Source organism: Oncorhynchus gorbuscha, linkage group LG08 (assembly GCF_021184085.1).
Source record: "Oncorhynchus gorbuscha isolate QuinsamMale2020 ecotype Even-year linkage group LG08, OgorEven_v1.0, whole genome shotgun sequence".
Classification (NCBI taxonomy): domain Eukaryota; kingdom Metazoa; phylum Chordata; class Actinopteri; order Salmoniformes; family Salmonidae; genus Oncorhynchus; species Oncorhynchus gorbuscha.
In genome coordinates this window covers 13,883,496-13,944,443 of record NC_060180.1, presented here as the reverse complement: position 1 = coordinate 13,944,443, position 60,948 = coordinate 13,883,496, and the positions used below count along the sequence as shown (strand labels likewise).

The following is a 60,948-nucleotide window of genomic DNA, read 5'->3' as shown; positions in this document are numbered from 1 at the left end:
GATTGCCCCTTTACTGTACAGTATTTTTGGATTAAGCTGTGGATGTATTCATCATGTCTACCCACCTTAATAACCAGCTCATAATGAATAAACAGAGGGCATGGTTCAAAGAAAGATAAGTGATTTCCTGTCTTAACTCATTCTGTCATTAATAACTCTCAATCTACCTCTAATTGGAATCTGGGCGGGTGGCCCAATGGGAGCAGTTGATGCCGAGGCATGCTATTGAGTAAACACATGCAACGTGTTACGAAAACTACTGCCTGGAAATTTACAAGGCACTGAAAATCCTGCCTGGATGCGCATTGACACATTATATCATTACACAACTTTTTCCCACGAAACAAGATGCTTCTTGACTGTCTTCACTCGGTGACCAATATTGTCTCATTGAAATGTACACTGTCTGAGACGAGACAGCATCTAAGGAAGTCTTCAAATTGCTCTTTGTTTGCCTGGCACAGAAACAATGTCTTTGTTCTGCACCACAGATTAGATTGAATTACGGACTGAAGCTCGCTGCTCTTTGCGTAAAGCCCACTCGCACAGGTGCTGTTGCTAAGAGACGTAGACACAAATATGGAGGCTTTGGGAGGCACTGAAGTCCTGTTAATCAAAGTCATGTCATGAGAGTAATCCAGTCAACTTTTCGATACAGCATGCCTTATCGTCAGGGTATCCTGCTAATGCAGTTGCCAAACACCATTCAAATAAACCTCAATTCGCATCTGTGGATAGCACCTTAGTTCCTTGTGGATGAATAGAAGTGATTGATAGATGTATCATTACCATGAAACGTTTTATGCATCTGCTATTTTTTTTATTTTTTTTTACCTTCATTTAACTCAGCAAGTCAGTTAAGAACAAATTCTTATTTTCAATGACGGCCTAGGAACAGTGGGCTAACTACCTTGTTCAGGGGCAAAACGACAGATGTGATTGTGATCCTGTCACCCTGAGGGTTTGATAGTGGTTAATTTGTTAGTTTATGAGGCTGTGAACAGGAACACACCCCTGGAGCTCTGCTGCTGTTCATGGAAAAAAACATGCCCACTGTACTGCGTGTTTTAAGGCAGCAGTCATTAAACTGGTTCCAGGAATTTGAGGCCTAGTAAATGATACATTTTGTTTCACTCTGCTTGGAGCATGTTATGCTGTTTCAACAGATGCCTGGCATGCCAAGCTAGTTGAGCAATCCTATCTTTTGGTGTGACAGGTAGCCTAGTGGTTAGAGCGTTGGGCCAGTAACCAAAGGGTTGCTGGATCGAATCCCTGAGCTGACAAAGTAAAAATCTGTTGTTCTGTCCCTGAACAAGGCAGTTAACCCACTGTAGGTCGTCATTGTAAATAAGAATTTGTTTTTAACTGACTTGTCTAGTTAAATAAAACAATCTGAAAAGGACTGGTGTGGGTAGCTGGAGGCTGGATGCTTTTTTGCACATTGTGCTCTTTTTGGATGTCCACTGTAATTTCAAATCAAATCAAATTGTATTTGTCACATGCACTGAATACAACAGAACATACACCAGTTCAAGAAATAGAGTTAAGAAAATATTTACTAAATAAACTAAACCAAAGTAAAAAAATAAAAAAATATCAAAAAGTAACTCGAAACATTTAGTCGAGGCAATTTGTAGTGACTATGCATAGATAATAAACAGCGAGTAGCAGCAGTATAAAAACAAAGGTGCTTGGTCCCACTACCCGCTGTAGCGCCTTGCGGTCAGATGCCGAGCAGTTGCCATACCAGACGGTGATGCTCTCGATGGTGTAGCTGTAGAACTTTTTGAGGATCTGGGGACCCATGCCAAATCTTTTCACTCTTCTGAGGGGGAAAAGGTGTTGTCGTGCCTTCTTCACAACTGCCTTGGTGTGTTTGGACCATGATAGTTTGTTGGTGATGTGGACACCAAGGAACTTGAACCCCTCAACCTGCTCCACTTCAGTCCCGTCGATGTTAATAGGGGCCTGTTCGGCCCTCCTTTTCCTATAGTCCACGATCAGCTCCATTGTGTTGCTCACATTGAGAGAGAGGTTGTTGTTCTAGACACATGATCTGTGTTTCATGAGCCACAGAAGACATACACTATATAGGCATACACAATACGGGATATATGGGCGTCATTCTCAAGGCCAAATAAAACAACATGAGATGGCTCACACCCAGAGAAAAGGATTTTATCTAGAGGTGCTGACTGACGGAGAATAAACTATAAGCTATGAAAATAGATAGAGTCGCACTCTCTATATATTAGCTCCCATTAATTTATTGGGTAAATCACCAACATTTCGGCATCACTGTGCCTTATTCTCAAAGCAACATGAAAATGTACAGTAGGTTCATAACTTGCCATCATCAGCAGGCAAAGTGTGCTGGCACTGTGGTGACGACGGACTTTTATTCCACTCATTATGCTCATCAAAAGTTGCAGAGTTGATGCCGCCCCAACACCATGAATGCTGTGCTTTCATTTCAGTCTCAAGTGTGATACAGTAAATATTTATGTATTTTGTATTTCTCCTTGGAAACCGTTTGACCTCTTAATATGATTTTCGGGTGCTGATTGAATTACTCCTGCATGTAGCTGTGTAGTTTTCCTTGCCGGGGAAGCAATGTGGAAGTGGGAAAGATTCCTCCTTGCCACATTTCAAACCATCTGTCAGGTTCCAGTGAAACCTTACAGGCAGCTCAGTCAACTTCACAGTTACAGAGCACATGGATGTAGCTAAATATAATACTGTATATCTTTGCATACAACCATTATACATTTATTTAGGCTACTAGGCCTGGCCTAGTATTTGTCTACTGCTACAATAGTTTACAGAACTGCACTACATGTTTCTACATGAACTATGGGTGTATATAGACATTACTTTGACAAAGAAGGAACACTTTTAGACATGCCTAACAAATGGCAATATGAATGAGAGCATTTAATAGGATCTACATATTTAGGCTAGTGTCATACATTACAGATGGTTAAGGCCTGGAAACAATTTGTTTTAATTCATGTCACAGGCTTAAGAGGGTCAGTCAACCATAGTCACATTGTGATAGTGGACACATTTACAAGTGAACTAGTAACTGTAACAATGTTACTACAGCGTTGTACATTCAGAATAGCTTGTGGGAAAAGAAAAGGAACACACAGGTAGACGATACCAATATGGGGGGGGGTAAATTATGCAGTTTCTATTGAACTAGAAATAAAATACATGTGTAATGAATGGCAAGAAACACGCTGAATATATAAATAGTATCTGTATAAGTACGGTTAAGCTTAATTGTTCAAATTGGCTACACCACTGTGGAATCAATAGTTGCTTCCTCCCTCTGCGTGAGAAATGGTTTCGCTGAACGCGGATTTTGTTTCAACGTTCCAGCGAGCACGGGGTTTCAGGCAGTTTCTCAGTCCCACACTGCTATCGCCGCTGTGGAGGCAGTAGTGCGCATGAGGATCCACACACTTTTCTGGTCCTTTGTTGCGGAAATCGAAGATGACTTAACTTCGACAGACTCTCAGCTGGCCAGGTAGTAAGCCATCCATCCCGACATCATATTTTCTTTGAATTGGTAGGCCACTCTTGAGAATGAATGCTAATCCTTTTTTGGGGTGTCTTTGTTGCCCAAAGTAGTTTGTTGATTGCTGAAGTTTGCTTGAGCTTTTTTCCATTGCAAGAAGTTGAAATAAGCATATACGTTTGTTTCTTATGTCTAGAGAAAGTTAAATGTTGTCAACAATATAAACCGGGAAGTGTTGCTTGCTTGTGATCCATGCTATCATAATAGCAGGAAACAAAGTGCTTGGGAAATTGTGTTTTCAGGGACGATATTGAAAGGCTGTAACCCCAACACAAATGATTATCGTGTTTTATGTATCTTAAAATAGGCTACTGCACAATGTAATTGAGGAACAAGTTAAATACCGTGTTGCGATGCTGCGTAAACTTGCTTGCTTTCTAGCTGCCGGTTGCGCATGTTTCCACTGTAGGAGAATAGCGCATAGTCAAATAAGAGAATAGAAAGGAGTTGAATGAGAGATCATTTGCGTGGTGCGCAGTGCTTGGGCAACTGGGACAAAGCCTTCCTGTAATTCAATGCTCCAGCTCTGTAACCCGGTTCAACTGAACCCCCCCCCCAACCTTGTGTAGTACTACTTTTTTTCTCCGCAGCTCTCACCATGCCTGTGTAGCACATGGGGATGTGTGAAACTTACTTCTCAGCCTTAAGTGTTGCCACTTGCAGCTGACTGCTACCTATTCGTGTGGTGCTGACTGTTAAGCCAGTTTCAGGAGGGTAGTCACATGTGCTAGCAAGGCAGCAGTCCTGGGTTTGAGCCTTGGTGTGAGCCAAATCAGGAGCAAGTGATACTTGCTAATCAAGCCATGATGATCTTTACAATGGTGCCTTGACCCAGATATACAGTCGTGCTCAGCTCAATGCTGGGGCAGCTTTTGAGTACATTTGAGGGGGGAATGTAGCAAATGGGGATGTGTGAAACTTACTTCTCAGCCTTGAGTGTGACTTCTAGCTTTTAGTGTGGTGCTGACTGGTAAGATGCTTTACGAGGGTGGCAAGGCCTGGGTTCAAGCATGGTGTGACCCGAATCAGGAGGTACTCTCTTAGCAAACAGTGTGCAGTAGCCCATCCTTTACACCTGCATACCCTCAAATATACAGATTGGGAATTGTAGAGATCATGTGTCTAGAAATGTTGTTATTATTATTGTTGTAGGCACTTTGGGGTTTGTAAGTTGTCCCACTTTTAAGTCATGTTGTGTACCTGTAACACTGGTCTGTTTCAAGAACTGCCAGTTGGAGGGAAGTGTGGCTTTCTTATCTCATTTTATTGACACCCTCTTAAGCACCGCAACCTGTGAAAAGATTGATAGTCATTTGAGGTGTTTCATGAGTCACACACACACACACACACAACCTTACAGAAAAACCACATGATTTCACATGTGAAATCACATGATTTCAAGTTAAATTGCACATGTAAACAAGTGTTTTGGGAACACTTAACATGGAACTACACGTAAAAACATGATCACATTAACTTCACATAAGATCACATGCCACTGGAAACACACTGGTTGAATCAATGTTGTTTTCATGTCATTTCAATGAAATGACATTGAACCAATGTGGAATATACGTTGGTGCCCATTGGGATGTGATCACGTGTTTTTGGAACACTGCACGCGAAATTCATGTGGGTTTTCCGTAAGGCCACACACACAAACACACTGGGCAAGACTTCAGACTCTAGGCTCTAAAAATTAATAATAGAGTTGCACACTATATATAAGCTGTCGGTAATTTATTGGGTAAACCAATGTTTCAGCATCACTGTGATTTTTAAACAAGACAGTTAAGAACAAATTCTTATTTACAAAGACCGCCTACACTGGCCAAATTGTGCGCCAGCCTATGGGACTCCCAATTACAGCTGGTTGGAATACAGCCTGGATTTGAACCCGGGTGTCAGTAGTGATGCCTCAAGCGCTGCCTTAGACTGCTGCACCACTCGGGAGCCCCTCGTGTGATGGCACATGAGAAGGCACTGTGATGCCTAAATGTTCATGGTATACCTAATAAATTACTGGGAGCTTGTATATAGAGTGTCCGATTCTCTTTTATTTTATTTTATAGCCTACAGTTTACTCGCCGTTAGTCAGCACCTCTACTAACTTTTTTGAATGTGCGCCAGCTCATGCTTTTCATAAGACTTCCCACTCAACATATTTCAGCCTTTTATTGTAATTGAGTTCTGTAATTAACATCATCCTTCTCGTTTGTGGTTTTGCAGAGGAGGTTTCGCAGCTGGGATGTCTTGATATGAGTCACTTTGTTCTTTGTTTGTGTTGCTGAGTGGAATGAAACACGTAGACTTGTGAACAAACTACTTTATATGCAACTTTGAAGGTGTTCTGAATGGTATAATTCAGTTTCAAGGAGCTCAGACAACCAAACCGCCCCTACGCTCTCTTAACGAAACAAAGTGTTGAGATTCAGGAGCTGGCAGGGAAATGCTGTACTGTCAGATTGCATTGTTTTTGGAGTCCTGTTTTGGACCATCGTTGGAGTGTGTAATGTAATTGCGTGACTACAGAATGTTTGGGTAGGCCTACACTGATTAAAGTACCACTGACAATGGAACACTTTGACTGGGTTTGCCAGGGTCGTTTCATTTGGGACTAGGGAAGTTATTGTTAGAGTATGTGTTTTTTACCCTCTTGTTATGTTGTGGGAGAGATGGTTGATCTTTACTTCATGAACTAAATACCAGACAGGACTGGTTTTGTACCAGGAAGGCCTGAAATTCCATGGAATGCTTACAGTGTACTTGTCTGTTCTCACCGTACAGGGACAGCCTGAAAGGAGGTATGCCTATGTGGGTTTATACACCCCTGTTCTCTCTTTACTGAGGTGGTTATCAATTTGTAAGTCGCTCTGGATAAGAGCGTCTGCTAAATAGTCGCTCTGGATAAGAGCGTCTGCTAAATGACTTAAATGTAATGTAAATGTAAATGTTATTGGCAAATGAACTAAAGTGTAGTTTTAGTGAATGTACATACAGTAGAGTTGACCTTTCGTTTCTTGCTTGCATGTGAAATCACTCATTCACTTGAAAACAAATCTCCGTTCCACTGGCAAACTAGGTGGAAAGTCAGGCTGAGATTGGATCAGCTCTAGTATCTAATTGCAAAGGGGATGTTGATAGGGGTAGACCACCAGGCCTGTGTGTGTCTGAGACAGTCTAAGGGCTGTTTGTTGAGGAAAGAACAGTTTTGTTTGTGTGTTGGTTCATACTTCTCAGCTATGGTGGGAAATACAGTTATGATGACTAAGCCTGTGTCTACACTTGACACTTACATGTGACATGCTATCAGAATACGAATCTTGCATTGAAAAGACGGGTCTAGACACACAAACGTCGCTTTGTGGTTTGATTGTGTTCAGATCCGGCTAATCACTTCAGGATATGGTCAGGGAGGCATTGTGTGCCGATTTCTCCACAGTCTGGACACAATCAGGCTACCGAAAGCACTCCTCTCACATATCTCCAGAATACTTGTGTTTTGGGACAGACGGGCATCTTTTCATTATAACGTTGGAGGAAACGCATTCCTAGTATGTGGAGAACATGTTTGCTGGCCTCCAATGCTAGCCAGCTAGCTAATATTTAGAAAAGCTTTTTTTGTTCGTCTAGAGTTATGCCAACGAGTTTGCAATCCCATTAGCATTGCTTGCTAGCTTGCTGGCTAGCTACAGAGGTTAGCTGGCTACTTCACTACAGTAGTTAGCTATTTTCATCAGCTTCTGTTGTGTTATCATATTTAGACTATTCCTCCACTTGTAGAATGCGTACTGGTATTTGAATATAGTGCGGGAACAGAGAGTGTGGGTAGGGTGGACACATGTACAGTTGAAGTCTGAAGTTTACATACACCTTAGCCAACTACATTTAAACTCAGTTTTCCACAATTCCTGACATTTAATCCTGGTAAACAGTTCCTGTTTTAGGTCAGTTAGGATCAACACTTTATTTTAAGAATGTGATATGTCAGAATAATAGTAGAGGGAATGATTTATTTCAGCTTTTATTTCTTTCATCACATTCCCAGTGTGTCAGAAGTTTACATACTCAATTAGTATTTGGTAGCATTGCCTTTTAAATTGTTGAACTTGGATCAAACGTTTCGGGTAGCCTTCCACAAGCTTCCCACAATAAGTTGGGTGATTTTTGTCCCATTCCTCCTGACAGAGCTGGTGTGACTGAGACAGGTTTGTAGGCCTCCATGCTCGCACATGCTTTTTCAGTTCTGCCCACACATTTTCTATAGGATTGATGTCAGGGCTTTGTGATGGCCACTCCAATACCTTGACTTTGTTGTCCTTATGCCATTTTGCCACAACTTTGGAAGTATGCTTGGGTTTATTGTCCATTTGGAAAACCCATTTGTGACCAAGCCTTAACTTCCTGACTGATGTATTGAGAGGTTGCTTCAATATATCCACATCATTTTTCCCCCCCTAATGATGCCATCTATTTTGTGAAGTGCACCAGTCCCTCCTGCAGCAAAGCACCCCCACAACATGATGCTGCCACCCATGTGCTTCACTGTTGGGATGGTGTTCTTCGGCTTGCAAGCCTCCCCCTTTTTCCTTCAAACATAACGATGGTTATTATGGCCAAACATTTCTATTTTTGTTTCATCAGACCAGAGGATATTTTTCCAAAAAGTATGATATTTGTCTCCATGTGCAGTTGCAAACTGTAGTCTGGCTTTTTTTATGGAGGTTTTGGAGCAGTGGCTTCTTCCTGGTTGAGCTGCCTTTCAGGTTATGTCGGTATAGGACTTGTTTTACTGTGGATATAGATACTTCTGTACCTGTTTCCTTCAGCATTTTCACAAGGTCCTTTGCTGTTGTTCTGGGATTGATTTGCACTTTTCACACCAAAGTATGTTCATTTCTAGGAGACAGAACACGTCTCCTTCCTGAGTGGTAATATGGCTGCGTGGTCCCATGGTGTTTATACTTGTGTACTATTGTTTGTACAGATGAACGTGGTACCTTCAGGCATTTGGAAATTTCTCCCAAGGATGAACCAGACTTGTGGAGGTCTCCAATTTTTTTTCTGAGGTCTTCGCTGATTGTTTTTGATTTTCCCATGATGTCAAGCAAAGAGGTACTGAGTTTAAGGTAGGCCTTGAAATACATCCACAGGTACACCTCCAATTGACTCAAAGGATGCCAATTAGCCTATCAGAAGCTTCTAAAGCCAATACATAATTTTCTGGAATTTTCCAAGCCGTTTAAAGGCACAGTCAACTTAGTGTATGTAAACCTCTGAACCATTGGAATTGCGATACAGTGAAATAATCTGTCTAAACAATTGTTGGAAAAATGACTTGTGTCATGCACAAAGTAGATGCCCTAACCGACTTGCCAAAACTATCGTTTGTTAACACAACATTTGTGGAGTGATTGAAAAACAAGTTTTAATGACACCAACCTAAGTTTATGTAAACTTCCGACTTCAACTGTAAATGTAGATTCACGACGTGTTCGGAATTCCATGATCGGAACTCTGGTATCAGGATGCAAAAGCTGCATGAACTGTCAAGTCTAGACATGGCCTAAGCTTCGTCTTGCTTTTTATACGCAGCATTGTTTAGTGTCACAAAGGTTGAAGAACATATCTTCCTCAAACCTTTCCAGACGATCTGTTGATATCAAACAACTGTGCTATGTCTTATTTTGTATGCACTTGCATGGTATAGTACAACTGTGTTTACAGTCTTCCAGAGTATAGGCCTCATTCAAGGAATCTCTGCCTATGTTCCTGCCAAAGTAGATTTGCATGACAATCACGATCTCCCAAACTATCCAATGACGTGTTAAAAAATGGCGTTACTTGCTTCAATTTCTTATTTTTAGCACAGTAAAATCTGAAATGCTGGAATCTACATGTGAAAGACAGTCAAGTCGAACAGGGTTGTCTCAGATAGCTAGGCAGGCGGTAGGCAGACAAGAGGGACTTGTTTTGGACATGGGATAGCTGCAGTAATTTATGGAGATAATTAAGCAGAGTTGGTTTTTAAAGGGGATCACTCTGTGCTCCTGTGTGTGCTTAAGACGCACACATTTGCAAGGCTTTTGTGTGCGCGAGTCCCTATTAAGGCTTCATTCTCTGAGTGGGCAGCTGCGTGCCTGTCTGCGAGGCACTGGACCATACTCTCCCTCTCTCTCTGTCGCCCTCTCACTTTATCTCTCTCCTTTGCTCTCTCCCCTCTTTCTTTCTGTGGTTTCCTGGCCCGAGGCGTTATGCAAAGCCTCCAGAAAGAAGGATTGTTAGCCATGCCAGTCTGTGCCTCTGTGTTGCACACATTTGAATTTAACGACAGCTCTTTCTCTCTTTCTGTGTGACCTTCAGTCATAACTGCTCTGCTTCGCCCACAGCGTCAAAAGCTGTGAGCCGAGTTCAAAACAAAAAGTAATGTTCCACGGTCTCCCCCACGTTTCTGTGTGTACATCTCATTTACATGATGCGTTTTGTAAATGTTACGTCTCGAACGCCCACAGAGTCTAAGATGGACTGCTGAGAAGAAAGGAGGCATTCTGGCATACACCAGAGCAACCTTCCCCAACCCCCTGCCAATGACTAGATCTGGTTTCAGATTAAAAGCATTCTGGGAAGGGAAGACAAGCCCTGTGACGCATTGCACCATCCGTGTGTCCCACCACCACATCCGTGTGTCCCACCACCACATCCGTGTGTCCCACCACCACATCCGTGTGTCCCACCACCACACCCGTGTGTCCCACCACCACACCCGTGTGTCCCACCACCACACCCGTGTGTCCCACCACCACACCCGTGTGTCCCACCACTAGTCTGAAATGGCTTCCTTTCATTTTCTTAATTACCACTGATTGGTGTGAGGCCTGATAAGAAGCCTTATGATGAGATGGACAACCACCACTAATGGACATTCACCCTGAATTCCCTTCTGACAACTGAAGTGACCTCATGTTTTTTTTTTTGTGTCATTCACTATCATAAGACGTCTGTTATGAATGACAAAGGAGTCATTCTTCTGTTTATCCTTCTCCTTTCTCCCTGCTTTTCTGAACGACACTGCATATTTCCTGTCTGAATCACTCAAGGTTTGGATAGACTTTCTGTTGATGCTGTCTAGAGTGTAATCCGTCAATTATACACCCCTAAAAAAAAAAGCAATCGTGTGTTTCCAGTGTTTTATGGCGTAGACAGTCTAAATGGAAGTATTAGCAAGCAGATCCTGTTTTCCATGCTAGTTCTGAAGCAGTGGCCTGCACTTCACAGTATTTGCCACAGTTTCTTTGCCAAGATGTTTCGCCTCTCACAATTGAGGTTTAATGAGCTGAGCGAAATCATGTTTCTTCCATTTGGTCATAATGGTAGCTAAATTAGTGTCGGTGTGTTTTGGCAATCCCTTTTCCCTACACCTTCATCTTTTACACTATGTGGACGTAGGAACTTTGATTATGACAGTGTTTACACTCTACTGTGAAATACTTAGCAATCATCTCTGATATATCATTTTGCAGGATCAATATGAGACTGTGATGGCCCTGCGTCATGAGGAGACACACCTGTAGATTTGTGTAGTAGACACCTACAGGTCGTTAGTAACACACACGCACGCGTGACAGCCAGCCTGGCGGAGGTAAGACCGAGTACAGAAAGATCAACGCATTCTCAGCTGCTGAAAATCCAATTCTCACACATTTACATTAAGATGATAAAAGAGCTGAAGGTGATCGTCTGCCATTATATTAGTATGAAAGTATTGTATGGAAAGAGTAACACGTAGCCTAATCCATCTATTATCCACAGAGATTTTGCTGTGATGATGCTCCGCAGGTAGCCTAGCGGTTAAGAGCGTTGAGCCAGTAACTGAGAGGTTGCTGATTTGAATCCCAGAGCCGACTAAGTGAAAAGTCTGTCTGTTCAAGGCCCGTAACCCACTTACCCTCGTTCCAAGCATGCACACGAACACACACAAAGTCATCGAGACCGTTACCAAGCAAGTAACAAATGGATGTTTGGTTGAATAAGTCATACACTCATTCATGAGAAAGGTGAGCATGTCATGACTCAATGGAATTCCCATAATTTCCCATCATCTTAGGGCTGGGAAATATATTGTGAATAAGCAGTATACCGGTATGAAATTGGACTACTTCACTGTCAGTTTTGCCCTAATTTGGTTGAGTATAAAACTATCCCTTTAGAATGAATTGTTGCCGGTCTAGAGTAATGCACTACTCATAAAACATATTTAGAACTGTTATTATTCAGAAACATAAAATATCGCCATACCGTCAAAATAATATATTTTGGTCAGAACATCACCTTCCACACCAAACACACCCACACCATTCGTCCCCTAGCTCCCACAAAACGAGACCTGCAGTGTTATGTAACTGTCTTGGAGAGGAGTGGTACCCGGGACGTGTGATTATGGGGTTGGAAGTGACTTTCTTTATAACGTCACCTATTTAAACACCGTAGGAGTGGCCCCCTTAGCTGTGATGGAGCCCTGAGCGTGGGATTAACCATCGTGGTCTGGTCTGGAGACTCTCATGTAACATATCCCTGGTGGATTAGGGCCTGGTTAATGTGCATAGAGCAGCCTGTCAGGGGTAATGGGAGAAACCACATGCTGAGGGAGAGAGGGGTGAGGGGATGAGAGCGGAGGTAATTAGTAGGGTACCTGATGTGTGAAGAGCCCTGGAATGCAAAGGCTTTTCCAGAAGGGGGCCTCTGGTCTGTACCTCCTTTATTACCTCACACTTGGACCCACCCGGTTCAGTCTTGTTCTATAGATTAGTGATAATTTAAGAAGACGAAGAAGAAGTGATGCTAAATCAGCTTTGACAAGCATAGCATCACTGGACAGGAACAGGCATTGCGGTGTCTGAAGTCCATCTCTCAAGTTTGAACTAATGTACTCCACTGATAAGGAAGTGATGTACTGTCTAGATATGACTGTCCTAGTTTCTAACATCCAGGTCAGAGGTTGGCCTTTTCCTACAAGAGCACATGTCCGTGTAATGCAGCATATGTTACACATCCATATGTAGCATGCTTGCCCTTGTAGACTAGGAATTGTACAGATCAATCAGAAGCAATGTCCTGTAGTGAGGAAATGCAGAGAGATGTTGCAGTAGTTTGAAAATAAACCATTGGCACATCTGGATGGATGTGTTGACGACATCTTGATGTTTACTGTGTGGACAATAAAAGTGGATGTGAAAGCAAGATGGGATATTGCACAAGTTGACTGTGTTCCTCCTTTTCTGATTTTGTGTGTGTGTGTGTGTGTGTGTGTGTGTGTGTGTGTGTGTGTGTGTGTGTGTGTGTGTGTGTGTGTGTGTGTGTGTGTGTGTGTGTGTGTGTGTGTGTGTGTGTGTGTGTGTGTGTGTGTGTGTGTGTGTGTGTGTGTGTGTGTGTGTGTGGCACCAGCTACAGTATCTGTGTGTGAGAGACTGATTATAGCTTTGACAAGGCTTTGTGGATTTCCTTTGGCGGTTTTTCTTATCAAATGTTAGCTAATGAGGTGGTTGCTGCTGCTCACCAACACCCTGCAACAGAGTGCTGACTTGTGAGCACAGGGGAAGTGTTATTTGTGTATGTGTCGGTCATTTAAAATGGCAACACATTTTGCACTCCTGTGTGTGTGTGTGTGTGGGGGTGGGGGTTTACATGTCAGTGCCCTGGAAACCTCGCTCAAGGTGTGTTTCTCTGGAAACTCTTTCTCAAGAAAGGTGTTTCTTCTCTGTTGTCCCCCCCCCCTAGTTAAAGGACTGGGTTGTCACTGCTCTTCTTTCAGAGATAAAGAAGTGAATGGCCTTTCAAAGTCCTCATAGAGATAAAGCCTTTATTTGTGTAGAATCAACTTGAAGGCCAAAATCAACTGCCGTTTTACCGCACATCAAGTCAGACGATGTCAAGTAAAAAGTTTAATGAATGAGAGTTGCTTTGTTTGTGTTCTCACCAAGCTCCTGTTGCATGATGGGGTGTCGTTTTTGGACAAAGTGAGCAGCCAATGGGTGCTGGGGGGATGGCCGGAGGGCGGCTTGGTATGCCGTGACCTCTCCAGCCTTGCTTTACGACCTCAACATGAGAAAGGGCTGACCCAGTGTTAACTAGAGAGTGATAGCTCTCCTGTGCAGTAACTACATCCAATCAGTGATGGACACCAAACACTGTGCCACAAAACCTTACAGGGCCCATTCACAATTCACGCGTGCACAGGAAGCAGGGCGAGTAGCGATTACCAGCATCACATCATCCAAAAACATGGCAGACATTGGATGAATATTAAAGGTTAAAGCTGCATTATGTAACTTTTTGGGCGACCCGACCAAATTCACATAGAAATGTAAGTTATAGATCTGTCATTTTCATTGAAAGCAAGTCTAAGAAATGGTCTCTCTTATGTGCACTATTTCTATGCTTCCAGTTCTTAAGTTTTGTTTTTGTGTCTTGTACTTTCGGTTTTGTACGACAGCTTCAAACGGCTGAAAATACAATATTTTTGTTTATGTAAAAGAGATTTCACAGTGGTTTAGATGGTACAATGATTCTCTACACAATGGAGTCTTGTTTTACCACCATAAACTTAAATTAGGCAAATAATTAGAAGTTTAGCAACCAGGAAATGGAGGAGCATTTTCTGGTTGCTAAAATTGTAATATCTTGGAAAAAGTGATGGAACAATAATAGGCCTCAGCAACAATAACAACAATAATCCACTACAGGTCACAACACTAAATCCAAACATCTACTGTACTTTTCGCCACATTTTTTGATAACAAAATACTCTGGGTAACATGATAAGACTATTCCTGGAATATGTGGGGTAGGTTTAATGAAAGGACTAACTGCTATCTCCATGTGGCCGCAATTTCAATGCACTTTTATGACTCGAAGAGACTTAAACTTTTTTAAATTTTATTCTACCTTTTATTTAACTAGGCAAGTCAGTTAAGAACAAATTCTTATTTTCAATGACGGCCTAGGAACAGTAGGTTAACTGCCTGTTCAGGGGCAGAACGACAGATATGTACCTCAGCTCGTGGGTTTGAACTTGCAACCTTCCGGTTACGAGTCCAACGCTCTAACCACTAGGCTACCTTGCCACCCCAAGGTACTGGAATAGGAACCAGGGCAAGCACACTTGTAGTTGTTTAGTTCGGAACACAACCTTGCGTCCCCCGCCATACCACCATTACAGTAGTTTAAGCAATCCAATGTCCAATATCCAATATAAATTGCAATCTGGGTTCGTATTCCTATGCCAAGAGGCCTAACTAAGTTCTAAAATACGATCTTTGAGTGTTCGACTTGAGCAAGTCAATTCAGAGAAACTGGTTGTATATAGAAAGGAGTCAGGTGTGTGTGCCACAGTGACTTTTCCTCACAATAAACAAACAGGCTCATTCTTGAGAGTGACCCAGGGTATAACATCATGTTTTCTTGTAGCTGTACACCAAATATAGTGATCTTAAACGGTGACAATATATGATTTGGAAATGTTAAGTGCACATTTGGACTCACAGGTGTTTGGCTTATCTGTATGACATCATAGTTGTATTTATAATAATCCTCAACATCTCATCTTTTTAAAATACACTGATCAAAAATATAAACGCAATAATTTCACAGATTTGACTGAGTTACAATTCATATAAGGAAATTCATTATGCCCATTTCTATGGATTTCACATGCCTGGGAATACAGATATGCATCTGGTAGTGACGGATATCTTTAAAAAAAGGTAGGGGCGTGGATCAGAAAACCAGTCAGTATCTGGTGTGATCACCATTTGCCTCATGCAGTGCGACACATCTCCTTTGTATAGAGTTGATCAGGCTGTTGATTGTGGCTGGATATAGGCGGGAACTGCAACACTCTGTTGTACACGTCTGGTGAGTATGAAGGCCATGGAAGAACTAGGACATTTTCAGCTTCCAGGAATTGTGTACAAATCCTTGGGCGCAGCATTATCATGCTGGAATATGAAGTAATGGTGGCAGATGAATGGCACGACAATGGGCCTCAGGATCTCATCACGGTATCTCTGTGCATTAAATGCAATTGTGTTTGTTGTCTGTAGTTTATGCCTGCCCGTACCATAACCCCACCGCCATCAGCAAACCGCTCGCCCCCAACGCCATACACGCTGTCTGCCATCTGCCCGGTACAGTTATAACCGGGAAGAGCACACTTCTCCAGCGTGCCAGTGGCCATCGAAGGTGAGCATTTGCCCACTGAAGTCAGTTACGACGCCGAACTGCAGTCAGGTCAAGACCCTGGTGAGGATGACGAGCACAGTTTGTGCAGAAATTCTTTGGTTGTACAAACCCACAGTTTGTTTCATCGGCTGTCCGGGTGGGTGCTCTCAGATGATTCTGCAGGTGAAGAATCCGGATGTGGAGGTCCTGGGCTGGCTTGGTGACACATGGCCTGCTGCTGTGAGGCTCGTTGAACATACTGCCAAATTCTCAAAAATGTGTTGGAGGTGGCTTATGTTAGAAAATGAACATTCAATTATCTGACTATCTCTGGTGGACATTCCTGCAGTCAACATGCCAATTGCACACTTCCTCAACTTCAGACATTGGCCTCCCGAGTATTGCAGCGGTCAAAGGCACTTCATCGCAGTGTTTGAGGCGTCACTACAAACCTGGGTTCAATCCCAGGCTGTGTCACAACCAACCCGGGAGTCCCATAGGGGTTCACAATTGGCCCAGCGTTGTCTGGGTTAGGGGAGGGTTTGGCTGGCTCCGTGCTGTCATGAGACCAGAGAGGAGAGCAGAGGACATGAGGATGGGAAATGTTCCTAGTCTCTTTTTCCCTTGTGGGTGGAGGATTGGGTGGAGGACAGCCCACACGGGGCTGATGCCCTCATTATTTCAACTCCTTTGTTTCCCACAGTTGGCAAGCACAGTACCCCTTTCTTTGTCATATAGTATATTAATGCAACCTTAACATCCAGTACATTCTCTCCTCTCCAACTGACCCATCCTTTTTCTATCCTAATCCCTTACATGCTCACTCTCCTCCCACTTCATTGAACCATATCTTATGGAGAACCCAGAACAGTCATGGTGTTAGTTGAGGAGCTCTGGAGACTGGTAGCTGTGTCCGTTGGCCCACAGTAGAAACTGCAAGCTGTCCTCAGTAGGCTGTTGATTGGAGAATAAGGCCTGGACCTTTCTAATCAGCTGTTTTGCATGCTCTTCCTGATATAGCCTAGCTCTGTCTGTCGGGGGGGGGGGGATTCAACTGCACGTTTTGGATTAGCTCCCTGGTGTTGTGAGTGAAAGATTCGAAGAGGAGGACTCAGTAAAGAGTGAGCCTGTGCTGTACTGTGTTTGGTGTCCCAGCCCAGTGGACTGACTGTATGTGTTTAGACTCGTCTCTCTAAGGGCCCTACTGCCTGCTATACAGACACACCCACAAGGACCAATCCTCCTTTCCTCCTCGCCCTGCGCCTGGGGACACACTGTGGTGGTGTGATGGTAAAGATCATTATGACACGTACTGCAATCACGGCGTGCTCACGCACATTTGTGCCCATTTGCAAATATGCACCCACGCATGCCGGGCGCCATAATGACATGCACACATTTTTATGGATTGTAATATCTGTGTGTGTGCTCACCAAATCTCTCTCTTTCTGTCTGTTGTTGCACAGGGATTGGCTGAATAGCGAGAGACGCTCCCCTACCATCGAGGACACTCTGCAGATGAGAGGTGATCGTCTGCCTGTCCAAACTGCCCAAAAGACCTTCTCCCCATCTGTCCTCACCTAAGATGGCTTCCCACGGCCTTCTCCTGCACTGGAACGGACTGGAGCAGAGCTGTGCCCTACCATGGTGATCATCTTCTCAAAAACACTGGAAAAGAAGAAAGGTGGCGATCATGTAAGGGCTAAGGACACTGAATATTTGCTGCTGGTAAGTAAAACTCTGCTAGCTAGACCTATAACTGAAGTAGTGTAACAAGTTCCTTACAGGTGCCTCTCTCTCCACCGGCCTAGGAAACATGAGAGTTGGGCTTTCTATTGGCTTCTCTACAATACAGCCTATTGTAGTTTTTGGCAAGGTGCTCGCCACCAAGGTGTGTTCATATGGCCTCTACGTTGGTCCTTCTAAATACATTGTATATTATTCTACCTCAGTGTTCAAATCAAGCAATTTGGGTAAAAAGGCTTAAACTGAAATGGGGCCAATTTGAGTAGTTTTACCTCTTTATAACCTTCACTGTGTACTGTAAGGGGTCATCGCAGTTCTGAATGCTGACATTACACTGTATTGCTGTGACTCCTAGTAATGTTAATGACTGCTGCTTTGCCCTATTTCTCTATGAGCCAGCCTGCACCACCCTGCCTGTTATTTTCTCGTGTGTGTGTGTGTGTGTGTGTGTGTGTGTGTGTGTGTGTGTGTGCGTGTGTGCGTGTGTGTGTGTGTGTGTGTGTGTGTGTGTGTGTGTGTGTGTGTGTGTGTGTGTGTGTGTGTGTGTGTGTGTGTGTGTGTGTGTGTGTGCACTCCTTCGTGTTCGATGCCTGAAGTTATGTACGGACATGTTTGGAGTCTGAGTAAATGAGCCTAGTCTAAGCCATATCCTCTGTCTGTTTTTCCCTGTCTATCCCTCCATCTGTCTGTCAACAGCGTGAGCGCCACACCATGAGCAGAGGGACTACCCTCTTCTCCTGTGGCACTGTGGGTGAGTGCATCCCTCTCCCCTTCACTCAGACTGTCCTCACCATAATGCTTCTTATTGTCTCCTCTTAGGCTTTATTGACCTGAGCTGTTGTGGAAACCGGTTGAATTGAACAATCTGCTTTTCATGTCCTCTGTGCTTTTCATAAAAACTGTCTCATTATTTGTTCCCATTCGCTCGTGTTCATTTCCTTTGTCTTGTTCACCAGCTTGATGCCTCGTTACAAGCTCCCCTATAACGGTTTCTTCCTGTCCTCCTCCTGTCTCATCTCGCCCTCATGTCTGGTGTGCACCTGCCGTCACACAGAGCTGTGTACTGCACTGGGACTTAACTGTAACTGAGTGTTGTTTTTGCCTTTGTCAATGGTTCCCTTTTGGTTCGGTGAACGTCACACTCCTTATCCCCTCCGCCCGTGTTGAAAGACAAGCCACTGTAAATCAGAGTCTCATTGGACCCCGCCCTGTCTTCTGTTCAATGTACCCGCGAGGGGTTAACGGGATGCACGTCCCACAACTGCTGTTTCTACTGTTACAGCTGACATCACAAGACGTGTTATATATACTATTATATATGCTATCATATGGCTTCAGGTGGGATTTCAGTCCTTTTTCAACACATCTTTCACTGGGCTTTGTAGATGTTTCTCCTGTTGTTATTTTGTGTGCTAGACATTCTTGTCAGGTCATGTTGTCGTTGTTGTTTTTTGGGACTGACACAAAGACTCCTGCCCACCAAAAATGGAGAGAAGCATTTGAAGGGATGGGTTTGGACAGGGGTGGGCCACTTGCTGCCAATTGGGTATCAATAGAGTTCTGTGTTAGCTTTGAGCTCAGTAGTGGCAAAGTTAGCTAGAACCAGTGTGGTAGGTGTTTTGCCTGTGACAAATAATGTTGGCGTAGTCATTTGTCAAATTCTATCTGAATTTAAACCAATCATTGGTGTAGGAAGCCATCCACTTTCACAGAATAATAAGTCTAGCTAGCCTATCCTGCTAACCAAACCAGCTGTCAGACTAGGACACATTTCCCCTGGGATGGCTGCTACCATTATGTTAGGTAGCAATAAGCTGTGCTTAGCAAAGAGATGTTGAGAAGCAATGAAGGGAATGCCCAGACACCTAGCTGCCTCTCTGCCAACATTCATAGGACCTTTTGAAGTTTTTGTTCAGTCTGAGAAAAACCCATCAACAGTCAATCAAGTGGTAGAGCATTGACCTGAATGTTTGTTTTGTGACTCGTAGGGGTGTTGGGCAAACACCACTGTTAACTTGCCACAAGCAGGCGTAGGGTTTGTTAGCTAAGCGTTCTGTGACAACTGCAATGCTATATAATACAAAATGTGATTTGATTAATGACACACTGCCAGGTTGCTTGTATAATCCTGTACTACCAGAAAGCTCAGGCTATTGCCCTGCCAGCCACTATGCAACTGAAAGGTCTACCCAACCCAGGAGCTAGCAGCTCTGTTCTAGCAAGTAGTGTTCTGTCAAGCAGTGCAGCCTGGGTCGATCCAATCCCCTGTCTGTAGCTAGCCATCCTTCTACTATCCTGTCTCCACCTTAACCGGGCATCTAGACCTTGAGTAATGCGCTTCATCTCTCTCTATTAAAACTCCTACCGACGTGACCATACTCGCTTCACACGGTATTGTCTCTAACCAAGAGCTGCTACTGCTGGCCTATTCTCCCTCTGGCCTCAGGCTGCTTACTGTCTATTGTTTTCTGAAGAGAGGTGTGTGTTTTGGGGTACATGTGGGTATTTACTCGGTTGATCATCCTAACGCGCATACGCGAAGAAGCTGCACACGGCACCTCACCCTGGAAGTTCAGCCCTGCTGTCCATTTCATTATTGTTTCACATGAAGCTAGCCTCTAGAGGAGATGAAGTGGGATTTTTCACAACTCTGTTAGATGGCATAAGGGGCCTTATGTTAGAGGGGACACGCAGTAAGGAGGAGGATGATATGATCGTAATGATTTCAGCTTAGGCCCCTGATACAATAACTTTCCATCTGTTCTGTCCTGATTTATATGTCCACTTTTTGATTACATTTTGTCAAATTAAATTATATGTATAAGTGTTCGTTCATATGTGTGTGTTTGTATGTTTTATAAGTGTGTCCATGTGTTCCAGAGGCAGACAGGTGGCTGGACCTTGGCCGAGGCTGTGCCATCCAGCGAGGGACGCCCTGCGAGTCCGGCGCCAGTCTGGAGAGCCTGTGGGATGTTCTGCCCGAGGAGTGCCAGCGGAGGAGCCTGGTCTGGGGCCACGAGGTTGGCCCTGCCACCGCCATCACCAGCCTCATTCGAGACCTTAACCTTGGCGATGCCAAGCTGGCAGCCACCCAGTCCCTGGCCCTCGCCAACCCCCCTTCAGCCTCCACGGCACCCCCTAGCAAGCGCCAGTGTCGCTCACTCTCCTTCTCTGAAGAGTTTGGTGGCTGCCGGTCTTCATGGAGACCTCAGGTGTCGCGAGTGTGGACGGCGGTGGAGAAGAGGAGGTGCCACAGTGGGGGGAGTGTGCATCGCTGCTCTGGAGGAGGTGGTATAGGAGGTGGTGGAGGTTATTCAGGGGGTCATTTTCCTGCCATGCAGCGGAGCTCCAGTTTCAGCCTACCCTCACGCTCCAACAACCCCACAGACGGGGCTCTGGAGCTGCCCTGCTTCACCCAGCGCCTGCCCCTTCACCCCCTGTTCACTGCCTCCCCTATGTCCCCTACATCCCCCTCCCACCACCACTACCACCACTCCCTCAGGCCCCTCTCCTTGTCCCATGAGCAGATCAGCCTGCCAGAGCACCACAGGGAGGGGGCCAGCTCCCCGGACTTCACCCAAGAGATGGGGAGACGTGCTGGACAGAGGGCAGGGGGGACTGGGGGCCTGTCCCGGAGCAAGTCTCAGCCCTGCGTCCTGAACGATAAAAAGATTGGCATGAAGCGCAGGAGACCAGAGGATGCACAGGAACCACGGCCCTCCCTGGACCTGGCTAAGATGACCCAGGTTAGTAGCCATTGAGACACACACACACACCCTAATGGTTTGTCAAGAGTGTCTGACCATATCAATTGACTGAAAGACAACTGTAGAGCAAAACATATTAGTGGATTTTGATTATGTTATAATGACTCAGACATTTCACAGAGCTTTATCCTTATTTACTCATCTCGATTAAGAATAGATCAAGTTTCATCCAAGTCTTTACACAGCTTTAACACCTTTAATAACCTGAGTACATAAGGTTAGATCAGGCCAAACAAAATGACTAACAAAGGAATACTTCTGTTCAGAGATGGGGAACGTTCAAGGCTTCTTTCTCTGTGTGATTTGGTGGGGGATTAAAACGGGCTGTATTACGTTTTCTGGGTCAGTGGTTTGTAGCGCAGAGGGTAAGTGTTTTCAAGCCTCCCCTTTGGGAAGTGGCATTAACTAAGGAGCATTTCTTGTGTTCCGTCATGCTTCACACCGCCATGCTCTACCACACTCGGCTCCGGTTATCATTTCATTCACTCTGTTGGGTAAGCACACGATGCAAAGGTTGAACCCACACAGTCCACTTCCCTGCCTACATTTTTAGCTGGATCACATTCTGCCTGGCCTGGGGGTGGCTTGTTTGTGTAATGTCAGAGGAAGTCGTGGAACTGCTCTGTGATTACTACTTGATGGCTCCATATAGACTGGATGGATAGCCTACTGGATACAGTTTAATTTTGCACGTTGATCGCAGCCAATTAATGTCGAGACGGCACTATATGCAGTCTTTAATGACCCAAGACTTGCCTGGCTCACTTGGCCCTATCCCTCTGACCAATGCATCTCCCTTGAGAATAGGCTGAGAGCACCGTTTGGAATTTAAACCCAACACGTATAGGGGTCCTCCAGGACTAGCTCAGTGTAAACACTGATGAAGCTAGCTGATATTACTGTGTGCCTCTCCGCCCTCCTCAACCCTGCTCAGAGGTCCCCTGTCCTCTCTAGAGATCTCTAAATCTGTCCTAGAAAGCATCCAACCTCAACCCCCCCTGCCCCCCTTCCTGTTCTCTTCCCCCTCTCGAAGAAACTGTTCCTAGCCACACTGAGGGTATAGCCAAGGTTGAATCAACAAGTGTTCAGTAATGGAGCCTAGCATGTTTCCTATGTCCATGCCAGCCGCTAAGAGAGGAAAACCAAGAGCATTTTCATTATCCACACCAGTTACCTCCTCTCTCTGGGAATTCCCCAGTACGCCTCTCCAATGGCTCACAGGCTTTTCTTTTGGCCACGAGACTACCCGAATGGAGGCTAGTTTTTAGAACCTTGTTTTTGTTTTGGGTTGGGATTGCTCGACTGCGCTTTAGCATTGTGTGAGGAGGACTGATGAGATCGTGTGGTGCGGGTTTGATCAGTAGTTTCAAGCCTCACACGCATGAAACCAGATATCCACTTACCGGTATTTACTCTCTCACAACACAGAATACTGTAGGTCACAAAAGCCTACTGACACATGGATATACAAACACATTGTCACAGATGCGCACACCCAAACTCAGTCACTCTCAGTCAAACTCAGTCCTGTTGAGTATAGTAAGGTTTCAGTAAGGTAATGAGTATGACCCTTTAGCAGACTCTCTTATCCAGAGCGATTTACAGTTAGTGCATTCATCTTAAGATAGCTAGGTGGGACAACCACATATCACTGTCATAGTAAGTACATATAAAGTAGACATCAGCAAAGTCAGGGCTGGGGGGGGGTACTATTCGAAGAGGTATGGTTTCAGATGTTTTCTGCTTGACTGCTATACTGAAACACAAGCAGAAACAGTCTGTTTACAGCACTGCAGATGTACTGTAGCTCCATATAACTGTACTGTATTAAACTATGGACATGGTTGTTATTTTTGTACTGATTAATTGGGTCGTCATTAGTTACCACAGCCCCAAAGTCAGGTTTAAACCTAATCTTAACCACACTGCTAACCTTATGCCAAACCTTAAATGAAGGCCCGAAAGGCACATTTTTGTGACAACATTTGTACTGCAGGTTTATGGGCAAGGGGTACGACAGACCCAGAGAGGTGTAGTGGTCTCTGGATGAGGACAGATGAGGAGTGTTAACTGTTCATTGGTAAAAAGGAAGTGTTGAGCCGGAGATTTTAGGCTGGTTACAAAATCTGTTCTGCCTGACATTAAGAGAGAATGAATGGAATAGATTTGATTGTATGGAATTCTGTCCTCTCCAATCCAAGTAGGATTGGTGGGGGAATCATTGAATTGTCTTTTAATTGAGATGTTCATTTGTTATGTCACTCTGTTCATATTTATTGACCTTTTGGTTTGTGTGGGAAGCAACTCAGATCGACTTTAACGAGCATAATTGCATGAGAATGTGATGAGGCTGTTTTTACACGTGAAAGTGATTCAAAAGGGCAAATCCACCTTCAGTCACTGTGGGTGTGTATCCATATGGCATGACTGTGTGATGGTGAACATTAAAAGTGAATGCTTCTTCATGTATGAGAGTTGGGCCTTACCCAGTGAATAACACACACACACACACACACACACACACACACACACACACACACACACACACACACACACACACACACACACACACACACACACACACACACACACACACACACACACACACACACACTCCACTCCACTCTGTGTAGAGAAACTAGGTGCGAGGTGTCAGGACTAGGTTTACCATGGATTGGTTAAATGGATCAAGGTGTTGCATCATGTAGACCTACCAGCGCTCGTATGACCTCTGTCAAGACTACATCTAAGGGAACTACAGTGAGAATAAAATGTTTGTTATTCAGCCGGTGGAACATGTTGTGTTTTGGATCAAAAGACTTGTATAACATTTTTATAACTAAAAGACGATAGACCACAGCCTGTCATTTTCAAATGAGTCATAGTGGGCAGAACAAGCACGAGCTGGCGAGATCCTATTGGCTCGTTCTAGCATGCATGTGCATATTTCCGTTAGAGAATGCCTACTCTGTGACGTGAGCATGTGCAATAACTCAATTTGCCTTTTCACTCCTTCTAAACAACTCATTTTAATGTTTTACTTTGGCAAAGAGTAAAGTCTACAAAACTTAGTCAACTCTGTTTGTAACATATATTTTAGTTTTGGTAACAGAACATTTTATTGAGATCAAATGTTTCATCGATGAGAAAATTAGCAGGAATGTCGGCCAAAATCCATATCATTCCATCTTCTCCCACTGCCGGCCACTGGGCTTCCCCTCACTCCCATATTTGGTAGTGAGTGGAAACGCCAAGCGGATGCTTCACATTTATACATCCGGTGAAATATCTGTCTCAATGTTTTATCTGTGTTTGTATTATGTGTCCAGCGCATGTTGTAGATCAGAGATCATCAACTAGATTCAGGCGTGGGCCTATTCGTTTCTTGAGCGGATGGTCAGGGGGCCAGAACATAATTAAAAATCATTTGTAGACTGCAAATTGATCTTGAAAAGCCTAAGCAGATAAAATCTTTGACTGAAACATAATAATTTCAAACCTTGCTTACATTTGTATACAATCACAAATACACTACATGACCAAAAGTATGTGGATACCTGCTCGTCGAACATCTCATTCCAAAATCATTAATGTGGAGTTGGTCCCCCCCCCCCCCCCATTGCTGTTGTAACGGCCACTCTTCTAGGAAGGATTTCCACTAGATGTTGGAACATTGCTGCAGGGATTCACATCCATTCAGCCACAAGAGCATTCGTGAGGTTGGGCACTGATGTTGGGGCGATTAGGCTTTGCTTGCAGTCGGCATTCCAATACAGCCCAAAGGTGTTTGATGGGGATGAGGTCAGGGCTCTGTGCAGGCCAGCAAAGTTCTTCCACACCTATTTTGACAAACCATTTCTGTATGTAACTCGCTTTGTTCACGGGGGCATTGTCATGCTGAAACGGTAAGGGCCTTCCCCAAACTGTTGGGGTAGGTAATGTTTCCACTGCTCCAGAGTCCAATGGCGGCGAGCTTTACACCACTCCAACCGATGCTTGTCTTTGCGCATGGTGATCTTAGGCTTGTGTGCTGCTGCTCGGCCATGGAAACCCATTTCATGAAGCTCCCGACTAACAGTTGTTGTGCTAATGTTGCTTCCAGGGGTAGTTTGGAACTCTGTAGTGAGTGTTGCAACCAAGAACAGACTATTTTTACGCGTTTCAGCACTCTGTGGTCCCGTTCTGTGAGCTTGTGGCCTACCACTTCGCTGCTGAGCCGTTGTTGCTCCTAGACATTTCAACTTCACAATAACAGCACTTACAGTTGACCGGGGCAGGTCTAGCAGGATAGAAAGTTGACAAACTGACTTGTTAGAAAGGTGAGATCCTGTGACGGTGCCACGTTATAAGTCACTGAGCTCTAAAGTAAGGCCATTCATTCTGTTTTTCTATGGAGATTGCATGGCTGTATGCTCGATTTGATACACCTTTCAGCAATGGATATGGCTGAAATAGCCGAATCCACTAATTTGAAGGGGTGTCCACTTTTGTAAATTGTGCCTTCAGAAACTATTCAGACCATTTGACATTTTTCAAATTTTGTTACGTTACAGCCTTATTCTAATTATTATTTATTTATTTATTTAATCCTCAGTAATCTACACAATCCTTCATAATGATGTGCAAAGCTGCCATTAAGGCAAAGGTTGGCTACTTTGAAGAATCTCAAATAAACGAATCAAAAAAAAATTATAACACTATTTTGGTTACTACATGATTCCATATGTATTATTTCATAGTTTTGATGTCTTCACTATTGTTCTACGATGTAGAAAATAGTGAAAATAAAGAAAAACCCTTGAATGAGTAGGTGTGTACTGTTGTGTGTGTGTATATCCCTCAGCCATACTGATGCAATGGGGTATGAATTGTGTGGATGCGTGTTGTGCTAATGGGCTAAGGTCCAGCCACCATGGGGTATTTGTGCGTGTCTGAGAGAACTTGCAGGGTAGAGAGAGGGGGGGTATTTATTTCTCCCTAAATCTACCCGGCTGGCGGATGGCTGGCAGAGGAGTCTTGTGGCCTATTAATATCTCCTCATTGGCCCGAGTTCAGGCTCATAAAATGAAGGGGGGTGCTCTATCCCTTCTCTCCTCCCCCCATTTCTGGAATGATAGGCATGGCGAGCATAGCTGAGCTGCAGTCCTTGCGGGGTTGTGGGAACACCTAAGTAGGTGGGTGTGGTGGCGGGGTGTGGCGTGGGGCCCTGCTGTGACAGCAAACTATATACCTGTGTGTGCATGTGTGTATCTGCTAAACTAGTCATAGTCTGTCTGTCTGCCAGTTATTGGTTAAGCTCTACTTCCCTCCCTCCCTGTCCTGTCCTCTCTGTGTCCTGTCCCTCCCTGTCCTCTTCCTCTGTGTCCTGTCCCTCCCTGTCCTCTCCCTCTGTGCTGTCCTCTCCCTCCCTGTCTTCTCCCTCTGTGTCCTTGTCCTCTCCCTCCCTGTCCTTGTCCTCTCCCTCCGTGTGCTGTCCTGTCCCTCCCTGTCCTCTCCCTCCGTGTGCTGTCCTCTCCCTACCTGTCCTCTCCCTCTGTGTGCTGTCCTGTCCCTAGCTGCCATGTCCCTCCCTATCCGGTACTGTGCTGTCCTGTCCCTCCCAGTCCTCTCCCTCCATGCGCTGTCTTGTCCCTCCCTGTACTGTCCTGTCCCTCCCTGTCCTGTCTCTCCCTTTCCTGTACTGTCCCTCCCCTCCTTGTCGTGCCCCACCTTGTCCTGTCCTGTCTCTCCTTGTCCTGTCCTGTCTCTCCTTGTCCTGTCCTGTCTCTCCTTGTCCTGTCCTGTCTCTCCTTGTCCTGTCCTGTTCTTTTTCCGCCTGTGTGTGTTTGCTCCAGGAGGTCTCTCTCTCTCTCTCTCCACCCCATAACACACCGTCTCTCTGGGGGCGGCTTATTGTACCAGTACCATGCTTTTTATATGGAGCTAGGAAATACGCTCTGATGAAGAGCTGATGAAGAGCTGTAGGAGTAGCACTATTTTGCCAGCTTGTTAGTAGGGTGTTGTTTTGACTGTTTGTTCACAGCCCCATTATCCAGGGGGATATTTCCTTAACCTCTTAGCCCTGTGTGTGTGTGTTTGTGTGTTCCCACACTAGCAGCTGTCTACACTATCCAGCTAGAACAAAATGCTATGCACCTTCTAGGACTGGAGGGGCTGACAGGACTGTGTGTGTGTATATGGGGGTTACTCAAGGGAGGTGCTCTAGAGGAACAAAAAGCTGGGTAAACTTCAGAGTATTAAAGCTCCTTACCCCAAATCCTGGTTGTAGCCCAGGAGGATTTAATGGGAAGCATATTGCAGAGAATACCCTCCTCCTGCCGTCCACTTGTCCCCCTTCTCTCTCCTCAGTGGGCTATAGGAGGGGTTACTACAGGGGTCGAAGAAAGCGGGTGAGGCCCTCAACAGCACAAAAGTGTGTGACAGAAATGCCCAACGGTGCCATTAAATACTGGTGTTTACATCCATGCCCTTTCCTTGTCTGTATTTTCTTTTTGAGGTAACTAGAGCGAAGCATTGGCCTCCAGTGTTCACCTGCCATACAGTATTGTAATATATTGTAGGTGTACCAGAGTATGTCTGAATGTTAGCCCTGCTCAGGTTTTAGCCACCGAATGTAAAGCTGATGTCCAAAGATGGTAAACATTAACGTTATATGAACGTATCACTTTATATTCATTGAAATGCTTTTTCTTCTATTTCTTTCTCTCATAACAAGCACATTTTGGAAAAAAACATTTGGTAAAAGCCTCTACCAGTTCATTGGAACCAGAAGAAGTGAATGAGGGATTGGAGGAACCGTGGGCTTTAGGAACACATCTCTATTCACCTCCGACATCTGCTACTGGGAGAGAGGGACGCTTAACCCTTTCACGGCTGGAATGTCTGTGGTCTGGCTCTATTGGAAGGCGGAGGGAAAGTCATTTAATGAGGGGACCAGTTTTTTTTTTAGGGAAGCAAACATTACACAATAAGGCATCAGTACCACATTCAGTACGTATACTGACACAGATGTAAAAAGATGTCTATGAACCATCTTTAAATGCCTAGAGTAGCCTACAGCAGTCTGAAAATAGATGTGGTATGTTGATGATACAGGTTCACATATGGGCGTAGACATAGGGGTATCTTGCATTGACAGTTGGCACACAAAGAAGTGAAACTCAGTCAGCCCTGTGTTGGGCCACATGGGATGTGCTAATGAAGGTTAAGGTCAGGCGTTAACAACCAAACACGTGCACACCGCCACACGCACAGCTCTTCACATAACACATGGTCAAACTCTCTCTCTCTCTCACGCTCATTAGTAAACGCACAGTCTCTCGCTCTTGAGCACACATGTCGTTGTAACACAAATAGCCTGCTTTGCATACCTTGCCTGGGCACAGTGTGTTTGGTGTACACGCATGTCTGGTCTCTGAAAGGAGAGATCACACCATGAGTAAACAGAGAGCTGCTCCAGAGTCTTTCTTTCTTTCTCTCCTCAGGGCTTGTGACGTCCATTTAACAGGAACACTCAAACACTCTCTCTCTCTCTCTTTCGCAATAGCAATAACCGTACCTAACCCCCTTTGTCCAACACACGATTATTCATAAGGTTCAACTAGATGATGGGTGTATGAGTTGGCCAGTGCAGTTCAGGAGGTTTACCAAGCTAGGTCAAGCCAGACAATTGGAGGAATCGTATATAGATCATTGTAAGTCTTCAGGAAAGTTTGTCACGTTTGTCTGTGTGTTTTAGCTCCTCATCTCCTCAGTGCAGCAGGACAGGGAGACCCATGGGGTTGGGAGGAAGAGGATACCTTTGTGGTTTGCAGCTGATTGCACCATGTCATCATTCCACTGTGTTTCCTCGGACTGAGTGACTTACCAGAACATTAACAAAACTAGCTCCCTAGTGGGAGGGTGAGCTCGGCTCCACCGGTGAAGCAGGAGTCACACACCCACAGGCCATAAAGGTCAAGCTCTCAGGTTTCTCTCAACAACTCTGTGTTCCAGATGACTTAATGACATTTCTGAAGTGTACATGCATAGGTTTTGTGACCTGAATCAAGATTGAACAGTGAGACGACGATACTATAAATATTTTATGTGTTTGTTATAAAGTTATACTTATATCTCCCTTTACCTCGCATCTCTTCTCTCAAACAGAAACTCCAGACGTTCCACAGCTTGAGCTGCCCTGGGTTCTCTGGTCCGGACAGCTGTCGCTCATACATGCCCCCGCCCTCCACCAGGAGCTTGAGCCAATCAGAATCTGACTTCGCCTGTGCGTCTGACCTATGTGCTGAGACTCAACAGGAAGTGGACGAGGAGGAGGATGACTCTTCTTATAAGGAGCTGGACAGTGACTCAGCGTGTAGCCTGGACTCCAGGCCCGGGTCCCCATGCAGGGGAGGGGGGGAGAGAATGGGGCAGGGACACACCCCCTGGAAGGGTGAGTATGGGACAGAGAAGGACATCTACCAGCTGGGGGGTGAGCTGGACATCGACCAGATCGAGAGGAACTGAATGCAACTTGAAGCCTTTGGATAAAGGATTGTCATAACCTTTTATGAAGGCTGAGGAATGTTTCTGAAGGTTTGCCGGAGAATTTGGAATTTCATGACCACAAGAAGGATGCCTTTATGTATGATAGGTGGATGTTGAGCAGGCTAAAATGACCTCAGAGAGAGGAACCTAGCGATTTTAGACAGTGGTGTTTGGAACATTATAAGGATGTTTGTATATGCAGTGGGGGGATGTTGTATTGTGTGTAATGTCAACGAAGGACAAAGCACGTGGAAGTGTCAATAGAAGGTGCTGCATGTTGAATTGGCAGATGGCTTCTTTGGTTGAACTTTGAGATCCTGCAGGACAAACAGTTGTTTTGAACTGTCTCGTTGTCTTTCCGAATCTAAAGGCAGTGGCTTTCGCTTGGCGACGTGCAGCCTAACTCAGGAGTGGGAAAGTGAGGGATAGTCTTTAATACCTCCAAAAAGCCCTCTCTCCTCTTAGCCTGAGTACCACCCTATACACCTGGACTGAACTGCAGCAGGAATATGCTACAACTTCTGCTTTTCTCTACCAGAATGGGGGGGGGGGACATGATGGACTGGGGAGAGAGGGATGAAATAGAAGAGGAGAGAAACAGTATTTTTTTTCTCATAGACATCACCTTGACACTTTTCTTCAACTATACCTGCAAGAAGGACACTCCCTGTTGAATTCCAAGTTAGCCCCTAGCCTCTATACCCTATTCCCTAGCCCCTATACTCTAGGCACTCCTGTAGATATGAAAGGAAGATGGTACCAGTATTATGGTCATTTCTTCACCTTCCCTTCTAACAGGCGGTGTGGAGTTTTCACCATATTGCTTACCTACCCAAGGGTTTCAGATTGCCTAGGGGATAGGGGTCAATTTGGAATTCCCAAGGTGTTCACACACCATCGCTGAATGTAAATAAGCTTTTAATGGGTTTGGAAATAACAGGCAATTTGGTCGGTCAGATACATGTGTTGTCTTTACACCTCAGAATACCCTACTCGAAACAAACCTTTATGACGTTTAATAGATTCTAATATGCAAAATGTATATTTGAATAAACACTGAATTGTAAGTTTTCAGTTCTAATATCAATGTATATTTTTCTAAAATGTATTTTTTATGATCTGTTTGTGAAGGAACTGAATTAAGAGGCTTTTCTTTAACAGGATAGACATGAAATAAAAACACAAACTGCCTCTGCTGTGGTCATGTTGTGTTTATTACCAGGGAAGGGTGCCGTTATACATGGTACAGCTTGACATTCAGCCTTCATGTCATAAACACGACATAGTATGTGTTTACATACATGGGGCGGCAGGGTAGCCTAGTGGTTAGAGCGTTGGGATTAGTAACGGAAGGTTGCAAGGTCAAACCCCCGAGCCCGACAAGGTACAAATCTGTTGCTCTGCCACTGACCAAAGGCAGTTAACCCACTGTTCCTAGGCCGTTATTGAAAATAAGAATTTGTTCTTAACTGACTTGCCTGGTTAAATAAAGGTACAATGAAATACAGTAGATATGCTTCTGATCTGATGTCCTCTAATTGTTTATAAAGTGATTTAACTGCCATTGACTTTGGCACATCATGCCACGCATGCTGTTTATACCCTGTGATGGATAGGGTCAGTTAGATAAACATTCGTGTGCTATATGATACCGTTACACAGCCCACCGGCACCAAACAACATGGCAGAAAGTCTAGAATAACCTGGCAACGCCACATACCTTGAACTGAGGCAAGAGGAAGTGATGTCACAGCCACAGGAATGCTTCTTTTCAGATCAGCAGGAAGGCAGACACACGTCATCAAGGCGGTGCTGTTTTGCCTGGAGATATCCTGTCATATAATTCTGTCTGTCCAAGTCTGAGGGGGCCCAAAGCACCTGCTGCCACATTGAAGAAAATACGATAGAAAACTAGTTTACAGAGTTACACATCTTCACTGTATATTCTTCTGCCCTCGGGTGCATTATTCAAATAAAGCATTAGTGGAGTGGAGTTTTCCAGCACAACAGGATGTTGCAACCAGCTGAATGCTCTTTCCATTGACCGTGGCCTTTTCCATTGACCGTGGCCTTTCCCAGTCACCGTGGCCTTTCCCAGTCACCGTGGCCTTTCCCAGTCACCGTGGCCTTTCCCAGTCACCGTGGCCTTTCCCAGTCACCGTGGCCTTTCCCAGTCACCGTGGCCTTTCCCAGTCACCGTGGCCTTTCCCAGTCACCGTGGCCTTTCCCAGTCACTGTGGCCTTTCCCAGTCACTGTGGCCTTTCCCAGTCACTGTGGCCTTTCCAGTCACTGTGGCCTTTCCCGTCACTGTGGCCTTTCCCAGTCACTGTGGCCTTTCCCAGTCACTGTGGCCTTTCCCAGTCACTGTGGCCTTTCCCAGTCACTGTGGCCTTTCCCATTGACTGTGGCCTTTTCCATTGACAGTGGCCTTTTCCATTGACAGTGGCCTTTTCCATTGACAGTGGCCTTTTCCATTGACAGTGGCCTTTTCCATTGACAGTGGCCTTTTCCATTGACAGTGGCCTTTTCCATTGACCGTGGCCTTTTCCATTGACCGTGGCCTTTTCCATTGACCGTGGCCTTTTCCATTGACCGTGGCCTTTTCCATTGACCGTGGCCTTTTCCATTGACCGTGGCCTTTTCCATTGACCGTGGCCTTTTCCATTGACAGTGGCCTTTTCCATTGACAGTGGCCTTTTCCATTGACCGTGGCCTTGAAGTAAAACAAACTCTAACCCCAACGTTGGGGTGTTACCTTACCACACACACAGCCAAAGGCCTTAAAATGAATGCTGACTGTGCGCTCGGGGAGAAGTTCTAAACTGGTCTGAAAATATTTGGATTGCCTTTTCGCTTGTGTGAAGGGATGGGATGTAAAGTACTCCCAATGACTCCCTCTCCTCAGAGCTGTTGTTACAGCTGCCCACACAGTGCCAGAGTGGGAGTACCGGGTCGATCGAAATGTGGATGGATTCAGGGTGGTTTGAGGTGGGGATGAAATGAAGGAAAAGGAGGCGAGGCTGTTGAAATCAACAAACCTGTTCACAGGCCACTTCTCTCTCCGAAACAATAAGCCTGGAAACACAAAATCACGTTGTCACGGACAACACATCAGTCGCTCACTCAGACCTAAAGGTCACTGACCTCCTTCCACACACATATGCACACTTCCTGTCAGACAGGAAGTAGCAGGCTGAGAGGAATAGAGATTTAGAGTCTGAGGTAACGCAAACACCCACTCACACCACTGGCCCAGGCCTATAAATAGGAGGCACTATGTAGTAGAGGGAAAAGGCCATGTTACTTAGTCACAAAACCAGGGCTGTATAGCCTCAATTACATGTGAAAACACTGTTTTAGGGGAAAGCAGAGATTTTAGTTTGTAGCAGAAAAGAACTGTCAGCAGAATAGGCATTAGCTCTCAACTACTGAGGAGTAGAGCATGGTGCATTTATTAGTCTCGTAAAGGTTCATTTTGAGACAGATTCAAAGACCACTGCAATAATATTGTAATTATACTGCAATATTGTAATTATTCGCCTACCTCCTCATGCCTTTTGCACACATTGTATATAGACTCCCCTTTTTTCTCTACTGTGTTATTGACTTGTTAATTGTTTACTCCATGTGTAACTCTGTGTTGTCTGTTCACACTGCTATGCTTTATCTTGGCCAGGTTGCAGTTGCAAATGAGAACCTGTTCTCAACTAGCCTACCTGGTTAAATAAAGGTGAAATAAAAATTTTTTTTTAAAGAATGTTAAGGAAAATACATCTGGTATTCCATGTTCAAAAGGGTCTACCTATATTCCTTGTTCCGAAAGGCCGACCTACCTTATAACTACCACATACAAGCGGCACGACCAGAGCTTTTAGTCCACTGAATGTTCTGTATTTGTCTCACTCATTAGCTCATATTAGTCTCCACTTCGTGCTGGGTGAGCAGAGACAATATCTGTGGTTGACATGTGGCCAGTGTCACATGACACTGATTGACGACCTCTCTACTCAAAGGTCAATGGGATCTGGAACCAATGCCCTACAGTCTGTCACCATGGTTTCTGCTAAGCCTAGACCTTTCTCTCTATCTATACATCCTGTTTCCTTCCTCATAAGGCCAAGGTTTTAATTTTATACAGTTAAGTTACACAGACCTTTTAAATTTCACTTCAAGGTGTTTGTAATTGCAGTTGTAGTATCCACACCGCAATGCAAGCGATTCATATTCTAAGCCTGTGATTGTGTTTGCTTAACCGCACCCTCAGAGGGGTCGCTAACAATCGAATGCACCCGGCTGTTTAGGGGAAACGGAGAGAGAGCCTGTGACGTGACCTCCACTTTTGCACGTTGACAAGGCGACACTTCATCTTAATTCCTCCACATTTACTGAATTGGTTGAACAGTGCAGAAGAGAACCCCCCCCAGAAAGAAACCCATCATCTTTAGTACACAACATTGTTTTATATTTATCATTGCCAAATTCACTTCCTTGATTATCACGAGAGAGAGACGGAGAAGAACAGAGAGAAAGGATTGGTTAAACAGTGCCTTTTATTAACAATATAATCAGCTTCAACATTTAATTCAGACAGCTTTTACCAATACTGTACCTACAAATGGTTGTAAGCTTATATGAAGGGCATGGAGCCTTGGTGAGGTATTTATGTCTGCTTCTTTTTTTCAAGATCACAACATATTGAATGCAAGAGTTGCTGAAAACTGTTGCAGGAAGCCAACTTCAATGAAGGCTTTTAGATTTTAACAAGAATCAGGAATGCCTTAGTTATCTGCCTATTCAATAGCCATCTGCTGCCAGAATTGACTGCATTCCAAGCATCAATTGTTAGGCGTATAGCCTAGCTACAATAACAGACAACTGTGAGTGACTCTATAGCTAGAGGACTCCTGAGCTCCAGGAGTGACAAGTATGATTTTTGTCTTCATCTGCTGTCTTTTTGCTCGCTAGGGCCATCTACTTCAAGTGCTGCCTGTCTTCCCATTAGCCTACTTGGTGTGTGAACTGATGACTGCTCATAACTTGTAGATGTTTGTTAACACATCAACCAGGATTAAAGGGAAGGGCAATTTGTGACTTGTTTTGGTTATCAGTGGCTGTACTGGAGGGGGAGTGGTTTCTCCTCTCCTAGGCAATCAGCAATTAGTACACTCTGGTGTGCTCTTCACCTCTGCTAGGCAAATAGCAATTAGTGTTAGTACTTCAGTCTTCCCTGGTTTCACAACGGCAGCTGTAAGTGGCGGTCGTGTCAGTCGTGTCGGCAAAACTAAGACCGTTGCCGAAACATGACGGTTCTGCCGAGTTGTTCTGCCAAGTTCTCCGAGGAAGGAAAGGGAGGAAGGCTCCAGCCCTCTCACTTCAGTATCTTACCTAGTTATTTTCTGATGATCTCATTTGCTCTTTTGTAGCTTTGGCAACTACGTGTGTCTTCTATATCTGTTTGCTTCTCTCCCTGTAGGCTTTACAGACTCTCCCCACCTCTTGCCTGCAACTCTAATTTAGTGTACCCTGTGCACACAACCCATGTGGAATTCTGGGTCTTCGGAAGCGTTTGGAACTGCTGCTCTGCGGTTAAGAACACAGAGTTCATCTCGGCCTATGTTGCCCTTCAGTCCCTTGACTTTTTGGCCCTGACGGAGACATGGATCACCCCAGAGAACACTTCTTCTCCAGCTGCTCTCTCTTCATCCAACTACGTTTTCTCTCGTAGTCCAAGAGCATCTGTTCGTTGTGATGATGGTTCAGGTCTACTAATTTCTCCTAACTGGAGTTTCCTATTTTCTCCCTCACCTGTCCATCTCCTCATTTGAATTCCATGCTGTCACTTGTCCACTCAAGCTTAACATTGTTGTCATCTATTGCCCACCAGGTGCCCTTGGATAATTCTTCAATGAGCTTGACACCTTGAACAGCTAATTATCTGATGATTGCTCACTGCTCTTCATACTTTCTGACTTCAACCTCCTGACGTCTGCCTTCTATTAATTCCTTTCCAACTATCCTGTTCCCTTTCTTGTCTCTTTTGCCCTCATCCTTTCACATTCCCCTCCAACTCACAAGGCAGGAATACGCTTGACCTCATCTTTACTAGAGGCTGTTCACCTACTAATCTCACTGCAAACCCCCTCCAGGTCTCTGATTACCACTGACGGCATCCCCTCTGACTTCAAAATGGCCTGAGTCGCGCCTCTCCTCAAGAATCCAACACTTGACTCATCTGATATCAAACTATAGACCTGCAACCCTTTATATTCTTTCCAAAATACTTGAGCATGCTGTCTCTGATCAACTCTCTATTTATCTCCCTCAGAACAATCTGGACCCTAACAAGTCAGGCTTCAAGACGAGTCACTCAACCAAGACTGCTCTTCTGTGTCACGGATGCTCTCCACACTGCCAAGGCTGACTCTGTCTCCTCTGTGCTCATCCTCTGAGATCTATCCGCTGCCTTCAACAACATAAACAACATAAATCAGATCCTCCTCTCCACCCTCTCAGGGCTGGGCGTCTCATACTCTGCAAAATCTTGGATTGCATCCTACCTGGCAGGCTGCTCCTACCAGGTGATGTGGAGAGGATATGTTTCTGCACCACACTCTCACTACTGGTGTCCCCCAGGGCTTGGTTCTTGGTCCTCTTCTCTCTATACACCAAGTCACTTGTTTCGGTCATATCCTCACATTATCTCTCCTATAATTGCTATGCCTAACAGATATCTTAGCTTGGATGTCGGCCCACCACCTCAAGCTCAACAAGATGGAGCTGCTCTTCCTCCCAGGGAAGGCCTTGCTACTCAAAGAACTCTCCATCATGGTTGACAACGCCACAGTGTCGCCCTCCCAGAGTGCAAAGAACCTTGGACAACACCCTGTTATTCTCAGCAAACATCAAAGCAGCGACTCACTCCTGCAGGTTCATGCTCTACAACATCCGTAGAGTACAATCCTATGTCACACAGGAAGCGGTACAGGTCCAATTCCAGGCACTTGTCATCGCCCGTCTGGACTACTGCAATTCACTGTTGCCTGGGCTCGCCGCTTGTGCCATCAAACCCCTGCAATTCAAGAACGCTGCAGCCTGCCTGGTTTTCAACCTTACCAGGTTCTCCCATGTCACCTTGTTTCTCTGCACACTCCACTGGCTTCCAGTCGAAGCTCGCATCCATTGCAAGACCATGGTGCTTGCCTAAGGAGCGGCAAGAGGAACTGCCCCTCCCTACATTCAGGCTATGTTCAAACCCCGAATAACCCGAACACTCCATTCTGATCTCTTATCCCCCCCCCTTTCTAGCTCTGACTTTGGTGATAGCTATTTTATTGAGGAAAATTTACTGTGATATGTGGTTGTCCCGACCTAGTCGCTCCGGATAACAGCGTCTGCCTAAATGACAAAAATGTAAATACCTACTCCGTTCTATCAATTTTGTCACCCAGTGTGTTAGCAAGAGAGAAAGGAAACACATGCTGTGTGTTTTTCCCGTAAACTCTCCTATCCTTTGTGAGGCGACGGGGACTGGGCTGACTGTTGACTGGCTGCTAGTGATGACTGAATGCTGAACAATGGAGGACTGAAATAGTCAAGACCTGGCAACTCTCTTCCATATCCAAAATCCATCATGTCTGTTACATCTGGCCGGCTTGTGGACCTTTGATTGTTCCAGCTGTCCTGGATCCACAACTGTCACCTTTTGAATGTAGACCCCTTTATGTCTTTCTGTACATATGAAGGATGGACTTGTGTGTGTCGGAGTCAAGGTTCGTTAGCATTATGCTCAACCTTTTATTCAGCTCTCACCATCAAGATGAATGCACAGTTACTTATACAACCGTTTCGTGTGTACATTGACTACATTGCGTGTTTATTGTATTTGCCAGCCCAAGTAAATCCTATCCATATGACCCCCTATCTGCAGTATACACATAGCTAAATCCCCGGCTTACATCAAGTAACGGAAACAGATCTGTATCTCAGCGACAGGGGGACGGGTGGAGTTGCGCTGAACCCTATTCTATACTATATGAGAGGGAGCTGCAACCCAGGACTGTGAGGATGGGCCACGGGTCTTTGTTTAATCTAGGCATCTGAGGGAGAGGCAGGCAGGGAGGTTGAATGGGACCGTCTGTGCTGTTGTCAATCTACAGTGATTAGAGGGGCAGTGAAAACACAGAGAACCTGTGAAAACATGTAGGAAATGCAGCTGTCATGTGGCATGACCTTTGAGCCGGAGTTCAGTCCTTAGCGACTTGCCGCCTCAGCAACCTTAGTGACTGGTTAATGAAGGACTGGTTAGTGTGTTGCTTAGCCACCTGGGGTCGTTATTGGTGTGTTAGGCATGGACATTACCCTTGGTATGGTGAAAGGTGCACTCTGTAAGATTGAGGGATGCTTTTTGCTCATCGTCCACAGAAATGTATCACTGAAATTTGAACAACAATATAAAATAAAATGTATCGGACAGCTCAGATGTATTTTCTCCACAACAAATGTTACATTTGTACTGCTTTGGGAGTGTTGCCTCAACTGCTACATTCTGAGCAGAGCAACGTCTTCGGAACTTGAATTTCAGCAGGTAGACAGACATCTGACAGAAATCACTTTTAAACACCGTACCCCTACAACACAGACAACATTCAACCTTTTGACCTATTTCTTGCTCATGACATCTGCCTGTGGTTGTGAGAACTGTGTACTAATCCCAGTATGAACACAGGACTTGGCAGGACTGGTAATGAGAGGAACAACAGAAGTGTACCATTTAGAGTTCAAGGTGAGTGTCTTGGACTGACTACATGTCAGTTGTAAAGACTAGGAAACTTTATCCAGTAAATTCTACATCTTTCTAGTGCTATGTGGGATGGTCTTTCAGTGTGTGTTTTCTCCTCTGTGTCCACACGCTTGTTCCAGCTTTTCTGTAGCACTGTGAACTTAGAGGCTCAGCTAGCGGTCAGACAGCAGAGCCTGTGCAATCCATCTCCACACAGTCTCTTCAAAGAGAACAGACAAGCGCCATCTTACCATTTGTCATGGGGTTTATACACAATGTGAAACATCTCAGTGAGTGTACAGAGAGAAGATAACATTCACAGCTCTCCTAACTTTATGGGTCAGGAGAAGGAAACTAATCGGAGAGTTTGATGCTCTGACTGAACGATGGCAGATGCTACTTTTAGCTCCACCACGAAACAGGCAGGAAGCTCCAACCGATGGGAATTCCATGATCTGCAACAATTGTTCCACATCCCTGTGGCCCCTCACTGGATCCCGTGTGGAGAGTGATGTAAGCCAATGCCCAAATGGATTTCCCAGGTCATCTTGATCTGTCTGTCTGTCTGGCATTGGCTGGAGCTGAGATATTCTCTCCCAATTACTCTCCTGGTTGGCTTGACCTGCGTGTACCAGAAGTAGAGAGGTTTCAGAATTTCATCCATGGTGTACTGAATCGCTCAGTCGACCATATTACCCAGCACACCACCCTTCACGGCGGCCCTGTGGGTACTAACAGGAAGGGGTGAGCGCCTGCCACACACCACGCAAGCTACACATCTGTAAACATTTGCAGACGAATGGGCTGCTGTCGCCGATGCTATCACGAGAACATTAGCTACATTAGCCGGGACAAGAGGAAAGGGCTGATTGTAATGGATGGGGTTACTGGGTGACTAGCTGACCAATAGGGAGACAGCAGATGTTGTTTGGGTACAAATTCATTATAATTAGGCATTTTTGAAGTTTATTTGAGTGTAATCATGAACTCTCTTACATGTTCTGTGTTGTATTGCAATGAAGGACATCAGGTCAGGATGGTGCCTCCTCCTGCTGAATGAATAGCATAATTGGAATCTAATTTCAAAGCGATTTGGTCAAATCTGTTATCGTTTTATCCAAAATAGGTAATAAAAGGAGGAAACCTTGGAATACAGGACCTTGGAATACTATCCAATCTGGCATGAGACTGGAATGTGAAGGGATTGTTCAGGTTCTCACAACTGCTTATAAGCTTCTTATCAGTTGCTGTCCTTAGGTCTCTGTCAGTTCTAATGGTATGTGGCGATGCTAGCCATAGGAGGGTTTGATCTAGTAAGAAGGACAACAAGAATGTTTGGAAAACTCCTCTAAACTACTGGTTATCTGCCTTTTCATTCAGTATTTTTACTTTTGTTTTGCCACTCAAAAGTACATTAATACAAACTATTGACCATTGTGCTCATATGACGGAGTTAAGAAGTAATAATACACTGAGTATGTAAAGGGGGAAAAAAAGGAAAAAAAAGAAGTCAGCCTCCAACCTCCCATGTCTCCATCCAACCTTTCCTTGCTACATTGTTGGGGAAGTGTAATAATAATAATGACACAATAATAATGACACAAGATATTCTGTGTTATTGTTTTAGGTCAAATTAACTTCTTCAGATGTTCTTGATCTTCTATCTCTCTCTCTCACACACACGCACATACTTCCATTCAGCCACGAGCATTCGTGAGGTCAGGCACTGATGTTGGGCGATTAGGCCTGGCTCGCACTCGGCATTCCAATTCATCCCAAAGGTGCTCGATGGGGTTGAGGTCAGGGCTCTGTGCAGGCCAGTCACGTTCTTCCACACGGATCTCAGCAAACCATTTCTGTATGAACCTCGCTTTGTGCACGGGGGCATTGTCAACAGGAAAGGGCCTTCCCCCCAAACTGTTGCCACAAAGTTGGAGCACAGATTCATGTAGAACGTCATTGTATTTCCCTTCACTGGAGCTAAGGGGCCTAGACCGAACCATGAAAAACAGTCCCAGACCATTATTCCTCCTCCACCAAACTTTACAGTTGGCACTATGCATTTGGGCAGGTCGCGATCTCCAGACATCTGCCAAACACAGATTTGTCTGTCGGACTGGTAGATGGTGAAGTGATTCATCACTTCAAAGAACGCTTTTCCACTGCTCCAGAGTCCAATGGCGGCGAGCTTTACACCATTCCAGTCGACGCTTGGCATTACACATGGTGATCTTAGACGTGTGTGCAGCTGCTCGGCCACGAAAACCCCTTTCATAAAGCTCCTGAGAAACAGTTATTGTGCTGACGTTGCTTCCAGAGGCAGTTTGGAACTAGGTAGTGAGTGTTGCAACCAACGACAGACAATTTACAGCACTCAATGGTCCCTTTCTGTGAGCTTATGTGGCCTACCACTTCGCGGCTGAGCTCTTGTTGCTGCTAGACATTTCCACTTACTTCACAATAACAGCACTTACAGCAGCTCTAGCAACTGACTTGTTGGGCAGGTGGCATCCTATGAAGATGCCACATTAAAGTCGATAAGCTCTTCAGAAAGGCCATTCTACTGCCAATGTTTGTCTATGGAGATTGCATGGCGGTGTGCTCGATTGCATACACCTGTCAGCAACTGGTGTGGCTGAAATAGCCGAAATCCACTAATTTTCAAGGGGTGTCCACATACTTTGGTATAAACAGTGTGTGTGTCGGCCTTGTAATGTGTTTGGGAATGTCTGACATGGTCCTATGGCATCACAGAGATATGCAAGTGTGTGAAATATCTTCATTCCTGCACATGACGTGAAGGATGATGGATCGATAACGAGTCAAACCAGGACAAACCGGGACAGTGCTAATGTCGGTGTGCTTTATGTGTCAGTGGCAGAGAGAGAGAGAGAGAGAGTCTGTACATGCCAATGTTAACTGCATTCCAATTGTGTAGCTTACAGTACTGAACACTTTGTGTATAGTACGTAGATGACTGTATATTTCTTTGATGAAACAGTCTGGCCTGTGCATGAGAGTCAATGTTTGTTTATGCTCGCTACACATGGGCGACTGAGCAAGCGAACAAACTTCACACTTGCCTGAGATTTGAACATTCCCTCCTCGCTGTCTCTTTACCCCTCCACCCTCCGTTTGATATACTCACCTAGTTGGTGGTGGGGGGAGGGGGGGGGGGTGTAACATGGCAGAGGGTCTTCGTCAGAGAGATGTGGAACCTCTAACTGTGGAGCACGTGGCATCTCTTTCCCAAGGTTAGGGAGGGGAATCCACTCTGAGGGGAGGAAGTCCAACCGTCACCCTGCTCCGATTTATCAGCTTCCTTTTCAGATGTACTGCCTTGTCTGTATCTCCTTCCTGGAATCCACAGGGTAATACGAAGACACACTCATACACACACTCATTTGTTTCTTGGAAAATAGGAAAACTGTAAAAGGAATGTAGAAACTGGTTGAATGAGACTAGTAAAGCTAAATAACACAACATGGCAACAAGAAAAACATCAAAGACACAGATGGCTCTTATCCTACCATAACAACAGTGTTGGGATTCTAATTACGGCAATCAAAAGATGCCATTGAAGTGAAAAAGGCCACTTTAAAGTAGATATATTTCCTCATGCTGAGGGGCTTGTGGTTTTTCAGCTAGGGAATATGGGTTATCAAAGCACAATAGAGCTCAGTTAAAGGCCCTCCCTGTGTGGAAGTTTGGAAAGCCCCCGTCCCATGCTACCCATTCCCCTGTCTCTGTTCACCACTCTCCCCCCGGGACCTCCAGATCCAGGCGCTGCTTTGGACCAGCCTGCCTGGCTTTCATAAAAGAAAGACAAGGAAAGAATAGAGGGCTAAAGGAGAGAGTACAGGGTTAGTGGAGAGAGTACAGGGTTAGAGGAGAGAGTACAGGGCTAGAGGAGAGAGTACAGGGTTAGAGGAGAGAGTACAGGGTTAGTGGAGAGAGTACAGGGTTAGAGGAGAGAGTACAGAGCTGGTGGAGGGAGTACAGGGTTAGAGGAGAGAGTACAGGGTTAGTGGAGAGAGTACAGGGTTATTGGAGAGAGTACAGGGTTAGTGGAGAGAGTACAGGGCTAGAGGAGAGAGTACAGGGCTAGAGGAGAGAGTACAGGGTTAGTGGAGAGAGTACAGGGTTAGTGGAGAGAGTACAGGGCTAGAGGAGAGAGTACAGGGCTAGAGGAGAGAGTACAGGGCTAGGGGAGAGAGTACAGGGTTAGTGGAGAGAGTACAGGGTTAGAGGAGAGAGTACAGGGTTAGTGGAGAGAGTACAGGGTCAGTGGAGAGAGTACAGGGTCAGAGGAGAGAGTACAGGGTCAGAGGAGAGAGTACAGGGTCAGAGGAGAGAGTACAGGGTCAGAGGAGAGAGTACAGGGTCAGAGGAGAGAGTACAGGGTCAGAGGAGAGAGTACAGGGTCAGAGAAGGGGGTACAGGGTCAGTGGAGAGAGTACAGGGTCAGTGGAGAGAGTACAGGGTTAGAGGAGAGAGTACAGGGTCAGTGGAGAGAGTACAGGGTTAGAGGAGAGAGTACAGGGTCAGTGAAGAGAGTACAGCGTCAGTGGAGAGAGTACAGGGTCAGAGGAGAGAGTACAGGGTCAGAGGAGAGAGTACAGTGTCAGTGGAGAGAGTACAGGGTCAGAGGAGAGAGTACATGGTTAGAGGAGAGAGTACAGGGTCAGTGGAGAGAGTACAGGGTCAGAGGAGAGAGTACATGGTTAGAGGAGAGAGTACAGGGTCAGTGGAGAGAGTACAGGGTCAGAGGAGAGAGTACATGGTTAGAGGAGAGAGTACAGGGTCAGTGGAGAGAGTACAGGGTCAGAGGAGAGAGTACATGGTTAGAGGAGAGAGTACAGGGTCAGTGGAGAGAGTACAGGGTCAGAGGAGAGAGTACATGGTTAGAGGAGAGAGTACAGGGTCAGTGGAGAGAGTACATGGTTAGAGGAGAGAGTACAGGGTCAGAGGAGAGAGTGCAGGGTCAGAGGAGAGAGTACATGGTTAGAGGAGAGAGTGCAGGGTCAGAGGAGAGAGTACATGGTTAGAGGAGAGAGTACAGGGTCAGAGGAGAGAGTACAGGGTCAGTGGAGAGAGTACAGGGTCAGAGGAGAGAGTACATGGTTAGAGGAGAGAGTACAGGGTCAGTGGAGAGAGTACATGGTTAGAGGAGAGAGTGCAGGGTCAGAGGAGAGAGTACATGGTTAGAGGAGAGAGTGCAGGGTCAGAGGAGAGAGTGCAGGGTCAGAGGAGAGAGTGCAGGGTCAGAGGAGAGAGTACATGGTTAGAGGAGAGAGTGCAGGGTCAGAGGAGAGAGTACATGGTTAGAGGAGAGAGTGCAGGGTCAGAGGAGAGAGTACATGGTTAGAGGAGAGAGTACAGGGTCAGAGGAGAGAGTACAGGGTCAGAGGAGAGAGTACAGGATCAGAGGAGAGAGTACAGGGTCAGTGGAGAGAGTACAGGGTTAGTGGAGAGAGTACAGGGTCAGAGGAGAGAGTACATGGTTAGAGGAGAGAGTACAGGGTCAGAGGAGAGAGTACAGGGTCAGAGGAGAGAGTACAGGGTCAGAGGAGAGAGTACCGGGTCAGTGGAGAGAGTACCGGGTCAGTGGAGAGAGTACCGGGTCAGTGGAGAGAGTACAGGGTCAGTGGAGAGAGTACAGGGTTAGTGGAGAGAGTACAGGGTCAGAGGAGAGAGTACAGGGTCAGAGGAGAGAGTACAGGGTCAGAGGAGAGAGTACAGGGTCAGAGGAGAGAGGACAGGGTCAGTGGAGAGAGTGCAGGGTCAGTGGAGAGAGTGCAGGGTCAGAGGAGAGAGTGCAGGGTCAGAGGAGAGAGTGCAGGGTCAGAGGAGAGAGTGCAGGGTCAGAGGAGAGAGTACAGGGTCAGAGGAGAGAGTGCAGGGTCAGAGGAGAGAGTACAGGGTCAGTGGCTGGCTGCATCTCCCTATGTATTTTCCAGTGTTAATGGAAACAAATAGTCTTCAGAGGGCAAAACAGAAGATTAAAAAAGAGGCAAAGATCGGTCAGCAGCAAATCTTGGCACAAGGCGTGAGACAGAAGTTACCCACTCTGTTATGGGTAACACTGCCAAACACAAAGACAAAAACAAACTGCACTGTTACAGTATGCAGGGAAATGCCAGTTCATGTCAGTTTGAGGGTTTATGAGGGTTTTGACATTTAATGGACATTCATTGGAACTGACATACGGAAATTGCACAGTAAACAAATGAGTATTACAGCTTGTGAGTCTTTATGACATCCAATCTGACACTTATGACAACTTACATAACACATGCCACAGAGCAGTAACATCTGAGCAGGGTCGTGCCTCAAACAGACCTATGTACGAATGAGACCTCTGAGGTGATTGATTTGGTGTCAGGAAATGAGGGGGACAGAGCTCTATGAGTTAAAGCTGTGGTTTCTGTTTTCAACATTACGCACTCACACAACCCCCCTCTCTCTCTGCATCTTTCTAGTGCTCTACGGGATGGTCTCTCTCTCTTTCTCTCTCTCTCGCTAACTTTTCATAAAAACAAGGAATTTCTCATTATTTTGAGTAGCTTGAGTAAAACCTGATGTGTAAAACTACGTGCTCATACAGCAGCCCTAACCCGATGAACAAAATCTCTGTCATCTCAAAGACACCTCTGTTTACTTCTGAAATAACTTCCCAAGTTAAGAGTGGCGCAATCGGGGTTTTTCCGCATGCACGAGGACTCCGATTTTCATGAGATCTTAGCTGTATCTCCCTTGTTCTGCAATATCCTGTGCTGCTGTGCTATGGCAAAGATACGGTTCCGCCATACACTTTTGTGGTAGCAAAAGTCTATAGAACAGGCAGAGGCTCTTGGGTAGAAGACACATGGTGGGGCCAGTCTCCCTCAAAGGGGGCGCTTCCCTTGAAGCAATTTTTGTTCTTCTTCTGTGCATACCATGGGACCTATAGTGGTATATCCAGCTGCAAATACCGGCCACAAAACACTTTCAAATGCATGTCATATGGGCTTGTCTTCGCTCCTGTCACCCGAAGCCACTTAAAACTGCTCCCAGACACCAATAAAAGGCAGAACACATGTACTACTGCAACATTCCTTAGTTTGGAGGTAACCATGGCTAAACGTCTGATCTACATTCTTTAATTCACATGGTATTGTTAAATATTTTCCCCAGCTTCTTTCTAATCAGTGTAGCCAATCACTGAGATCGTTCCGGAGGCAGACATCTCTCATACGTACTGGAGTGTAGCCAATCACTGAGATCGTTCCGGAGGCAGAAATCTCTCATACGTACTGGAGTGTAGCCAATCACTGAGATCGTTCCGGAGGCAGAAATCTCTCATACGTACTGGAGTGTAGCCAATCACTGAGATCGTTCCGGAGGCAGAAATCTCTCATACGTACTGGAGTGTAGCCAATCACTGAGATCGTTCCGGAGGCAGAAATCTTTCATACGTACTGGAGTGTAGCCAATCAATGTGCTCGTTCCGGAGGCGGAAATCTCTCATACGTACTGGAGTGTAGCCAATCACCGAGCTCGTTCTGGAGGCGGAAATCTCTCATACTTACGGGAGTGTAGCCAATCACTGAGATCGTTCTGGAGGCGGAAAAAGCAAAAGGCAGTTCAGCATGAAGACGGGCTAAAACTGCTTCTCCAATAGAAATCCCCGATTGCAATGATCGGCGATGTAATGGCGACGTTGGCTTGCTAAGCTCATGCACAGAAACACGTCGCCGGGTCTACCGGTTGTCTCGCGCCGAACTGTTGCCCTAGAGCAGGTATTCACCAAACTGGGGTACGAGCAAAGAAAAATGTGATTCACATTTTCAAACAGACCATTTACATTTTCCAACGGGGCTATACACTTGGGTGAGTTTTTTTTTTCACACCTGAGTAGCCTCGTTTTACTGCCAAAAATAAAATGAAACCATCTAGTTTTCAGCGAAATAACAACACAATGTCAAATCCAGGTAGCCTAGTCAAATAATTAACATCCAATCACATTAACCGCTACTCTCTCGCGGGAATTACACTAACGGTCCATATGTCCATACGGTCCATATGTAGCCAAACGTACCTGCTGCTCATTCCGTTTGCTTGAAAATGGATAAATGGTTAAAAAAAAGTAAGGCCCGCGTCCAGAGAAACATACCAGCTCTACTGGTGGTACTACTACTACCAGCAGTACTACACTTCACCTGTAAATTCACACAAGTTGTTCTGCTTCCACGAGCACATCCAATGCTAGCCTCCTTGGGAAAGGCATACCGCTAGCGCCCCGGCCTCAACAACATCCGGTGAAATTGCTCGGCAATTTCATGAAAATACAAGTGTTATACATTGGTTACATCTTCTTGTTAATCCAGACGCTTTGTCAGATTTCAAAAAGGCTTTGTGGTGAAAGCATACCATGTGATTATCTGAGGACAGCGCCCCGCGTACAAAAGCATTTAAAACATTTTCCAACCAAGCAGAGGCATCACGAAAGTCAGAATTAGCGATAAAATAAACAACTTACCTTTGAAGATCTTCCTCTGTTTGCAATCCAAAGCAAAGTATTACATACTTAGAAGTGCGCTGGTTATCAAGGGGCAAAGTATTGACACGTTTTTTAATTGAGAGACGAGCTTAAAGTTTTCTTTACTGACCATAATTTTAACTTGTCTGACAGTTTGCATGATGATGAGTTTCTCACACGACTGGCCTGCCTGGGCGATGTTTTTTCTTGTCTGCATGATCTGAATCTCGGATTACAGGGACTCTGCAACTATATTCAATGTGTGGGTCAAAATTGAGGCCATGGTTAAGAAGTTGGAGCTCTTCTCTGTCTACATTAACAAGGAAAACACACAGGTCTTTCCATCATTATGTGTGAATGAACTCAAGCTTACGGATAATGTCAAATGCGATATAGCAAAGCACCTGAGTGAGTTGGGTGCACAATTACGCAGGTACTTTCCCAAAACGGATGACACAACCAACTGGATTCGTTATCCCTTTCATGCCCTGCCTCCAGGCCACTTACCGATATCTGAACAAGAGAGCCACATCGAAATTGCAACAAGTGGTTCTGTGAAATTGAATTTAATCAGAAGCCACTGCCAGATTTCTGGATTGGGCTGCGCTCAGAGTATCCTGCCTTGGAAAATTGTGCTGTTAAGACACTGATGCCCTTTGCAACCACGTACCTGTGTGAGACTGGATTCTAAGCCCTTACTAACATGAAAACTAAACACAGGCACAGGCTGTATGTGGAAAATGATTTAAAACTGAGACTCTCTCCAATACAACCGAACATTTCAGAGTTATGTGCATCCTTTCAAGCACACCCTTCTCATTAACCTGTGGTGAGTTATTCACACCCTTCTCATTAACCTGTGGTGAGTTATCCACAATTTTCGATGAACAAATAAGGTTTTATATGTAAGATGGCGAAATAAAGAGCAAAATGATTGATTATTAATATAGTGCGCTGACCCTGGTGCTTGAGGGTGTACGCAGCTGGAGGTTGAATGTTTGAAGGGACTATAAAAAGTTTGGGAACTACTGCCCTAGAGCACACAAAAAACTAAAACATCACCACCACTAGTAACTTCCACAAAGCTGTGCACGAACTGAGAGACAAGGCAAGAAGGGCCTTCTATGCCATCAAAAATTAGACATACCAATTAGGATTTGGCTAAAAATACTTGAATCAGTTATAGAACCCATTGCCCTTTATGGTTGTGAGGTCTGGGGTCTGCTCACCAACCAAGGATTCACAAAAGGGAACACCAAATTGAGACTTCTGCTAAAATATCCTCTGTGTACAACGTAAAACACCAAATAATGGATGCAGAGCAGAATTGGGCCGATACCCACTAATGATCCATATCCAGAACAGAGCTGTTAAATTCTACAACCACCTGAAAGGAAGCGATTCCCAAACCTTCCGTAACAAAGCCGTCACCTACAGAGAGATGAACCTGGAGAAGAGGTCCCTAAGCAAGCTGGTCCTGGGGCTCTGTTCACCAACACACCCCACATAGCCCCAGGACAGCAACACAATTAGACCCCACCAAATCATGAGAAAACAAAAGAGAAGGACAAAAAAAAACTTTCTATAAGATAGTAATTCCGCTTTTTTCTTCACCCAACCACGGCTGCTGTCGCTAACCAAAAGTGTTCGCATAAACACAAAAGAATACACAACACACAAGAAAAAGAGGAACACAGAAACAATAACCTTTAGACATACAGAACTTGAAAATACTCACACCCCTGAACTTTTTCCACATTTTGTTGTGTTCCAGTAGTACACATGTGCTTAAGTCAAATACTAAGTTGCATGGACATACTCTGGTTAACATGACATACTCTGGTTAACATGATTTTTAATGATTACCCAATCTCTGTACCCCACATACAATTATATGTAAGGTCTCTCAGTCATGTAATGAATTTCAAGCACAGATTCCACCACACAGACCAGTGAATTTTCAAAATGCCTTGCAAAGAAGGGCACCTATTGGTAGATGTGTAAACATTTTAAAAAGTAGACACTGAATATGCCTTTGAGCATGGTGAACTTATTAATTATGCTTTGCATGATGTATCAATACACCCATTCACTGCAAAGATACATCCGTCCTTCCTAACTCAGTTGCCTGACTTTAAAACAGTTAGAGTTTGATGGCTGTTTTAGGAGAAAGCTGAGTTACTCCACAATAATAACCTAAATGACCAAGTGAAAAGAAGGCAGTCTGTACAGAATAAAATATTCCAAAACATTCCTGATAGCAACACGGCAATAAAGTAATACTGCAAAAGTAATACTTTTTGTCCTGAATACAAATAATAATTATTATTAAACACATTACTGCATGGTGGTGGATGCATCATGTTATAGATATGCTCGTCATCGGCAAGGACTATGGTTTTTTGGGTGATACAAATAAATGGAACAGAACTAAGCAGAACTAAGCAGAACTAAACACAGGCAAATCACAGGCAAATCCTATCAGAACAAATTCACCTTTCAGCAGGACAAGAACCTAAAACACAAGGTCAAATCTACACTGGAGTTGCTTACCAAGACGGCATTTGTGTATGTATTTATTATGGATTCCCATTAGCTGCTGCCAAAATTTAAAGTAGTTATATACAATATCAAAAAAATATTACACAACAGATTCACAACATATTAAGTGTGTGCCCTCAGGCCACTACTCTACAACACAAAATGCATGTGTACGTGTGTGTATAGTGCATATGTTATCATGTGTGTGTATAGTGCATATGTTATCATTTGTGTGTATAGTGCATATGTTTTCATGTGTGTGTATAGTGCATATGTTATCATGTGTGTGTATAGTGCATATGTTATCATGTGTGTGTATAGTGCATATGTTATCATGTGTGTGTATAGTGCATATGTTATCATGTGTGTGTATAGTGCATATGTTATCATGTGTGTGTATAGTGCATATGTTATCATGTGTGTGTATAGTGCATATGTTATCATGTGTGTGTTTGTATGCATGTGTCTGTGCCTGTGTCAAGTCTGTGCCTGTGTATGACATTAAATGTTCCCGAGTTGCCTAGTGCCTAGTTTGACTTAAATTGGCATTATGACTTCAAAATCTAGCAATGATCAACAACCAACTTGACAGAGATTGAAGAGTTTAAAAAATAAGATTAAATATTGCACAATCCAGGTGTGCAAAGCTGTTAGAGACTTACCCCAAAAGGTTCACAACAGTAATTGCTGCCAAAAGTTCCAGGAAAGGGAAATCTTAACACTATATCATACAATGACGTTCTACACGATTCTGTGCTTCCAACTTTGTGCAAACAGTTTGGGGAAGGCCCTTTCCTGTTTCAGCATGACAATGCCCCCTTGCTCAAAGAGAGGTCCATACAGAAATGGTTTGTCGAGATCGGTGTGGAAGAACTTTTACTGGCATGCATGGAGCACTGACCTCAACCCCATCGAACACCTTTGGGATGAATTGGAACGCTGACTGTGAGCCAGGCCTAATCGCCCAACATCAGTGCCTTACCTCACTAATGCTCTTGTGGCTGAATGGAAGAAAGTCCCCTCTGCAATGTTCCAACATCTAGTGGAAGGCCTTCCCAGAAGAGTGGAGGCTGTTATAGCAGCAAAAGGGGGACCAACTCTATATTAATGCCCATGATTTTAGAATGAGATGTTCAAAAGAAGGTGTCAACATACTTTTCATCATGTAGTGTATATTAGTGTTTTATATTTCATGAATCTTTTAAAAAATACAAAAAAATCTTCCACTTTGACATTAGAGCATTTTGTGTAGATCACTGGAGAAAAAATGACAATTAAATACATTTTAATCCCAATTTCTAACAAAATGTGGAAAAAGTCAAGGGGTGTGAATACATTCTGAAAGCACTGTACATTATACATGACCCACCACCACATATACATGTCTTGGTGACAGACATATTGTTTGTACAGCGTTGTTTCACGTGAACATCATGGCTCGGGGGTAATCGTCTCTGTGATCCCAACACATCGTTATAAAGTAAATATACCACACCTTACATTGTTGAATCCTGTCAGGTTCTCTGCTACTGGGATACTGGGTTGGGCTACAGCATACAGAGACGTGTTGGGGTTTAGACAGTCTACAGATCAGGTGCTGCTTGAGATGGCGGGGAGGCTGGTATGTGCTGCCGAGGTGGCAGCTCTGATCTGGAAGGAGTGGGACTAGAGATGTGCAGGGTAACAGGCGTGGGAGACAAGGGTCTTCAGCTGTGACTGGAACCAGTGTCTGGTGACGGGGTGGCATCTGTCTGTTATGGATAAAGTTTGAGAGGAGGAGTAAAAGGGCGCTATATTAAATGTAGGAGGACAGGGAGGCATGGTGGTTGAGGAGACGAGGAATGTTGAATCCGCCTTGGTATGTTGCCGTGGCTGCTCCTACCCAGACGGAGAGGCCTTCAGATGTGATTGGAAACCATGTCCGAAGTGGTCCAGCGAAGGAACCTGAAGAAGGTGAATGTGAGGATGGTTACCAGGGTTCAGTTGGTGTGGGAAGAGAAGATGCCGGTCCTGAGACCGGTCATACTGATGGAGATGATGGAGGTGATGGAGAGCTGGATGAGTGCACTGGAAGGTTGTTGACTCTTGCGGATGCCCCTTGGTAGTAGCGTGTTCTGCATGAATTGGAGGCTGCTGAGGTATATCCTGATGGTGTAGTATGAGCAGAGGTGCTGGTGGGAAGGTCGAAGTTAGGAACATGGATGTGAGTACGCGGGGTTATGGATGTGGGTACGCAGAGCCACTGCGGATGAGTTCTGTTTTTTTGTGGCCCCCACCCCCATCAAAGTTTCCCATCCCTGATTTACAGCTACATAATGTGTTGTACAATAAGAAACCTACCTAGGTAATAGCTATCTAACATCTGCTGTTGTAGCTAGCATGTTGAATTATGCAGGAAAGAGATTCTTTCTGACAAGTCGTCTCTGGTCCAAGTCCGAGTTAACTCTGGTCAGATTGTCACTGTGTGGATAAAATGCCTGCAGGTACTATGTGCAGGGTTAGAGTTTTAGTGAGGTCCGGCATTTGAACCTTTGGAAAAATATATATTGTATAGAAATTAAGTAAATGAGCTTTAACTTTAAAAACATTTCCTGGGGGGCAAAATCACGCAGCAAAACATTTTAGTGCCCCCTCTCTTGACAGTGGAGTGAATTTTAAAAACAAGTTAATTTCCTGCAATTCTACATGTTTTAACATGGGGCGGAGATATATTTGTTTTTGCAGTTTTACAGCAACATGCCTGCAATTCTACACAATTTGTAATGACTTATGCCATAAAATTATATCCGAGAGAGAATGTCTGGAGGTAAAGGACATCATGATGTTTGCTTAGTGAGTACCACTTCCTCCCGATTTGGCCCATACCAGGGGCAAACTCAGGACCTCTGCCTTGCTAGCACATGCGACCGCCCTCCTGAAGCACCTTTCCAGTCAGCGCCACGCTATTCACAGGTGCGAGTGTGGACACTTCAGGCTGAGGAGTAAGTTTCACACATCCCCATGCGCTACACATGCCCGGTCAGTATTTGGCCATGATTACTATATGTTTAGATAGCTGGCTAGACTAACAAAAGATTGTTAGCTGACATGGCTAATTAAGTAACGGTCAGTGACTGACATAAGAGGACAACTGCTGTTCCCGAAACAAATGTCAAACTTGTACCTGATGTATTCTCCTATTCTTACTCTCAACCCGGGAGAAAGTGCGGGAGCGGTGTGGGAGCAGGGAGGGATGATAGCGGCCGAGAAGGCGAGAGGAGCCATCAAAGAAGGCGAGAGGGCCCACCGGTGTTTGTCTTCCATGTCTTCTAGAGGAAAGCGAGAGAAGAAGAGGCTGCGAAGCCCAGGAGCCCCAACTCTGGGTAAGCCGAGGGTGGAACCATGGTAATGGACCCCGGCAGTGAGGCAGCATGCTGTGCCAGCCACAGTAGGAGCCATCGACCGTGGTCGGCAGAATATTCCACAAGGTCATCATAGGCAGAGAGAAAAACTGAAGCACAAGTCACTGTATTACGACATGAAGGCACATGACAACACAAGCTAGGGGCTGCAAGGCCTAACGACTCCAACACCATCATTAAGTTTGCAGACGACACAACAGTGGTAGGCCTGATCACTGACAACGATGAGACAGCCTATAGGGAGGAGGTCAGAGACCTGGTCGTGTGGTGCCAGGACAACAACCTCTCCCTCAACGTGATCAAGAGAAAGGAGATGATTGTGGACTACAAGACAAGGAGGACCATTCTCATTGACGGGGCTTTAGTGGAGCTGGTTGAGAGCTTCCTTGGTGTCCACATCACCAACTAACTATCATGGTTCAAACACACCAAGACAGTTGTGGTTGCATCACTGCTTGGCATGACAACTGCTCAGCCTCCAACCGCAAGGCACAACAGAGGGTAGTGCGTATGGCCCAGTACATTGCTGGGGCCAAGCCTCCTGCCATCCGGGACCTCTATACCAAGCGGTGTCAGAGGAAGGCTCTAAAAATGGTCAAAGACTCCAGCCACCCCAGTCATTGACTGTTCTCTCTGCAACCCACGGCAAGCGGTACCGGAGCGTCAAGTCTAGGTCCAAAAGGCTTCTACTCCCTTTTGGAGTAGAGGCATAAGACTCCTAAACAGCCAATCAAATGGCTATTTGCATTGTCCCCCCTTTTACGATGCTGCTACTGGGTGAGTTAGCTACGCAAACTACATCCTGAACTTCAGTGTCAAAGAGGTTTGCATGGTTACAAAAACTGGGCACAAAGAGTGGAGCAGAGAATAGGAAAACAGGCAACAGAGCAAAGTAGCCAACAGGTGGTGGTCACAGCATGGGCAGTTGCAACGAATGGTGGGCCAAGCTGGTCTATGGCTCAGCCCAAGCTTGCATTATAGACTGTTTGTTAAGCAGATGTACAAAGGAGTGAAGATGGATGCCATTTAAGAGGGTGGTTGATTATGCAAAGGCTATTCAGGTGAGTGAGGCGGGATTTTGGCTAATGAAGATTGGATGCATGTTAGCAGATTGGTGGGGTCACGATTCTATGTCCATATACGGAAGTTCCTGCTGTGGATTAGCAGTGAAGCTTAAAACTCTCCTTCCTTAAACTGTGTTATAAACTACATATGCCACAATGTAATTTACTCCCTCCTTCACACTTGACGACAACACAGACAGACCCACACGCACCCTTGAGGGTACTCCCCAGTCTCCCCTGCATCCCATCACCACACACAACGGGTTGTTCATTTTATCTGCACATTGTGTTGTGGCCTGAACAAAGGTCTATTTTGCCACACAATACTCCCCTTAGGTTATTTTCTCGTGCCCGGGCACTTATGAGGGATTGGCAACAAAGGAAAGAATGTGGATCCTGTTGTGGTCTTGGGGGGTGGGGCGTCTGTGTTTCCCCAGGACCACTCAGCCAAGGTCTTCTCAGGGGTTCCCCTGAGGGCACACACTTATTATATGAACTCTGTTGTGAGTGTATTGTAATGTTTTAAAAATGGTATAACTGACTTCATTTTGCTGGACCCCAGGAAGAGTAGCTAAGCAACAGCTAATGGGTATCCATAATACATGCAAATAAAGAGCAGGGCTACACAGGGTCAGAGATCAGAGGGTCAGTTAAGATGAGTTATACATTAGAAAAAAGGGGTCCAAAAGGGTTCTGTGGCTGTCCCCATAGGAGAACCCTTCTGTCTTCCATGTAGCACCCTCTGTGGAAAGGGTTCTACCTGTAACTCAAAAGGGTTCTGTGGCTGTCCCCATAGGAGAACCCTTCTGTCTTCCATGTAGCACCCTCTGTGGAAAGGGTTCTACCTGTAACTCAAAAGGGTTCTGTGGCTGTCCCCATAGGAGAACCCTTCTGTCTTCCATGTAGCACCCTCTGTGGAAAGGGTTCTACCTGTAACTTAAAAGGGTTCTGTGGCTGTCCCCATAGGAGAACCCTTCTGTCTTCCATGTAGCACCCTCTGTGGAAAGGGTTCTACCTGTAACTCAAAAGGGTTCTGTGGCTGTCCCCATAGGAGAACCCTTCTGTCTTCCATGTAGCACCCTCTGTGGAAAGGGTTCTACCTGTAACTTAAAAGGGTTCTGTGGCTGTCCCCATAGGAGAACCCTTCTGTCTTCCATGTAGCACCCTCTGTGGAAAGGGTTCTACCTGTAACTCAAAAGGGTTCTGTGGCTGTCCCCATAGGAGAACCCTTCTGTCTTCCATGTAGCACCCTCTGTGGAAAGGGTTCTACCTGTAACTCAAAAGGGTTCTGTGGCTGTCCCCATAGGAGAACCCTTCTGTCTTCCATGTAGCACCCTCTGTGGAAAGGGTTTTCTACCTGTAACTCAAAAGGGTTCTGTGGCTGTCCCCATAGGAGAACCCTTCTGTCTTCCATGTAGCACCCTCTGTGGAAAGGGTTCTACCTGTAACTCAAAAGGGTTCTGTGGCTGTCCCCATAGGAGAACCCTTCTGTCTTCCATCAAATCAAAATCAAATCAAATCAAATTTTATTTGTCACATACACATGGTTAGCAGATGTTAATGCGAGTGTAGCAAAATGCTTGTGCTTCTAGTTCCGACAATGCAGTGATAACCAACAAGTAATCTAACTAACAATTCCAAAACTACTGTCTTATACACAGTGTAAGGGGATAAGGAATATGTACATAAGGATATATGAATGAGTGATGGTACAGAGCAGCATACATTAGATGGTATCGAGTACAGTATATACATATGAGATGAGTGTGTAGACAAAGTAAACAAAGTGGCATAGTTAAAGTGGCTAGTGATACATGTATTACATAAGGATGCAGTCGATGATGTAGAGTACAGTATATAATATAATAATAATAATAATATATGCCATTTAGCAGACGCTTTTATCCAAAGCGACTTACAGTCATGTGTGCATACATTCTACGTATGGGTGGTCCCGGGGATCGAACCCACTATCCTGGCGTTACAAACGCCATGCTCTACCAACTGAGCTACAGAAGGACCACATATACATATGCATATTAGATGAATAATGTAGGGTAAGTAACATTATATGGTAGCGTAGCCTAGTGGTTAGAGCGTTGGACTAGTAACCGGAAGGTTGCGAGTTCAAACCCCCGAGCTGACAAGGTACAAATCTGTCGTTCTGCCCCTGAACAGGCAGTTAACCCACTGTTCCCAGGCCGTCATTGAAAATAAGAATATGTTCTTAACTGACTTGCCTGGTTAAATAAAGGTTAAAAAAATATATATATATAAGGTAGCATTGTTTAAAGTGGCTAGTGATATATTTACATAATTTCCCATCAATTCCCATTATGGCTGGAGTTGGGTCAGTGTCAATGACAGTGTGTTGGCAGCAGCCGCTCAATGTTAGTGGTGGCTGTTTAACAGTCTGATGGCCTTGAGATAGAAGCTGTTTTTCAGTCTCTCGGTCCCAGCTTTGATGCACCTGTACTGACCTCGCCTTCTGGATGATAGTGGGGTGAACAGGCAGTGGCTCGGGTGGTTGTTGTCCTTGATGATCTTTATGGCCTTCCTGTAACATCGGGTGGTGTAGGTGTCCTGGAGGGCAGGTAGTTTGCCCCCGGTGATGCGTTGTGCAGACCTCACTACCCTCTGGAGAGCCTTACGGTTGTGGGCGGAGCAGTTGCCGTACCAGGCGGTGATACAGCCCGCCAGGATGCTCTCGGTTGTGCATCTGTAGAAGTTTGTGAGTGCTTTTGGTGACAAGCCAAATTTCTTCAGCCTCCTGAGGTTGAAGAGGCGCTGCTGCGCCTTCTTCACGACGCTGTCAGTGTGAGTGGACTAATTCAGTTTGTCTGTGATGTGTATGCCGAGGAACTTAAAACTAGCTACCCTCTCCACTACTGTTCCATCGATGTGGATAGGGGGGTGTTCCCTCTGCTGTTTCCTGAAGTCCACAATCATCTCCTTAGTTTTGTTGACGTAGAGTGTGAGGTTATTTTCCTGACACCACACTCCGAGGGCCCTCACCTCCTCCCTGTAGGCCGTCTCGTCGTTGTTGGTAATCAAGCCTACCACTGTTGTGTCGTCCGCAAACTTGATGATTGAGTTGGAGGCGTGCGTGGCCACGCAGTCGTGGGTGAACAGGGAGTACAGGAGAGGGCTCAGAACGCACCCTTGTGGGGCCCCCGTGTTGAGGATCAGCGGGGAGGAGATGTTGTTGCCTACCCTCACCACCTGGGGGCGGCCCGTCAGGAAGTCCAGTACCCAGTTGCACAGGGCGGGGTCGAGACCCAGGGTCTCGAGCTTGATGACGAGCTTGAAGGGTACTATGGTGTTGAATGCCGAGCTGTAGTCGATGAACAGCATTCTCACATAGGTATTCCTCTTGTCCAGGTGGGTTAGGGCAGTGTGCAGTGTGGTTGAGATTGCACCCTCTGTGGAAAGGGTAACTCAAAGGGTTCTACCTGTAACTCAAAGGGGTTCTTCAAAGGGTTCTCCTATGGGGAATAAGAGTCAATGAACCCTTTTGAATTTTAGATAGCACCTATTTTTCTAAGAGTGTAACATGTGCACAGGGAGGTCTCTGAAAGGACAGCATGCAGGTCAGCAATATTGTTCAACTAGAGGCCTGAATCGTTCCTGATGGTGTGACCTGACCAGAGTTTATCAGGGCCCTGCATATAACCAAAGAACAGAGATGCATCAAAACAGTCAATTCCAATGGAAAACCCCAGTATCCCTGACGGCGTGAACAAAACATTTACTGTACAAATAGTCAAGTACATGGTGCTGCTAAGAGGAATTGCCATTGTTATTAGCGTACCTACAAGACTGCCTCTGCAGGTCAGAGAGCAAAGCATAGTCTTCCTTAGCTGTGTTGATACAGGCAGCCCAATTCTGATCTTTTATCCAATTAATGGCAAAAGAGCTCATCTGATTGGTCAAACTGCCAATTAGTGGGTAAATGATCAGAAATGGGGTACCTGTGTAAAACGCAGTCTCTGACATGTTTTAGCTGACTCACCACAGGACTCAAGAATCCCTGGGAGAGAATGTCTTGCCTGTGGCAACAGCCGACACAGCAAGACTGAACACAACATGTGGATCCCATCGGTTGACTACACAGCCTGGAGTAACAGGATGTGTGTGTGGGTGTCGTCTGAACCGAATAATATAAAAGCATGTGTGAGTCTGTATTTGTGTGCTCTGGCTTCGGCACGCAACAATAACCAATTCCTTGTCTCAGAATCCAGTTCTGCTGTGAAGTGTCTTCAAGGTGCAGTGGTTTATTCACTGCAGCCAATGGGCTTTCGTAACAGTCTGCAGATCCCGGCAGACAAAAGCCTTCTCATAATAGACAGCTGATGACAGAAAACAGGAGGACGGAACGTTTTTTATTGACTTGTTCTGATTACAGTGGCCGGGCTGGGGCCAAGACAGCGCACAACAACGGAGGCAGACAGACAGCATGTACAAGGTTATGGAGTAAGCTTTTCAAAAGGCTCTGAATCAACAACTCCATATCGGGAACAGTTGACCTCATGAAGAAGGTCAAGCTGTGTGTCTGGAGACCGAGACTCTACTTAACACATCAGCTTGAGATGACAACGTGCTTCAATGCTACAAGTACGTTGAGACAACCAAGTTCCTTCAATAACACAAACATTACATGAACAAAAGGTCTATATGCAGCATGACATGAACCAGAGTCACTCGAACTTTACATTACTGTATTTAGCTCCTGTTATTTATTTTCTCAAATGACCCCTTCCCCCTCCTCCATCCTTGCGTGTGTGAAGGATAATTGCCCCAGTAAGCTATGACTGAAAGACTGGCACAAGACTACAGGACGTCAGTACTTATCTGTGGGAGTCGACTCGCCTCGTCCCAGCTAGACCAGGGGGACTAAGAACTCTGTAACAGAGTGGGAGTGGGAGTGTGTGTGTAGGATGGGGATATATATATGTTTATGTGGTTGCTTGTGGGGAAGGCGACATGTTTATATTGTGTGTGATGTCTTGCTATAAAACACAGGAAAAAAGAAACTCAACCTGCTCCTTCCCTCCAAGAAGTCTCAATCTGTCTTTTTAAGGAGCAGGCAGGCAGGCACGCACACATGCATACACACACATGCGACACACATGCACACGCCAGCCCACTGTCTGTCTTCATACTGCAATCAGCGTCCCCACAGGAAGCATCTAGCCTCACGCCCCCGGACCGGGGTCAGAGAGCAACTATCACACCATTCTCAACTGGCCTCTTTCTATCTCTCTTTCCCTTCCTTCATCTCTCTCTCTACCTTCCTTTGTGTATAAATCTGACTCTCTGTGTCTCTGTCACTCGCTCGGACTCCTTCTCTTAACCAGAGCACAGAGTTTGAGTGAGTTCAGCGAACAAAATCCTCTAGTGGTACATTGCACAGTCCTGAACTTGTCCTGTCTAGTCCCCATTGACTATTTTGATTTTCTAAAGAGTCACCAGCAATGCAAACTGTTTACACTGTCGAACACTAACTATGCAGCATTTCCATGTCTCGAAAACACTCAGTTATTTTTGGGATATACATACTACATTTTGCTATTTAGTTTTCCAAACAGAATCATTTAGAAGAGACAACAGTCAGTTGTCAAAACAAGAACAGGCCGTTTTTAACACCGCTGTTATATGAACATCTGCTCTAGGATCAGTTCCAGACGAAAATTAAAACAGAATTAAACACGGAGTGTTGGGATTTATCAATAATGATGTATGCTTTACAGCACAGTGATGATGATATATTTATAACAATCATTCCTTCAGCAGTATTGCATGTAAAGCAATCAGACTGCTGAACACTTGAACTGGACTGACCACCTGTTCTGATTCTCTGCAACTTAGGACGCATGCGCACACACACAAATATTGGTCTATAAAATGTGCCTTTCTGTTTTATACTTATACTAACATGTCTATTGTATTCTACTGAGACATTTACTTTATGTTCGTATACTTATCTTTTATGATTTCTTATGGTTGCTGCATTGTCCAGAAGGAACCCGCAGGTAACCATTTCATTGGACAGTGTATACCATGTTTATCCCATACATACAACTAATACAAATTCAAACTTGACACTTGAGAGGTACCTCCCTCACTAGTTTGGCTTCTCTCCCGTGTTAGCTTCATTTCCCCCTATTTTGAGCTAGGGTAGGTTTGGCTATCTCTTTGAGCAATACCACTGGGACAACGAAGTATACAGGGGGAATTTGCTGAACTGTTTCCCAGTTCAGGAGTCAAGCAGGATATTTTCCCAGAAAATGATTCATTTGTATTGCTGGAACCGTTAGCAGGAGAACCGCTCGAACAGAACAGAGAAAAGTAGGAAGTTGTGAGCTACATTAAAAGAGCGAGAGAGGATCGTGCCCTAATGCCAGCCTATTGATGACAAACCCTTGACACATTTAAATTTATCCTGATAGTGGGCCAGCCCAGCCATTCCCATGCCTGTGTAGACTACAGTATGATCCAGGTCACCACAATGATTCATCACTAACAGTGTGGTCAACAGCAGTGTGTTCCCAGGCACTACAAGCCTCATTAGTCTTGGGGTCTGTTGAGAAATAGCTCCTTTAATCAATGGAAAAGTTTTAGAAGGTAATTACCCATGGTCCTTCAGGGCTTCTCCGTCTGTCCACAGAATCTACACAAAGCTATTCAACCCCCTAGCCTGCTCCCTAAAATAACCCCCCAAAACTAAAAAGTGGTTTATTTGATAAGAGCTTGCTCTGTTTGTGTGTGTGTGTTTTATAATGAAGCACTGCTGTTCATCT

At 45.1% G+C, this 60,948-nt stretch overlaps 1 protein-coding gene across 2 annotated transcripts; it reads left to right on the top strand.

Annotated features, from left to right (window-relative positions):
* The first annotated feature begins 3,379 nt into the window (after positions 1–3,379).
* On the top strand, positions 3,380–31,032 carry LOC124041224 (protein FAM53B-like). 2 transcript variants are annotated; one of them, XM_046358571.1, is made up of 5 exons: positions 3,380–3,532; positions 17,266–17,527; positions 18,242–18,296; positions 20,426–21,291; positions 29,461–31,032. In XM_046358571.1, the coding sequence occupies exons 2-5, from the start codon at positions 17,444–17,446 to the stop codon at positions 29,818–29,820; spliced, it is 1,365 nt and encodes a 454-aa protein (XP_046214527.1). In that variant the 5' UTR covers positions 3,380–3,532; positions 17,266–17,443; the 3' UTR covers positions 29,821–31,032. The 2 variants fall into 2 exon arrangements, with proteins under 2 accessions (XP_046214527.1, XP_046214528.1); XM_046358572.1 differs by lacking the exon at positions 3,380–3,532 and adding an exon at positions 16,839–17,089.
* The last annotated feature ends 29,916 nt before the right edge of the window (positions 31,033–60,948 follow it).

What these genes read in the sequence shown, in the direction of transcription:
- LOC124041224 (XM_046358571.1), top strand. Translation starts at nt 17,444, where the DNA reads ATGGTGATCATCTTCTCAAAAACACTGGAAAAGAAGAAAGGTGGCGAT. An exon ending in ACACTGAATATTTGCTGCTG is followed by an intron (nt 17,528 to 18,241) that starts GTAAGTAAAACT and finishes GTCTGTCAACAG; the next exon opens with CGTGAGCGCCACACCATGAG. An exon ending in ACCTGGCTAAGATGACCCAG is followed by an intron (nt 21,292 to 29,460) that starts GTTAGTAGCCAT and finishes TCTCTCAAACAG; the next exon opens with AAACTCCAGACGTTCCACAG.